This window comes from Symsagittifera roscoffensis, chromosome 7, assembly GCF_963678635.1.
Source record: "Symsagittifera roscoffensis chromosome 7, txSymRosc1.1, whole genome shotgun sequence".
Classification (NCBI taxonomy): domain Eukaryota; kingdom Metazoa; phylum Xenacoelomorpha; order Acoela; family Convolutidae; genus Symsagittifera; species Symsagittifera roscoffensis.
The window spans coordinates 27,924,878-27,996,966 of record NC_087068.1 but is presented as its reverse complement, the minus strand read 5'-3'; the positions used below and the strand labels follow the sequence as shown (position 1 = coordinate 27,996,966).

The 72,089-nt window shown below is 36.7% G+C and overlaps 3 protein-coding genes across 4 annotated transcripts; all 3 read left to right on the top strand.

Moving 5' to 3' along the window:
- The first annotated feature begins 34,324 nt into the window (after positions 1–34,324).
- On the top strand, positions 34,325–39,278 carry LOC134851666 (plasmanylethanolamine desaturase 1-like). The gene is made up of 4 exons (XM_063867848.1): positions 34,325–34,714; positions 34,798–34,889; positions 35,088–35,342; positions 37,977–39,278. The coding sequence occupies exons 1-4, from the start codon at positions 34,351–34,353 to the stop codon at positions 38,241–38,243; spliced, it is 978 nt and encodes a 325-aa protein (XP_063723918.1). The 5' UTR covers positions 34,325–34,350; the 3' UTR covers positions 38,244–39,278.
- A 5,406-nt stretch (positions 39,279–44,684) lies between these two features.
- On the top strand, positions 44,685–51,743 carry LOC134851484 (uncharacterized). Its single transcript, XM_063867600.1, has 4 exons — positions 44,685–45,019; positions 45,143–45,266; positions 45,480–45,621; positions 51,313–51,743. Exons 1-4 carry the CDS (start codon positions 44,747–44,749, stop codon positions 51,605–51,607), a joined length of 834 nt encoding a protein of 277 aa, XP_063723670.1. The 5' UTR covers positions 44,685–44,746; the 3' UTR covers positions 51,608–51,743.
- Positions 51,744–52,370: 627 nt separating this feature from the next.
- On the top strand, positions 52,371–68,379 carry LOC134851551 (thialysine N-epsilon-acetyltransferase-like). 2 transcript variants are annotated; one of them, XM_063867682.1, is made up of 2 exons: positions 52,371–52,658; positions 68,016–68,379. In XM_063867682.1, exons 1-2 carry the CDS (start codon positions 52,381–52,383, stop codon positions 68,269–68,271), a joined length of 534 nt encoding a protein of 177 aa, XP_063723752.1. In that variant the 5' UTR covers positions 52,371–52,380; the 3' UTR covers positions 68,272–68,379. The 2 variants fall into 2 exon arrangements, with proteins under 2 accessions (XP_063723752.1, XP_063723753.1); XM_063867683.1 differs by lacking the exon at positions 52,371–52,658 and adding an exon at positions 54,947–55,197.
- Positions 68,380–72,089: the final 3,710 nt, after the last annotated feature.

Below are 72,089 nucleotides of genomic sequence, written 5' to 3'. Positions count from 1 at the left end.
GAGAAGAAGTGACAACAACGTTTCACAGAACTAGGATGATACGACCACACATATCAGAGGATTCGGACTTGGAACAAATACCACAGGCGAGGTGGTATTTGCCAAACACACAAAGTGGACAATCAACGTCAACTGCTCAAACAGTCAGCCCAGGAAAAAGAGGACCATCAACTTCAACTGTTTCAACAGCTCAATCAAAATTGGTCTCATTCTGGGAACTGGTTGGCTCAGATAGGAGTACAGAACCCCCCTTTGCAGCAATGGAGTTAGAGGCTATCTCGGGGATACAAAGCCCGAAACCACCAGGACTATCCACTTCCGGAGACGAAGCCGAAGTGGGACAAATCGTCGAAGTCGATTTAACTCTGGATAGTGAAGACCGGGATTACAGTTCAGGAACAGAGACTTGTGTAATCACACCACAGAAAACAAGACACAATTCAAGAAAATCCGAGTACAAACGGGGGGAACAATTAATTTTGACAGAAAACCCACTTTCACTCGAAGATACCTGGATGGACCGGCTAAGAAAAGTAGTGGAACGAAATGACAGACATGGTTTCGAGCTCATGGGACCCTACACAAATCCTCTGTGGCACCAGATGTCGGTGGTAGACGATTGCCTTCTAGTGGACAATCGTTTGGCCGTGCCCGAAAAGTTGAGACAATCAGTGCTCCGACGACTTCATCAAGGTCATCCTGGACAGGAAGCAATGTTGGAGGTCTCAAACTACCTGTGGTGGCCGCATATGCATAAAGACATAGTCAATATGGCCGAAGCTGCACTCGCTATGGTAAGAACGCTAAATACTTAATTCCAAAAAATTCGGCTAAACCACTCCCACTGTTGTCACAGCCAGGTCAAGAACTACAATTAGATTATGCGGGCCCACTTGAAGATCATAAGGGGAAGAAGATATACTTATTAGTTGCTATTGATAGATACTCAAAATTTCCATCAGTCAAAGTAACGAAATCTACAGGGGGAAAATCAACAATAAAATTTCTCCGTACTTACATAGACACCCATGGAATTCCGGAATCAATTAAAACGGACCAATTTTCTGGGTTCAAAGGGAAAGCTATGAAAAAATTTTGCACCGAAAATAACATCACACAAAAATTGTGTCCAGTCGGGGATCACCGAGGATGCGGCTTAGTCGAACGAACGATACAAACCATTAAAAGAAGATTGGGGGTAATGCTACTCGAAGAGAAAGTACAATCGATTAAATTATGTTTGATTACAATAATTAGGGACCTAAGATGGAATAAACAGAAATCAATAAAAGTGTCCCCGTTCGAAGCGCACTTTGGCCGATTACCGAAAACGGAATTTAAGATCGTAAGGGATAAATTTTTGATGGATTCTGATCGGTTAGATAAAGAACACTTGGAGAGATCGGCACTAACAGCATCACAGCTGAAAAGGCGAATAGATCAGTCGAGGGAGAATGTTAAATTCATTCGCAAAGGACGAAATAGCAGGGATACAAGCCCTTTATTTCGACACGACACGGCGATGACAAAATATAGGGCCAGAGCTAAAGAACTCAAACAACTTCTAGAGGCAAACGCTAGGTGGAATGCCACCAGACGGGACCTCTCAGACAGCGAATTACGCCGGGTCGTAGATGAAACCTGTACGATAAATCCCGAACTGAGGAAAGAACTTCTATACTCATGGGAACGTGGATTCATCGAAGACAAACGAACCACATCAAAGGAGGATTTGTCTGGAAGTTCCTTCGGAAACACGAACAAAGGAAGAGCGGGAAGGCCCTGACAATACCCTTGAAATCCAAGATAGTATCAGAGACACCATCGACCATCAAAACGGCTGCGGGTGCAGTATATAGAAAAAGCGACATTGCACGATCTAAACTGTCAACACAGCCCAAAGCATATAGTTCAGAGAAGAAAAGGAGCCCAACCGGAGAGGAACCGAGAAGTAAACAGCAGAAAACAGGAACACTTCCAGTAGAGGAAGACAGCGATTCTGCCGAAGAACACGACGCGAAAGACCGGGGACTGAGAGACGAAAATCTAGAAGATAGTCAGCTAAAAGAAAAGTTCCAAAACTCACCGAGCGTAGTCACATCAAGAGATACAAGAACCGGCGGAGGCCTTAACTTAGGAGGTAAACGGGGAAAACCGAACAGAGCAGGACCGGTAGTCCACAACACAAAAACGACAAGGGGCAAAACCCAAGAATCAGGAACGACAAAAGCTGCCAAAACAGTTACTAAGAAACGTGATACGAGTAACGAGGCAGTATATATAGAGTCGTCGGCACCAAAGGAAGCTCCTACTACCAAGAAAATCACACAACAGACAAGTGAGAAAGAAATTCTGGACACATTTCAGAACAATAACATGACATCTCAAGAATGGGAAGAAATAACAAATCAAGTGTTGACCCGAGGAGTCCAAAAAGAAGCCGAAAAACTATTGTCACAACAAATGGACCGGGTAGATTATTCCAAACCAGGATTTGCGGATGAATCCGATAAAGAGGAAGACACCACGACAGTCAGACGGAATAATAGACAAACAAAAAACCAGGGACCGAAGAGGTATGGCAGTCCCGTATCACACTCGATAAAACTGATTGGTTGTGAGGATAATGTCACCGAGTTGAACCTGGCAGCACTAAAGGCCTACAGATTGCGACTAGCCAAGTTGAACATAAACAACAAAGAAACGTCGGAAAACAACACGTTTGACAGGCTAGAGAGACACCTCTTCAAGAGAAAGTTTGGTGCTACGTCACTGGACGAGGCGGGATGATGGAACGCCGCAAGAAACAAAGAAGAAGTATTAAAGAAATTAACAAAAGACTAAGGAAAAGGAGAACAATTTTCTGTAAAATTTAAACAACTTGTATTATTTATAAAATTTTACAAAGTATTATATAAAATTTTGTTGTCGTCAGGGGAATGTGGTACCGTGTAGTACTGTTGCCACAGTAACCTTGGAGAATAGTGCTATTAATTATTCTGATATGTATTGTTATTATTTTTCAAGGCCGTTCATGCAGGCCAAACGCAATAGTCAGTTAGGACATTGCTGTTGAGAGAGAGAGACTTGAAAAGACAGGCGATCTCAGATCTAAAATAAGACAAGTTAGCAGTCTTAATTAAAACGTTTTACTTATTCTGTTTTATAATACTTGAGTTAAGCCAACAGCTATCACAGTGTGGTTATATTTTTGCATGAGGATCGGATCTGTACAGAATGTATTCTGGCAGTAATAGATTTTGTCATCTAAACTTTCAGTTAGCGTTGCTGAGATGTCAGCAGAAGTGAGATGAAAGCAAAAGCCATTCGTTTTTAGCAATCAAATAATTGCGAATATTGAATCCCAAAAAGTAATTTTTCCAGATTCTATGACAAGGAAAAAAAAGTCAATTAAAATGGGCCCTTCCGTCATGCGACGGTACGTGCCCAAATTGGAAAGGACCGTACCAACGCTATATAAAAACATCGGCAAAGTTTTATGAATAAATCAAGTCGATATTAAGGCATCAAGAAATTTGTCAATTAAAATCTACCCTCCTCGATTATAGCACAGATAGAGTTGTCTATGTTGGATGCATTTTTAAGATTTTTGAACCCTCTAAGGCAGAGTATTGCACAAAACTTATTTTTGTTCTTATAAAGTTTATTGTGTTCGAGTATGATTCGTTCCGTGTCTCGCTTAGTTTCTCTGCTAGTTTCTGGATGGTTTTTGTAACTCCAGTACCCGCAAAAATTAGTGGAACAAAGCTGCTGTGTTCCATATCCAGGATTCTTTGTTGTTATTTTAATGTTTTGACAACCTCATGATATTTGTAGGCGTCAGATATAGTTTTGGGGCAGGACTTAGCATGGGGGTTGAAAACTTTTACATCGAAAAAGGTTCCGCTGAATCGGCCTCCCCAGAGTCCATTTGCCTTGATGTCAAGTCGAGCGTCATCTTCAGTAGTGGTTGTTTTGTTGTGAAAGCTTTCGCCTTCCACCGATTGAAGTTTTGGCTCTATTTCAACATCATGGCATACTTCGTCCAGGAGTGTCGCAAAGGTTATTGCGAATTTCAATATGTATTAGGTGAGTGTATCCAACTTTGGGACAGTGTAGAGAGTGGTTCAGTGTGAATGGTTGTCCACATGGGCATGTGTGTGGGTGCTTGGCGGTTCCCATCCATATCTCAGATGTAATCCATCTTTAAACTCTGATTTGTTGAGGGAGCAATAGTATCTTTTTAAGGGTAGCACGCTTAGCCAATTCGATGCTCCTTTCTGGGACGCTAGATTCATGGTCAGTTTTTTTTTTCTGATGAGCAATTTTCCATAATTTTGACCTTTTTTGAGAGTGTGATGTTCTGTCTCTCAGTTTTGATGTTTCTACTTATCAGAGTTTGCTCCGTTTCAGCTATTTCTGGATCACTGTTTTCTAACATATCACAAATGGCTTGTGACAACTCATAGAAAAGTCTGGAAAAGTCCGTGTTACTGAGTAGCTCTAATCCTCCCATTCTTAGTGGTAGTGAAAAAAAGGTTGCGATATTCATCGGTTATATGGTTTTTACCAGTAATACTAGGAAGTAGCTGTTGTCTTACATTTTTCCTAATTTCATTCACTTTCTCAAATGCTTCCGGAGTTGTTCTGGTTAGTAAGCTTAATTTAATTTAAACTTCCTTTGTGTAGCAGGAGTACGCATTTTGTGGTCATGTTTTAGATATTTTGGAAAGCTTTTCAGTTAGGGTAGATTTCTTTTCAATTTCGTTTTCCATGTAAATATCGCATGCTGATGCTGTTCCTATAACCAATCCAAGGACTCTAAAACCATCTACCATTGTAATGTTTTTGACTTCGAATACTTTTATTGTGCTGTCACGACGGTTTTCTTTTACTATGAGTTGACACTTGGAAGGTTTCACATTGTATCCGACAGCCTTTCCGTGCACATCCATAGCCTTTCCGTGCAGATTGTAGAGAAACTGATTTAAAAAAAACAAATAACAAAAAAGAAACGAAAGCGATTACAACCTGGTTTTTCAAGGGTGGAGCTTCCGGCGGGGATGTCCGGGTAGAGGAAGAGTATCGCTTGTTGACTAGCTTGTCTCTAAAATCCCGTACCGGGCCTTCGTCTTACAAGCGTATCTTATCACATGAAACTATTTAATAAGCTTATCACAACAATTAGGCTAATGACAAAACCTTTGGCAGATAGGCAGTCCATGCTTTATTTTGTAGGAAATTTTTGAAATTTTTGAAGTTTTAGACAATGAAAACTGGCCATTTGGTGCCCGTAATAAATTAGTAGGTGCTTGAAACCAAGTAAACCAAGGTTGATTAGTTATCATTGCTTTATGCTACTTTTCTTTTCTTCTGATAACGATTGCAGTATGAAAATGCTCTCGTTGTTAGGTTTGAAAAACTTCCATAGCGGAGCGTGTGACGGAATTTTGTGGATCTTGCATTTACTACAGCAAAATTTAACAGCTAGAAATCAATCGGCTTTTTTTGTTTTTTTTTCATTATTTCCGCCTTTGATCTTTCTGACATTCAAACACTAATTATAAATTTTCTAAAAACAAAAATACAGTCTTTTAGATAGAGATTAGTCTGAACTAGAAAATTTATTCGAATTAAAACAAAACATCCGTGCATTATATTATCAAACCCTAAATTTGGAAAATTCCATACATGCTTTATTCGAAAATCTGTATTAAAAAACCGAATTTGGCAAAAGAAAAATACAGTTACAGAAGAACAATTTAAAAGAAAAAGAAAACTATAGCTATTCAACAGAAAAAGAAAACTGTTTTGCCGATAAATTATTCGACAGAAAAAGAATTTTTTTGCAGAAATAAGTTATTTTAGCAGAACCTATTTATCTGCAGAAAAACAGGTAGTCATTGCTTGATCGAATCAGACGAGCGAACAAAATAATTTTGGGAAAGGAAAAAATTTATATTTACAGAAGAAAGTTATACAGAAGAAAAAGGAAATTAATTTGTAGAAAAAGAAAGTTATCTCAGCTTTAAAATTGAATTATTTAGCAGAAATACAGGATCTGAAGTCATTATCAAAAACTGTCCTTCCAGTTACTAGTCAGTTGCATCCATTTTAACCATGTCAAGCAAAAACTTAGCCAAGAAGAATTTAATGGACTTCAAAAATCAGCAATATACAAGATTTACTCCGACTTGTACGACCAAAAGGAAGACTATTGTAAAATAATGGCGTTTTATGAGAGAACATCGGAAGCAGACAAGGATAGCAAACTACAGTCAACATCGACGAAAGCAAAAGAAGTATCAAAAACTGTGAGAATTTTTTCGCATTTTCCTGTACCAGAGGAGTGTATAATCTTGATTTTGGGTTCAAGTATAATTGCTAGGTTAAAAACTGAAACGTTCCCCAATGATAAGGTTGTTCATGCATACAGGGGTAGCTCCACTGAGGATAAAACAAAAGTCCTTGACCAATATAGTGAAAAAAAACTTATGTGGGTGATAATCCAAGATGGGACAAACTCCATCTTAAAAAAAATTTACTCAACGCTTGATGAATTTAGCGCCAAATATGAAGAACTTATCGCTTTAACTGCAAAATTTTCACCAGATTCGATTGTTATTTGCGAAATACCACCAATACTTAACAATGATGATGCTAATGACAAAATTGATCATTATAAGCGTTTTCTGAATGAAATGTATGGTTCGACGACGGGATTTGAGGTGCTAAATCTAAACTTAAACATCAAAAGCTTGGAGAGCTATCAGAGTTTATGTTTTGACACTATACACCTGAACGATGAATTATGTATACCACTCTTGCGCAATTGCCTCGGCTCATACGTGTTCAAACACTCAAGTAAACTCCCGAGGGTAAAACCAGCCCCTGATTATACTGGAAAAGCAAATTCCAACCAAACATTGCTTTCCAATTATCAATATAAAAAGGTTTATAGGTCTACCAATAGACCCTATAGTAACGATCGCATGCACCCATATGGCCGAAAAACTGGTCATGGCCGACAAACTGGTCAAACAAATAACAACAACAACTCATGGGGCTGTGATAGTAATTATAACCATAATCTGAATCGTAACCAGCAGTCATTTAACTAATCGCAAGGTTTTCATTTTTAAGTAAAAATAGTTAAGACTATCTTTTTGATAAACGACTGTTATTTGTCATTTTAACTATAATTTTTCAACAAAACGATATGCTGTTACTTTTTGTCTTAACTAGCATATCTGTCATCACCTTCTGCGAAAGCGATCAGTTTGTAGCTTATGAGGTACTGAAAAAAAGTATCTTTTTCCATGGGTTGTCACAACATACTCGAACAAATTTTATTGCACTATACTTAATAATATAAGCTATTACTATCACATTTTTTATATAAAAATCACAAGCAAGACTTATAAAAAAACAAGAAACGTATCTTCATAAAACTCTACTAACATCAGGGGATATCCACTCAAATCCAGGACCCTTCATGGAATTCAGTCAAATAAAGAAGAAACTGGAAAACTACAACAACAACTTAAAAGTACTACATCTTAATTGTACTACATCTTAATCTTAATTGTAGACAATGACAAACATAAGTTGTTCCGATGTGATAGAACTTATGAATCAAGTAAAAAATTGAAGGGTGGAGGAGTCTTGTTACTGGTTCCTAAAAAGTTAAACCCAAAGGTAAGACATGGCTTAAACAATATGCACAAAAATTATGATAGCATCTGGATAGAATTTAAAGCCGGACTCAACGAAAATGATAGAACCACTCTGTTAAACCTAGCCTACAATCCTAATAGAAACAACAAAACAGACTTCGTAGAAGATCTAGCCAAATCAATTGACCATGCACAGTCATTTAATTCAAACCTAAATTTACTAGGAGATCACAATCTCAATTATCTCAACGAAGTCGACGAACAGTCTTTAGATACAATCCTAATACCATATAATCTGGTTGTCCTTAACAAATTAACACCTACTCACTAAAAAGCACTAATTGACTATATTATCGGCGACCTAGGCATAAAAGATCTAACAAATAATTCAATAGTATTCACACCACCAATTAAGACCGACCACCAAGCAACAGCATTCATCACAGAACTTAAGCTGAACAACAACGTAAGACCAATCAAACGTAAAATGTATGACAATTCCAATTACTCCAATTACAAAGTCAAACAAAAGTATCAGCTATAAATTGGAGAAGTTTCTATAGCAATAATAATCCTGAAATAATGCTCGACATCTTCACATCTAACATTGCTGACACCATTAAAGAAAGTGCCCCACAGAAGACTATTTTCTTTCGCTACGACAAACCAAAGGTAAATTATGAAGATGATAAATTTATAACCCAATTGTTTAAATCGAAAAAAAGAAAACGCAAAAAATGGAGTATAATAAACGATACACGAAACTCAAAAAATCTTCCAACTTCATTCTATTTTTCAGAAACTCTTTCGGCGATTTTTTACCAATATTTTACAGATGGCGAACCTGCTAAATTACAAATTCTCAGCTCATGGATGGTTTTATGATAAAAATTCAAAAATTGGGCAAAGTCCACCGACTTCTACATGCAACATTCGAAAAAAATAATAAATTTTCATTCCAAATCATCACATCAACTGAATGTAAACAAAATATATAATTCAAATTGTCGAAAGGCACCAGGTCTATCCAAAATTCCAGCTTGGGCATTGAAGGATGGCTGCAATGAAATATACACACATCTGACAATTCTAACGTAATAGTTTTTGAAAAACAAGACATATCCTTGCAAGCTCAAAAAAGCAACTGTCACTTCAATATACAAACGAGAAGATCCAGAACTACCAGAAAATTATAGGCCTATCTCTATAACTTGGGCTCTCTCAAAAGTTTTTGAAAAATTGTTATATAAACAAGTCAACGAATATCTGATACCCCAAAAATTACTAAGTAATACCCAATTTGGGTTTAGAACAACATATTCAACAATCGACCCTAATCTTTATTGCACTGAAGCATTCAGAAAAGCAATAAACCACAACAAAACTGTAGCTAAAAGAAAGATATTTTTCCGAAGAAGCTATAGAAATGATCAATTCCTTTATCACCAAATGAAGCCAAAAAACAATTGTTAACAACACCAAATGCGATTGGATTACACACGAGCTGGGTGTCCCACAGGGCACTGTGCTTGGCCCTCTAATTTTCAATCTCTACATTAACGAAATCAACAAACAAATTGACAAAACATGTAAAATAGTTCAATATGCGGATGATACATTACTATTCTGTGAAAATAACGATCCACAAAAAGCTCTTAAAGCACTCAAAGCCAATTGCAGTCTGTTGTAAAATTATTTTTCTGAACACTCACATCAGTTGAATGCAAAAAAAACAGAACTCATCGTTTTCAGCAAAAATCATTCAAAGAAAAAGGATGAGTTTCTCACATTCCAAAATGAAATCGAAATTATTCTCAGGAAAATTGCATGCGGAATAAAAACACTTCAATCAATCAAAAAGTCATTGCCAGTAAAAACAAGACTTTTGATAATGCATGCACTGGTAATTAGTCATTTGCATTACCCAGCAATTCTTTTAAGTGGAATATCCGCTAACCTAATGATATCTCTGGAAAAACAGTTAAACTGGGCAGTTAAAACTTGCTGCGATCGTGCAAAATACTACTCATCTTCAGACTTGAAGCTAAAACACAAAATATTGCCAGTAACAATGTTTCTGGACTATAAAACATTATGTCAATTTTGGAAAATACAACAATAATCATTGCCAGCCTATAATAACATTGAGTTTACCCTTGGAAGGTTCACATTGTATCCGAAAGCCTTTCCGTGCACATCCAAGTTGTCCAGTTTTGTGCGGAGTTTCTTAAGATCACCTGCACCGCTTCCATCATCTGCGTACCATTTTTGGTTGACATTTGGTTTTGCAGGAGCTCAATCAGTGGGATTATCACAATTCCGTACATAGCCACTGCGAGGGGATCACCTCGCGTTGTGCCTTCGGTACAGGTCAAAACCGTGTTATTGACATATAGATTCGAGGGATGTTTATATGAGTTGCCAGCGCATGATGTAGTGCCGAACAAGGATTTTCTACTTTTTAGAGCAAGTTCTCTATTGAGCGAGTTAAAGGCATTTTCTGCATCAAAAAGTAGTATGGCGTGCGTTTCCGGTTTCTCAAACTCGCTCCTCGAGCTGTGGATAGCATATTCGATTCCACACTTCTGGCCTAAACAGAGTTGGAAATTTTTTCCGATACTTTTAAGGTCTGATTTTATACATTGGGTGATTGTTTTGCCAATCATTCTTCTCAGAGATTCGCCTATACCAATGGGTCGTACACCTGGATTTTTGTCCAGAGATATCAAGCGACACGAGTTGTACGCCGTTAGATTTTCATTGGGGAGAACTTTAGTTGTTATTGTATAGGATAGTTTAGCAATTGTTTTGCAAAGCTCAATGGATTTCTGGTTGAAGTGAGTTAATATCCTTCTCCATTCGCACGTATCTAGACCTGAGGGACCGTGGCCCCCGTACGTTTTCAGGGTTTATTTTTGAACTGTCTTGGCGTTTATTTGTTCGAATATTCAATTATATAGTTAGTTTTTGCTGTTTTGGCTTGAGGGTGTTTTTCTTTCAGGATACTAAGGACTATTTTTCCTTCAATGACTTCGTTTAGGTGAAGTACTCCTTTTGTTTTCTTGTCTGAAAGGCAGCCAATGACGGCAGATATTTTGCCTGTACTCATTGGTTTATCAAATTGCTTAACTTCCTCGTTTATTTCGGACTTCTTTTGTTTTAGATGTCTAATTTGAAGAGCTTTCGCGTCAGTGAAAAATTCGTCTAATAGGCTTTGCTTCCATAAAATTATGCGGCGACTTAGTGTTTTACAATTTGATCCGTTTGTTTCTGATTTAGTTTTGGGGAGCAGCAGATGTGTGACAATCATTGCTGCTTTCATTGCGAAATTAGAATTTGGTGTTTCTTCTACTAAAGACAACAGCTGCTGGTTCGGTAATTCTATGAATTGAAAACCGGGCTTGATCTTGCTTAAAATTATGAAGCGCGGTTTCCAGTTAACGACATCTTTATATATGTCGTTGATTTCAATTTCAAGTTCTTGGTCGATAAGTTTCCAGGGGTCGAAGGGGGCTGAAGTGATTGCTGGTGGCGATGGATAAGATTGTGTTGCGTTGGGCAGTACGTTTGTTTGAGGTAATGATGGTGATGTATCTTTTTGAGTTGTGATGGGGGCTGTGCTTGTTGGTTTTTGAGTTGTGATGGGGCTATGCTTGTTGGTCTGTTGGTGGAGTTGGGCTCTTATGCAAAGTTCTCGGGGGCGCATTGTATGCAGGAGAATCCATCGTAATAAAATTTGCTGCTCTGTAGCCCGCTACATCAGACATTGATTTAAGCTTTGCAAATGACACATCATATGCCTTCTTTTCGGAGGTGGCGTTTGCAAATATGGCAGTGCATTCGATCGGCAATAATTTGGCAGCGAGGAGGGTAAACTTATGGTGAATATATACAAGTTAGCTGAGCGAGCAATAAACTGAAGATTTTATTACCATAAAAAGAAAATGAATACCATCTTTACAAAACATATTAGCTCTGAAAATAACGTTTAGATTGGGGGAAAAAATTCGGATTCTTGAGTGGTAAAATTTATTATTAAGGCAAAACAAAGAGTTGTTTAGAGCACAAAGTTTTCTGTTTGTGGAATGATTATTTGCAGAGAGGATGGTTTTGGGGATAACTAGCACACTTGAGTTAAATTTATGAATTATCAAATTTATTAAAATCTCAAATCATTAGCAAAGTCTGAAACCGTAGATGAGTTATCATTAAATCCGGCTACTATAGAAACACAGTTCAGTTTCTGCGAGGGGTAGCGGGAGACAATAGCGGCAAGGTCGGCTAGCTTTGCACCTCTGTTTGAGTGAACCGTGGCTCCGACATTTTTGGGGCTGCAGTACTTGGTCCTTCAGGTTCCTATTACCAGCTCCCTGCTCCACTTGGGTAGCCACTTTGGCCTGTACTTCGGCACGGACATTCACTAAGAACAGATTGTAAAATGGATTGTAGAGAAATGGATTTAAAAAAAAAACAAATAACAAAAAAGAAATGAAAGCGAATACAACCTGGTTTTTCACGGGTGGAGGTTCCGGCGGGGATGTCCGGGTAGAGGAAGAGTATCGCTGCTTGACTAGCTTGTCTCTAAAATCCCGTACCGGGTGTTCTTCTTACAAGCGTATCATATCACATGAAACTGTTTAATAAGCTTATCACAACAATTAGGCTAATGACAATACCTTTGGCAGATAGGCAGTCCATGCTTTATTTTGTAGGAAATTTTCGAAATTTTTGAAATTTTAGACAATGAAAACTGGCTATTTGGTGCTTGTAATAAATTAGTAGGTGCTTGAAACCAAGTAAACCAAGGTTGATTAGTTATCATTGCTTTATGCTACTTTTCTTTTCTTCTGATAACGATTGCAGTATGAAAATGCTCTCGTTGTTAGGTTTGAAAAACTTCCATAGCGGAGCGTGTGACGGAATTTTGTGGATCTTTCACTTACTACAGCAAAATTTAACAGCTAGAAATCAATCGGCTTTTTTTTTGTTCTTTTTTTTCATTATTTCCGCCTTTGATCTTTCTGACATTCAAACACAAATTGAAAATTTTCTAAAATCAAAAATACAGTCTTTTAGGTAGAGATTAGTCTGAACTAGAAAATTTATTCGAATTAAAACAAAACATCCGTGCATTACATTATCAAACCCTAAATTTGAAAAATTCCATACATGCTTTATTCGAAAATCTGTATGAAAAAACCGAATTTGGCAAAAGAAAAATACAGTTACAGAAAAACAGTTTAGAAAAAAAAAACTATAGCTATTCAACAGAAAAAGAAAATTGTTTTGCCGATAAATTATTCGACAGAAAAAGAAATTTTTTTTTTGCAGAAATAAGTTATTTTAGCAGGACCTATTTATCAGCAGAAAAACAGGTAGTCATTGCTTGATCGAATCAGACTAGCGAACAAAATAATTTTGGGAAAGGAAAAAACTTATATTGGCAGAAGAAAATTATACAGAAGAAAAAGGAAATTAATTTGCAGAAAAAGAAAGTTATCTCAGCACTAAAATTAAATTATTTAGCAGAAATACAGGATCTGAAGTCATTATCAAATACTGCCTTCCATTTACCAGTCAGTTGCATCCATTTTAACCATGTCAAGCAAAAACTTAGCCAAGAAGAATTTAATGGACTTCAAAAATCAGCATTATACAAGATTTACTCCGACTTGTACGACCAAAAGGAAGACTATTGTAAAATAATGGCGTTTTATGAGAGAAAATCGGAAGCAGACAAGGATAGCAAACTACAGTCAACATCGACGAAAGCAAAAGAAGTATCAAAAACTGTGAGAATTTTTTCGCATTTTCCTGTACCAGAGGAGTGTATAATCTTGATTTTGGGTTCAAGTATAATTGCTAGGTTAAAAACTGAAACGTTCCCCAATGATAAGGTTGTTCATGCATACAGGGGTAGCTCCACTGAGGATAAAATAAAAGTCCTTGACCAATATAGTGAAAAAAAACTTATTTGTGTGATAATCCAAGATGGGACAAACTCAACTCTTGATGAATTTAGCGCCAAATATGAAAAACTTATCGCTTTAATAACTGCAAAATTTTCACCAGATTCGATTGTTATTTGCGAAATACCACCAAAACTTAACAATCATGATGCTAATGACAAAATTGATCATTATAATCGTTTTCTGAAATAAATGTATGTTTCGACGACGGGATTTGAGGTGCTAAATCTAAACTCAAACATCAAAAGCTTAGAGAGCTATCAGATTTTATGTCTTGACACTTTACACCTGAACGATGAATTAGGTATACCATTCTTGCGCAATTGCCTCGGCCCATACGTGTTCAAACACTCAAGTAAACTCCCGAGGGTAAAACCAGCCCCTGATTATACTGGAAAAGCAAATTCCAACCAATCATCGCTTTCCAATTACCAACATAAAAAGGTTTATAGGTCTACCAATAGACCCTATAGTAACGATCGCATGCACCCATATGGCCGACAAACTGGTTATGGCCGACAAACTGGTCAAACAAATATCAACAACAACTCCTGGGGCTGTGATAGTAATTATAATCATAATCTGAATCGTAACCAGCAATCATATAACTACTGGCAAGGTTTTCATTAGTAAGTAAAGCTAGTTAAGACTATATTTTTGATAAACGACTGTTATTTGTGATTTTCACTATAATTGTTCAACAAAACGATATACTGTTACTTTTTGTCTTAACTAGCATATCTGTCATCAGCTTCTGCGAAAGCAATCAATTTGTAGCTTATGAGGTACTGATTAATAAAAAAAAAGTATCTTTTTCCATGGGTTGCCACAATAGACTCGAACAAATTTTATTGCACTATACTTAATAATATAAGCTATTACTATTACAATTATTATTTAAAAACACAAGCAAGACTTATGAAAAACCAGAAACGTCCCATCATAAAACTCTACTAACATCAGGGGGTATCCACCCAAATCCAGGACCCTTCATGGACTTCAGTCAAAAAAAGAAAAAACTGGAAAACTACAAAACAACAAGTTAAAAGTACTACATCCTAATTGTACTACATCTTAACCTTAATTGTTGACAATGACAAACATAAGTTGTTCCGATGTGGTAGAACTTATGAATCAAGTAAAAATTTAAGGGTGGAGGGGTTTTGTTACTGGTTCCTAAAAAGTTAAACCCAAAGGTAAGACATGACTTAAACAATATGCACAAAAAGTATGATAGCATCTGGATAGAATTTAAAGCCGGACTCAACAAAAATGATAGAACCACTCTATCAACCTAGCCTACAATCCTAATAGAAACAACAAAACAGACTTCTTAGAAGATCTAGCCAAATCAATTGCCCATGCAAAGTCATTTAATTCAAACCTAATTTTACTAGGAGATTACAATCTCAATTATCTCAACGAAGACGACAAACAGTCTTTAGATACAACCCTAATACCACATAATCTGGGCGTCACTAACAAATTAACACCTACTCACTAAAAAGCACTAATTGACTATATTATCACCGACCTAGGCATAAAAGATCTAACAAATAATTCAATAGTATTCAAACCACCAATTAAGACCGACCACCAAGTAACAGCTTTCATTACAGAACTTAAGCTGAACAACAACGTAAGACCAATCAAACATAAAATAAATGACAAATCCAATTACTCCAATAACAAAGTAAAACAAAACTATCAGCTATAAAATGGAGAAGTTTCTATAGCAATAATAATCCCGAAATAATGCTCAACATCTTCACATCTAACATTGCTGACACCATTAAAGAATGTGTCCCACTAAAGACTATTTTCAATCGCAACGACAAACCAAAGGTAAACTACGAAGATGATAAATTTATATTCCAACTGTTTAACTCGAAAAAAAGTGAACGCGAAAAATGGAGTATAATAAACGATACACGAAACTCAAAAAAATCTTCCAACCTCATTCCATTTTTCAGAAACTCTTTCGGCAATTTTTTACCAATAATTTCCAGATGGCGAACCTGCTAATTTACAAATTCTCAGCTCATGGTTGGTTTTATGAGAAAAATTCAAAAATTGGGCAAAGTTCACCGACTTCTACATGCAACATTCGAAATAATAATAAATTTTCATTCCAAATCATCACATCAGCTGAATGTAAAAAAAATACATAGTTTAAATTGTCGAAAGGCACCAGGTCTATCCAAAATTCCTGCCTGGGCATTGAAGGATGGCTGCAATAAAATATACACACATCTGACAATTCTATACAAATAGTTTTTGAAAAACAAGACATATCCTTGCTCAAAAAAGCAACTGTCACTTCAATATACAAAAGAGAAGATCCAGAACTACCAGAAAATTATAGGCCTGTCTCTATAACTTGGGCTCTCTCAAAAGTTTTTGAAAAATTGTTTTATAAACAAGTCAACGAATATCTGATACCCCAAAAATTACTAAGTAATACCCAATTTGGGTTTAGAACAACATATTCAACAATCGACCCTAATCTTTATTGCACTGAAGCATTCAGAAAAGCAATAAACCACAACAAAACTGTAGCTAAAAGAAATATATTTTTCCGAAGAAGCTATAGAAATGATCAATTCCTTTATCACCAAATGAAGCCAAAAAACAATTGTTAACAACACCAAATGCGATTGGATTACACACGAGCTGGGTGTCCCACAGGGCACTGTGCTTGGCCCTCTAATTTTCAATCTCTACATTAACGAAATCAACAAACAAGTTGACAAAACATGTAAAATAGTTCAATATGCGGATGATACATTACTATTCTGTGAAAATAACGATCCACAAAAAGCTCTTAAAGCACTCAAAGCCAATTGCAGTCTGTTGTAAAATTATTTTTCTGAACACTCACATCAGTTGAATGCAAAAAAAACAGAACTCATCGTTTTCAGCAAAAATCATTCAAAGAAAAAGGATGAGTTTCTCACATTCCAAAATGAAATCGAAATTATTCTCAGGAAAATTGCATGCGGAATAAAAACACTTCAATCAATCAAAAAGTCATTGCCAGTAAAAACAAGACTTTTGATAATGCATGCACTGGTAATTAGTCATTTGCATTACCCAGCAATTTTTTTAAGTGGAATATCCGCTAACCTAATGATATCTCTGGAAAAACAGTTAAACTGGGCAGTTAAAACTTGCTGCGATCGTGCAAAATACTACTCATCTTCAGACTTGAAGCTAAAACACAAAATATTGCCAGTAACAATGTTTCTGGACTATAAAACATTATGTCACTTTTGGAAAATACAACAATAATCATTGCCAGCCTATAATAACATTGAGTTTACCCTTGGAAGGTTCACATTGTATCCGAAAGCCTTTCCGTGCACATCCAAGTTGTCCAGTTTTGTGCGGAGTTTCTTAAGATCACCTGCACCGCTTCCATCATCTGCGTACCATTTTTGGTTGACATTTGGTTTTGCAGGAGCTCAATCAGTGGGATTATCACAATTCCGTACATAGCCACTGCGAGGGGATCACCTCGCGTTGTGCCTTTGGTACAGGTCAAAACTGTGTTATTGACATATAGATTCGAGGGATGTTTATATGAGTTGCCAGCGCATGATGTAGTGCCGAACAAGGATTTTCTACTTTTTAGAGCAAGTTCTCTATTGAGCGAGTTAAAGGCATTTTCTGCATCAAAAAGTAGTATGGCGTGCGTTTCCGGTTTCTCAAACTCGCTCCTCGAGCTGTGGATAGCATATTCGATTCCACACTTCTGGCCTAAACAGAGTTGGAAATTTTTTCCGATACTTTTAAGGTCTGATTTTATACATTGGCTGATTGTTTTGCCAATCATTCTTCTCAGAGATTCGCCTATACCAATGGGTCGTACACCTGGATTTTTGTCCAGAGATATCAAGCGACACGAGTTGTACGCCGTTAGATTTTCATTGGGGAGAACTTTAGTTGCTATTGTATAGGATAGTTTAGCAATTGTTTTGCAAAGCTCAATTGATTTCTGGTTGAAGTGAGTTAATATCCTTCTCCATTCGCACGTATCTAGACCTGAGGGACCGTGGCCCCCGTACGTTTTCAGGGTTTATTTTTGAACTGTCTTGGCGTTTATTTGTTCGAATATTCAATTATATAGTTAGTTTTTGCTGTTTTGGCTTGAGGGTGTTTTTCTTTCAGGATACTAAGGACTATTTTTCCTTCAATGACTTCGTTTAGGTGAAGTACTCCTTTTGTTTTCTTGTCTGAAAGGCAGCCAATGACGGCAGATATTTTGCCTGTACTCATTGGTTTATCAAATTGCTTAACTTCCTCGTTTATTTCGGACTTCTTTTGTTTTAGATGTCTAATTTGAAGAGCTTTCGCGTCAGTGAAAAATTCGTCTAATAGGCTTTGCTTCCATAAAATTATGCGGCGACTTAGTGTTTTACAATTTGATCCGTTTGTTTCTGATTTAGTTTTGGGGAGCAGCAGATGTGTGACAATCATTGCTGCTTTCATTGCGAAATTAGAATTTGGTGTTTCTTCTACTAAAGACAACAGCTGCTGGTTCGGTAATTCTATGAATTGAAAACCGGGCTTGATCTTGCTTAAAATTATGAAGCGCGGTTTCCAGTTAACGACATCTTTATATATGTCGTTGATTTCAATTTCAAGTTCTTGGTCGATAAGTTTCCAGGGGTCGAAGGGGGCTGAAGTGATTGCTGGTGGCGATGGATAAGATTGTGTTGCGTTGGGCAGTACGTTTGTTTCAGGTAATGATGGTGATGTATCTTTTTGAGTTGTGATGGGGCTGTGCTTGTTGGTCTGTTGGTGGAATTGGGCTCTTATGCAAAGTTCTCGGGGGCGCATTGTATGCAGGAGAATCCATCGTAATAAAATTTGCTGCTCTGTAGCCCGCTACATCAGACATTGATTTAAGCTTTGCAAATGACACATCATATGCCTTCTTTTCGGAGGTGGCGTTTGCAAATATGGCAGTGCATTCGATAGGCCATAATTTGGCAGCGAGGAGGGTAAACTTATGGTGAATATATACAAGTTAGCTGAGCGAGCAATAAACTGAAGATTTTATTACCATAAAAAGAAAATGAATACCATCTTTACAAAACATATTAGCTCTGAAAATAACGTTTAGATTGGGGGAAAAGAATTGGGATTCTTGAGTGGTAAAATTTATTATTAAGGCAAAACAAAGAGTTGTTTAGAGCACAAAGTTTTCTGTTTGTGGAATGATTATTTGCAGAGAGGATGGTTTTGGGGATAACTAGCACACTTGAGTTAAATTTATGAATTATCAAATTTATTAAAATCTCCAATCATTAGCAAAGTCTGAAACCGTAGATGAGTTATCATTAAATCCGGCTACTATAGAAACACAGTTCAGTTTCTGCGAGGGGTAGCGGGAGACAATAGCGGCAAGGTCGGCTAGTTTTGCACCTCTGTACGAGTGAACCGTGGCTCCGACATTTTTGGGGCTGCAGTACTTGGTCCTTCAGGTTCCTATTACCAGCTCCCTGCTCCACTTGGGTAGCCACTTTGGCCTGTACTTCGGCACGGACATTCACTAAGAACAGATTGTAAAATGGATTGTAGAGAAATGGATTTTAAAAAAAAAACAAATAACAAAAAAGAAATGAAAGCGAATACAACCTGGTTTTTCACGGGTGGAGGTTCCGGCGGGGATGTCCGGGTAGAGGAAGAGTATGGCTGCTTGACTAGCTTGTCTCTAAAATCCCGTACCGGGTGTTCTTCTTACAAGCGTATCATATCACATGAAACTGTTTAATAAGCTTATCACAACAATTAGGCTAATGACAATACCTTTGGCAGATAGGCAGTCCATGCTTTATTTTGTAGGAAATTTTCGAAATTTTTGAAATTTTAGACAATGAAAACTGGCTATTTGGTGCTTGTAATAAATTAGTAGGTGCTTGAAACCAAGTAAACCAAGGTTGATTAGTTATCATTGCTTTATGGTACTTTTCTTTTCTTCTGATAACGATTGCAGTATGAAAATGCTCTCGTTGTTAGGTTTGAAAAACTTCCATAGCGGAGCGTGTGACGGAATTTTGTGGATCTTTCACTTACTACAGCAAAATTTAACAGCTAGAAATCAATCGGCTTTTTTTGTTCTTTTTTTTCATTATTTCCGCCTTTGATCTTTCTGACATTCAAACACAAATTGAAAATTTTCTAAAATCAAAAATACAGTCTTTTAGGTAGAGATTAGTCTGAACTAGAAAATTTATTCGAATTAAAACAAAACATCCGTGCATTATATTATCAAACCCTAAATTTGAAAAATTCCATACATGCTTTATTCGAAAATCTGTATGAAAAAACCGAATTTGGCAAAAGAAAAATACAGTTACAGAAAAACAGTTTAGAAAAAAAAAACTATAGCTATTCAACAGAAAAAGAAAATTGTTTTGCCGATAAATTATTCGACAGAAAAAGAAATTTTTTTTTTGCAGAAATAAGTTATTTTAGCAGGACCTATTTATCAGCAGAAAAACAGGTAGTCATTGCTTGATCGAATCAGACTAGCGAACAAAATAATTTTGGGAAAGGAAAAAACTTATATTGGCAGAAGAAAATTATACAGAAGAAAAAGGAAATTAATTTGCAGAAAAAGAAAGTTATCTCAGCACTAAAATTAAATTATTTAGCAGAAATACAGGATCTGAAGTCATTATCAAATACTGTCCTTCCATTTACCAGTCAGTTGCATCCATTTTAACCATGTCAAGCAAAAACTTAGCCAAGAAGAATTTAATGGACTTCAAAAATCAGCATTATACAAGATTTACTCCGACTTGTACGACCAAAAGGAAGACTATTGTAAAACAATGGCGTTTTATGAGAGAACATCGGAAGCAGACAAGGATAGCAAACTACAGTCAACATCGACGAAAGCAAAAGAAGTATCAAAAACTGTGAGAATTTTTTCGCATTTTCCTGTACCAGAGGAGTGTATAATCTTGATTTTGGGTTCAAGTATAATTGCTAGGTTAAAAACTGAAACGTTCCCCAATGATAAGGTTGTTCATGCATACAGGGGTAGCTCCACTGAGGATAAAATAAAAGTCCTTGACCAATATAGTGAAAAAAAACTTATTTGTGTGATAATCCAAGATGGGACAAACTCAACTCTTGATGAATTTAGCACCAAATATGAAGAACTTATCGCTTTAATAACTGCAAAATTTTCACCAGATTCGATTGTTATTTGCGAAATACCACCAAAACTTAACAATCATGATGCTAATGACAAAATTGATCATTATAATCGTTTTCTGAAATAAATGTATGTTTCGACGACGGGATTTGAGGTGCTAAATCTAAACTCAAACATCAAAAGCTTAGAGAGCTATCAGATTTTATGTCTTGACACTTTACACCTGAACGATGAATTAGGTATACCATTCTTGCGCAATTGCCTCGGCCCATACGTGTTCAAACACTCAAGTAAACTCCCGAGGGTAAAACCAGCCCCTGATTATACTGGAAAAGCAAATTCCAACCAATCATCGCTTTCCAATTACCAACATAAAAAGGTTTATAGGTCTACCAATAGACCCTATAGTAACGATCGCATGCACCCATATGGCCGACAAACTGGTTATGGCCGACAAACTGGTCAAACAAATATCAACAACAACTCCTGGGGCTGTGATAGTAATTATAATCATAATCTGAATCGTAACCAGCAATCATATAACTACTGGCAAGGTTTTCATTAGTAAGTAAAGCTAGTTAAGACTATATTTTTGATAAACGACTGTTATTTGTGATTTTCACTATAATTGTTCAACAAAACGATATACTGTTACTTTTTGTCTTAACTAGCATATCTGTCATCAGCTTCTGCGAAAGCAATCAATTTGTAGCTTATGAGGTACTGATTAATAAAAAAAGTATCTTTTTCCATGGGTTGCCACAATAGACTCGAACAAATTTTATTGCACTATACTTAATAATATAAGCTATTACTATTACAATTATTATTTAAAAACACAAGCAAGACTTATGAAAAACCAGAAACGTCCCATCATAAAACTCTACTAACATCAGGGGGTATCCACCCAAATCCAGGACCCTTCATGGACTTCAGTCAAAAAAAGAAAAAACTGGAAAACTACAAAACAACAAGTTAAAAGTACTACATCCTAATTGTACTACATCTTAACCTTAATTGTTGACAATGACAAACATAAGTTGTTCCGATGTGGTAGAACTTATGAATCAAGTAAAAATTTAAGGGTGGAGGGGTTTTGTTACTGGTTCCTAAAAAGTTAAACCCAAAGGTAAGACATGACTTAAACAATATGCACAAAAAGTATGATAGCATCTGGATAGAATTTAAAGCCGGACTCAACAAAAATGATAGAACCACTCTTTTAACCTAGCCTACAATCCTAATAGAAACAACAAAACAGACTTCTTAGAAGATCTAGCCAAATCAATTGCCCATGCACAGTCATTTAATTCAAACCTAATTTTACTAGGAGATTACAATCTCAATTATCTCAACGAAGACGACAAACAGTCTTTAGATACAACCCTAATACCATATAATCTGGGCGTCACTAACAAATTAACACCTACTCACTAAAAAGCACTAATTGACTATATTATCACCGACCTAGGCATAAAAGATCTAACAAATAATTCAATAGTATTCACACCACCAATTAAGACCGACCACCAAGTAACAGCTTTCATTACAGAACTTAAGCTGAACAACAACGTAAGACCAATCAAACATAAAATAAATGACAAATCCAATTACTCCAATAACAAAGTAAAACAAAACTATCAGCTATAAAATGGAGAAGTTTCTATAGCAATAATAATCCCGAAATAATGCTCAACATCTTCACATCTAACATTGCTGACACCATTAAAGAATGTGTCCCACTAAAGACTATTTTCAATCGCAACGACAAACCAAAGGTAAACTACGAAGATGATAAATTTATATTCCAACTGTTTAACTCGAAAAAAAGTGAACGCGAAAAATGGAGTATAATAAACGATACACGAAACTCAAAAAAATCTTCCAACCTCATTCCATTTTTCAGAAACTCTTTCGGCAATTTTTTACCAATAATTTCCAGATGGCGAACCTGCTAATTTACAAATTCTCAGCTCATGGTTGGTTTTATGAGAAAAATTCAAAAATTGGGCAAAGTTCACCGACTTCTACATGCAACATTCGAAATAATAATAAATTTTCATTCCAAATCATCACATCAGCTGAATGTAAAAAAAATACATAGTTTAAATTGTCGAAAGGCACCAGGTCTATCCAAAATTCCTGCCTGGGCATTGAAGGATGGCTGCAATAAAATATACACACATCTGACAATTCTATACAAATAGTTTTTGAAAAACAAGACATATCCTTGCTCAAAAAAGCAACTGTCACTTCAATATACAAAAGAGAAGATCCAGAACTACCAGAAAATCATAGGCCTGTCTCTATAACTTGGGCTCTCTCAACAATTTTTGAAAAACTGTTATATAAACAAATCAACGAATATCTGATATCCCAAAAATTACTAAGTAATGCCCAATTTGGTTTCAGAACATCATATTCAACAATCGACGCTATTCTTTATTGCACTGAAGCATTCAGAAAAGCAATAGACAACAACAAATTGTAGCATGTTCCTTACTTGATCTCTCTGAAGCATTTGATTCTATTGATCATACTTATCTTAAGAAGAAACTAAGAGGGTTAAAATTTTCCGAAGAAGCTATAGAAATGATCAATTCCTTTATCACCAACTGAAGCCAGAAAACAATTGTTAACAATACCGAATCCGATTGTATTGTACTTGAGCAGGGTGTCCACAGGGCACACTCCTTGGCCCTCTAATGTTCAATCTTTACATTAACGATATCAACAAACAAATTGACAAAACATGTAAAATAGTTCAATATGCGGATGATACATTACTATTCTGTGAAAATAACGATCCACAAAAAGCTCCTAAAGCACTCAAATCCAATTGCAGTCTGTTGTCAAATTATTTTTAGAACACTCACTTCAGTTGAATGCAAAAAAAAAACAGAACTCATCGTTTTCAGCAAAAATCATTCGAAGAAAAAGGATCAGTTTCTCACATTCCAAAATGAAATCGAAATTATTCTCAGGAAAATGGCATGCGGAATAAAAACACTTCAATCAATCAAAAAGCCATTGCCAGTAAAAAACAGACTCTTGATAATGCATGCACTGGTAATTAGTCATTTGCATTACCCAGCAATTCTGTTAAGTGGAATATCCGCTAATCTAATGATATCTCTGGAAAAAAAACAGTTAAGCTGGGCAGTTAAATCTTGCTGCGATCGTGCAAAATAAGACTCATCTTCAGAATTGAAGCTAAAACACAATATATTGCCAGTAACAATGTTTCTGGACTATGAAACTTTATGTATTCTTTGGAAAATACAACATCAATTATTGCCAGCCTATAATAACATTGAGTATGATAACCACCAAATAGATATTAATACAAGAAACAAAAAATTATATTTCGGCGACAGATACAATGGGCAATACATCGAAAAAGTCCGTCATAATTTGGAACAAACTAACAGATGATAAAGTCAAATTTAAAGACATACTAACATACAGAAAAGCAAAGATAAAACTCAAGAATAATTATTTATTATTATTTAAAGAAGACACCTCTGTGGCAACTCATGGTAAAGTTTCATGGAAAAGCTTCAAGTTTTGTTTATTGTTATTGTAACTATGCGTATCTAATGATGTTATAAAATTTTTATGAATTGATAGAAAAAAAAAACAGAAAACATTTGACATACACTTGTGTATTGAAATTATTTACGATGTGCAATTAAAGTGTTTTTTTTACTAGTAGATCAACCATTGACTATTTAACTAAAGACTACTAGTACTATTGGCAAAATTCATATCTAAAAATTTTTTAATCAAATTTATCACATAACATCTATTATGCAATCCATTTTTCTGAAAGTTTGTTCTTTTTCCTAGTTTCAATATTTCAGGTTTTTGATTGGAATTTTATTGTTAACGCTTACATGTCAGTTTTCTAATAGTTTTTGATATTTTAGCCATAGTTTTCGATTTGGTAATTTCTTCGCGAGGGTTGATTCCTGGCTTCTCCTTCCTAAAATGCAGCGCTTGTAACGTTAAACATGATCTTCCAACTTAACTCTGAGCACAAACCATAGATTTTATGTAATAAATTGATAAAATAATTTTGATTAATAATGTTTTTGACACCTCATGGTTTTTGATTATTCTGTGATGTTAGTTAGATTTTTGAACCTGAAGATGCCAAAAACTGTGCAAAAACGTTTATTGAAGTGACATTTTAACGTGTTCGAGTTAAATCTAGAATTCGAACCATTTTGTATAATTGTCTAAATTTGATTTTATAATGATATTTCGGCTTCAAGATTGTCGGTTTGAGCTCTGTCGGTTTGGTTTCTGAATTGTGTATACCACCGTAGATGAACTACAATTTTGCAATCGTAGTTTTTATGTGGACGGTACATGCAATTTTGTCAGCAAGATTTTTTGCCGAGAACTTTCGGTATTTTTTCAGCTTTTGGGTGTCGGATTTTTTCTAATGGTTTATTAAGAGTTATGAACGTAGTGAGAGCTCTTATATAGGTCTTGCTTTTTTTCAGACTCAATTTTGATCTTTCGTGGTTCGACTTAGAATTTTTGTTACAGTTTACTTCATTTCTTGTGCTAAAAGGAAAGCAAACTACACTATCGAACAGCCAAAATGTTAAGGTAAAAAAAAGCTGATCGACTTCTAATTTCGAAAATGAAAATTTTTTTATCTGATTTTTCAGTGAAACAAAAGTTCTACGTATTGATCCAGTTTTCTCAAATTGGTTCAATTTTTATCAAAAAATTATCAAATATAAATTGTTCCATAAGTTCGAAGACCTTCTGTTTTTTTGAATTTCTAGTGCGAAGCAAGTGTATTATTACGAACCTTCTTTTTTTCCAACTTTAGTCACAAATATTGGTGCGGCACTTTTTTGTGCGGCACCTCAATAATGGTGGGGCACCTTTACAGCTTTTTGATTGCATGTGCTTTGACAATACATTAACACAGTTAATGCAATTTTAATTCATCAAATGAGCCGGAAAAAACTATTTGTTTCAAACAACAAATAATAAAAACTCGATTTCAGAAATTTTCTAACTCAATATATCTTGCAATTTATTGAAATGCATTATTTATGCATGACCTGGCTCTATGCTTTGTGATTTGTTACATGCAAAGTTATTGTGGATGTCTTCAGTTTGTAATATTCCGAATTATTATGAGAATGCGTTAAAATTGTAAATTCAAACAAAGGTTTTCGCCCATTTTGTGCATCTTCAGGTTTTGAAAATTCTATACTATCTGTACAAAATGATCAAAGATCATAAAAAGTGTCACAGACATCATTACTTTCAAAATTTTAAAAATTCAACCAATCAAAACTTTACAAATATCACTGAAATTATGTAACAACTATTATGTAACATTTTAAAACATTTTGTCACAAATTTCTGAGAGTTTTCTTCATTTTTATTTTCACTTTTTCGTTTTGTGGCTAATTGATGTCTCTTTCAACTGTTGGTCGGACTGACGAGGAGGCTTCAACGGAGAAGGTGAGTTAAACTTGTGTTATTTGAGTTGCTTTGTGTCACGTGAGGTTTATTCCTCGTGGCCTGCAAACCAATAAGCACAATTTTACTCCCACCTCCATTCTTGATTTGGACTTTGAAAAACAAACTCATTTGGAAATTAGTCCGTGATTATGCGTCCATATATGTTAAATTTATCAACTGTCACCAACGTGTTAAATTTTTGAGAGTTTGTCTAGAAAACGACATTTTACCTGATTTTTTGAGGTTCAGGGTACCGGAAAATGGGGTGTTTTCGAACCAAGCGGTACACAGTTTTCAGACAAAACTTCTAAGAACGGAGATAAACAAGGCAAGGACAGATGAGAAAAACGTTTTCGAATGATTTCGAACCATTTTGTATAATTGTCTAAATTTGATTTTATAATGATATTTCGGCTTCAAGATTGTCGGTTTGAGCTCTGTCGGTTTGGTTTCTGAATTGTGTATACCACCGTAGATGAACTACAATTTTGCAATCGTAGTTTTTATGTGGACGGTACATGCAATTTTGTCAGCAAGATGTTTTGCCGAGAACTTTCGGTATTTTTTCAGCTTTTGGGTGTCGGATTTTTTCTGTCGGTTTATTAAGAGTTATGAACGTAGTGAGAGCTCTTATATAGGTCTTGCTTTTTTTCAGACTCAAGTTTGATCTTTGGAAATTAGTCCGTGATTATGCGTCCATATATGTTAAATTTATCAACTGTCACCAACGTGTTAAATTTTTGAGAGTTTGTCTAGAAAACGACATTATACCTGATTTTTTGAGGTTCAGGGTACCGGAAAATGGGGTGTTTTCGAACCAAGTGGTACACAGTTTTCAGACAAAACTTCTAAGAACGGAGATAAACACGGCAAGGACAGATGAGAAAAACGTTGAAGTCAAACTAGAAAGGGCGAGAGGCGCAGTACAGAGGGGTGTAGATGAGAAGTTTTGGCCTTCGGTAATTAAATATTTAAGTCTTAGGGGACAAAGACAAACAGCAACAGTCAAAGAGACCCATCAGAAGAAGCTAATGAAACTATCAGAAAGGCAAGACCGACCTCTAGGGAAGCAAGGTGAGGGTTCGGTAAGAGCTCATGATGATGTTGAATTACCAAATTGGGTACAACAAGTGTTGGCATTAGGGCGAAAGCATCCCGTCAGGGATAAATTTAATGAGACACACTTTCTCGCCGACATTGACATCTTTCTATTGGATCTCAAAAATCGTAAAGTCCCCGGGGAGGCCCTTTGTGAGATCGAAGCTGTGGCAAAAGCCTATGCTAAAATGGTGAAACAAACACCATCTGACAAAGGCGTTGAGAAGGTCCGAAAGTACCTGAAAGAGAAATGAATTAGTTGCGGTACCGTATGACAAAGGCGTGAGATTTTGTGTAATGAGAAAGGACAACTACGAGAACAAGTTGTCGGATACATTAGATTCAAATCAATTCAGCAAAAGTAAAGGAACAAGTGATGCGATTGTTTTGAAGATAGAAAGAGACATCAATAAGGAGTTGTTGGCTATGAGGAAAAAAAGATGAAATAAGTGATAGTCTCTACACAAGGATGAGATCTACTGAGGGGCAGCCCGCCGGGCTTTATGGGTTGGCGAAAATGCATAAAGTGAATACCCCATTAAGACCGGTCCTCTCCTTGCCTGGTAGCTCTTATTATAACTTGAACAAGGTTCTTGCAAAATTTTTCGAGAAAATTGAGGGCGCAAACATCGAACCCAACTCACTAGATGCGAGAGAAATCTTAGAGAGCACTAATCTTGAGCCCAATGAAAACTTGATATCTCTAGATGTGAAGAGTTTGTACACAAATGTTCCACTGAAAGAAGGGATAGACATAGCTCTGAGAAAACTGTATGAGCAAGATGAACCACCATCAATTGCTAGGAAAACCATGAAGAGACTGTTGAACATGGCAGTTAGTCAAGTCCATTTCAAGTGCAATAAAACATGGTACCTTCAGAAAAATGGTTTGGCATTGGGGGCATCTCTTGCCGTTATTTTAGCAAATCTTTGACTGAAGCAGTACGAAACTGCACTATCGAGGGATATTCCCGAAATGTTTTTGCCCGAGAAGGATCTTCACGGAATATGTCCCGAGTGCAAAAAGAAAGTCACGTACAGATCAAAAGATGTAGAATGTGAATGCTGTTTGAACTGGTATCACGTAAAATTCGGTGATATATCAGATGATGAGTATCGAAATATAAGTGAAACCGTCTGGTACTGCAGAAAATGCATCGCAATAAGGGAGAAAAATAAGTCAGGGCAACAATCGAAGTTGTTTCTCCGTTACGTTGATGATATAGTGAGAACAGTGAAGGGTGATCCTGAAAAAGTGCTACGGGCTGCAAACTTACTACATCCAAATTTACAGTTCACAATAGAGACACCAAACACAAACGGAACTTTGGCAGTTTTAGATTTACAAATTAGTATTGACAAAAGCAGGAAAATTAGCTGTGTGTGGTAACAAAAACCAACAGATACAGGTACCATACTCAATTTTAGAAGCTGCGCCCCCCTTCAGTACAAGAGAAGTGTGATTGAAGGAACTGTTCACCGGGTTTTCCGCAGAACGTCAACATGGGAAGAATATGATAAAGCCATGAAAATCAACCGTGAGAAGTGGTTGGATAACCAATATCCGGAAAGTTGGTCGTCGCGGGTTGCATCCCATGCCCTTGAAAATATCATCAGCGAGGGCAAAAACAAAAAGAACATGGCTGAGAAGCCCTGTGATTATAGCAGTGATTCACCACCCATCTTGATGGTCCAATATAGGGGTAAATGCGCTGATAATATTCACGACGAGGAAATTGAAAACTTGTATGCCCTCTCTAAAATCCTCCTTTTCCAGTGAACTGAAATCAAAAGTGGTGTACAGACTTGAATGTTGTGGGTGCAAATCCATCTATGTTGGCCAGACGGTCCGACATCTCACCACAAGGATTGAGGAACACCGAAAAGAGGATACCCCAGTTGGACAGCATATAAGGCAGTGTGGTAGTGAGAGTGGTAAGTCTGAGTTTAATTGGAAAATAATCGACAAGGCGTCCAGCAGCATCAAGATGATCAAAATAGTAGCAGCAAGCTCTCTTAGCCGTTCCATTGCAAAACTTGACGAATCTGTCCAACATAAGCTTGCCGATTCTGTTCATTCTTTACCCGGCCTAAATCTTTACCCTAATACAGCAAACTATTGTTACAATTATTTAACGTCAACCCAGCTGAGGAAACGTAACCTTATACTGTGGCATGACCTACTCAACAATACAATAACATCACATCCAAAAAAGAATAACATTCCCCAAACGGTTGATCAACTCATCGCGACTCTGAAAACAATTCCCAATCTCTTCTGCGTTGTCACACGTCAACGAGTAGGAGCTCCGTACATCTTTGACGATCTTGTGAAGGCCTTGGACTGTTACGTCATTGACGTGACAGAGCACGTTATCAGCGCGTCTGAACAAATCGACGAATCGGTGCTTGCTGAGTATCGCAGACTTCATCAGCATTCTGACCTTGAGTTACGTACTTTGGCCACTGTACTGCACTATTACCCCAACATCAAACGGATCTTCAATCTTCAAAACACGTGGTACGAAGCGAAGATCAGCTGGAGAGAGACGGGAGGCGAAAAGACTAAAATACTAAACAGATAGGCGTGCTTATCGAGTCTCTGGCTCTGAGCCCCTCCCTATAAGTACTGAAGTTGTTTTTAGATTTACTCTTTACATAGGTGCGCTTATTGAGTCTCTGGCTCTGAGCCCCTCAAAGATGTCTAAACATAACACTCAAAAACGAGTCAAATCAATCTCTGATTCATGCTTCACCTGTGATGAGAAAATCCTGAAAAATGAAAGTTCATTCGACTGCTTCGTCTGTGGCTGTCGAATGCATCTGACAACAAATTGTACTGGCCTGAGTAAAGCGGCTGTCAATGGAGTACTGGCTATCGGAAAAAATGCCTTACTTCTTTGTAACAAGTGTATCGAAGAGAAGCGCCACAAAAAGCTGGCACAATCTGCCCATGTGAACACGGTCTCAAATGAACACCATGAAACCGAAATGACTGACCTCAAGAAAACTGTGTCCGAAATCAGAACGCTTCTCACAAGGAAACCGCCCGATTCCGGGCAACCAGCCCAAAATAGTCCGATTACCAAATCACAAGAACAAATGCCGAAACCTCCCGAAGAACTCGATGGAATTCGTATACGTGGTATCCCAGAGTCAACGGAAAAAGAAGCAAGAGTACGCCACGAACACGACCTTGCAGAAGTTCAAAAACTACTAACCCATATGGAAGTCAATGCTATTATAGGCGACGTCATAAGACTTGGCCGATATGAAGAGAACAAAACGAGAACTATCCTATTAAAAGTTCCAAATGCATATCAGCGTCGAATGGTACTGCTATCGGCGAGAAAGCTGAAAACTTTCAGTCAACCAATCTTTCTCAGCAAACAACTGACAAAAGAAGAAGCTGACCTTAAAAACTTAGCTCTTGTGAGACGACGAGAACTGATAAATGAAGGCACCGATCCGAAAAATCTGCGTGTTCGTGACGCAACCCTGTTCATTCGACAGAGGGCAAAGTGGACAAAAGAGAAGCTTCCCGTAGCGGACGAATGACTAGCAGCTTTCATAATATACTAATTTACAATTTGAGAAGTCCACTTGAATACCAACGCCGAACAAATTTCTCCAATGCCGTTCAAGTGAAAAAAAATTATCAAATTATCTGCCTAACAGAAACGTGGCTCACAGAGAGCATTAGCGATATAGGTCTGTTTCTAACCAACTATGCGATACATCGAAAAGACAGACTATCTGATAAAGGGTTGACAAAGCATGGCGGTGTACTGATAGCAGTAACCAAAAACATTCCAAGCTCTCAAATTGACTCAATTTTTCAAGACTGTGTGATAATTCGTATATGCTTAAATAAAGCATTCCTAATATGTTGTCTTTACAGCGCCCCATCAAACAGTGCGTACACATGGACTCTTCCGGACATCGTTGAGCTCCTAAAATTCATTAGGCGAAAACAGTTCGAATACAGTGCTGTTTGCTCATATATAGCTGGAGACATCAATCTTTCATCTACACACTGGCCCTCAATGACGTCAACATCTCTCTTCGAGCAAACAATCCTCAATGAACTATGTGAATCAAATTTTCAGCAACTCATAAAAACCCAGGACGGAAGGTCACTGGATGTTCTCTTATGCAATAAACCCCAGTATGTGACAAGCATAGTCATTGATAACCATCTGAGAAGTCTCTTCAATTCTGATCACAAGCCTTATCAAGCTAAAGTATCGTTTGACAACCGACCTGTACATATCTCTTCACCGTCTCCCAAACAAAAAATAGACTTCGGTATATTTGCATACAAGAAAGCTAACTGGAAATAAATTAATGAGTTCATTCTCCAACATCCCTTCCGACCATACTGCATGAGCAACGTGGACTTGATGGTTGAACTTTGATATAAGTGGCTACACGAAATATTAAAGGATCTTCTTCCAATAACTACAAAACATAGGTCCAAACTGGCTCCATGGGTAAGTGGCAACTCTTCAAACCTCATCAAGAAGTTAAATACACTTCAATTGAAACAAAAACGGCAGCCCACGCCATCAAACAAAATCAAAATCGAATGTCTACAAACTGAGCTCACCCTGTCGCTTCAAAATGACCAGTATCTACATGAAATGACGCTCTTCAAGGAAGGCAAATTCAGCGACATAGAGAGATACTTGAAGTCAATCACCAAGTCGAACACTATCCCTACCGAATTTTTTTTGGATCAAAAAACTGCCAATACAGATATTGAAAAAGTAATATTATTCAACGAATACTTTCAATCAGTGTTCACTCAAAACACCTACTATACGAAACTAGGCGAACAAAATAGCACCCTACAAAATCAGATTCACTTTACGACCGATGAAATAGAAAATGTTCTGCAACTACTGGGCGTAAATAAAGCCAAAGGACCGGATAAGATCGGGAACTTACTTCTGAAGAGTCTCTCCAAGTCACTGCCGAAATAACTGCACTTACTGTTTAACCTCATTGCAAATAAAGCCCGATTTCCGGAAAAATGGAAAGTCAGTGAAATTGCACCAATACTCAAAGACGGAGATAAACAAGATGTGAGTAATTACAGGCCTATCAGCCGGCTTTCAACAGTTTCAAAACTGCTAGAGAAACTGATTTTCGACAAGTTGACTCCAATTGTTTACCCAACTCTGGCATCAGCCCAACATGGTTTCAGACCCAAAAGGTCAACTATAACGAACCTTATAGAATATCTGCATGAAATCTATAGCTGCTTAGAGTCTGAAAACTGCTCTTATCTGAATATCTTCTATATAGACTTCGAGAAAGCGTTTGACAAAGTCACGCATGAGCTTCTCATACAAAAATTGGCTGCTCTGGGGATTGGTGGAAACTGTTTGAATCTGTTAAGAAGCTACCTCTATAAACGGAAGCAAACTGTGAGACTAAATGACACTGTTTCAGATGGATTAGAATTATTCAGTGGCGTACCACAAGGCTCCATCCTCGGACCGCTCTTCTTCTTGGTTTTCATAAACGATCTTCCATCATGTGTCATGTCCAAATCGTTCGGTTATGCTGATGACTACAAAATTGTAGGCGACAACCCTTTAACACTGAATATAGACGTTAGAAAACTGTGGCGGTGGTGTGACGAAAATTTCATGTCAATGAACTTAGGAAAAAGTAAAGTGCTCTGCATTAAAGGTACAGCTCCTATTGCACTGCCAAACCATGAATTTGAAACAACTGAATGTATGAAAGATCTGGGAATTCTCGTAAATGACACACTCTCGTGGACTCTGCATGCAAAGCAAAAGGACCGAAAAAGCCTTAAACGCTCTCCATCCTAAAACGGAATCTTTCAAAAGCGACGTTTTGGACCAGAAAGAACGCATATATCTGTTATATTGTGCCAATTTTAAACTACGGATCAGCCCTTTGGAAACCATCAAAAGGCGACTTAGGTACTCTTGAAAGTGTCCAGCGAAAAGCAGTATCATGGATCTTCATCACAAACAACATATCCTATAAGGATAAGCTCGTGAAACTCGATATCCTTCCAATCTCCTTATATCAAGAACTTCCTGTTATTCTCTTGTTTGCCAAAATACTAACCAGAAAAGTTGACATAGACTGGCGTAGTCAAGTAACCATCACAGACATCGGTACTCGAAGAACACAAGCAACACGAAATTTTGCCTGCCAACAAATACGTCTGAAGAAGTGTGAATCCGATTACTGGTTTTGAGCTTGCCGTCTGGCCAACCTTTTTAACGATTACTTCAAATTTGACATAATCTTTGATCCAGGATGCAAAATTAAACTGCTGAAAACTCATACGAAGTTCTTCAAAACCCGCTACAACGAATCAGATTCATGCACTTGGCGGATATTATGTGGCTGCAACAACTGTAGAAATTTGAAAAAACTAAACTTTAACAACTGAAACACGAACGTTGAACCTCCCAATCTATTTGGTGTTGAATCACATTGGCAATTTGTTAGCATATGTAGCTGCTTTATGCGTAACTTTACTAGTGTTTGTCGATTGTTAAGCTCGAGTGGCTGATAGGATAGTGCGCGAGACGCAAAATCTTTTGATTGCAGTAGGTCGCAGATTCGAATCCTCCACTTTGCCGAATTTTCTAAGTCGAGGCTAATTTCTACTTATTCTTGTTTAACTTGATAGAGCTGCTTTTTGGTCGTTTTCTCGCAAGTGTTGGCGTAGCGCAGCTTCGCCTCTGTGTTCAGATTTGCCCACGACTCGATGTATTTATTCTAAAACGTTTTGATTTACGTATATAACCCTCGTTTGCTCCTATATAGCTTGTGCACTCATCGGAACTACACTGGAGGGCCCCTGTTCGAATTTATCTACAAATTTATTTTTTAATGAGCTCACAATTTTGTACAGTGTTTTTCAGGGTTTTTGTTAGCCACCAGAATGCACTCCTTTAGCACTACCACCACCGACACAACCAAGACTCAAAATGAAACATCTGAAAAAATCAGCGCTGAACAAAATGACCAAACGCACATTGATAGTGGCTCAAATCTCATTAAAAAACCCGGAGGCTACATGGAAGCAGAGGGTGATATAAACGGAAACACGTTGCCGGCCGATGGTGTTCCTCGTTGGGGTCCTCAGCATGCAGGGGCTCAACAGTTAGCTGGCATGTATTCAGACACTAAAAGACTTCAAGAAACTATCGCAACATACACTGCCGCAATTATTGGCGCTATTACAGCTGCGCTTATTTTATCCAATGTGCGATATCAGTTTTTGCCTTATATGCTCATTGGTTTCGGTAAGCAGTCATGGAACATACACTGTTCACGTTTCTAAAGTAGCTATTCACTATCAATTACTGGAAAAGCTTTTTTATTTCAGTTTTGGCCGGTCTTGTTGCTGATTTTTTCTCGGGTCTTGTTCATTGGGCAGCTGACAGCTGGGGTTCTGTTGATCTACCAATCATTGGAAAGGTAAAATATATAATTTAATGCAAAACGTTTGTTATTTAGGCTGAATTTTGTGATACGCTAAACAAGCATGTGTTTTGGAAATTTGAAATGCTTTTTCATGCTGAATCGATTTTTAAACTAGGTGATGTGCCTCTGAGTCTCAATTATATAGATTCAATTTCGGAAAAAGATAGTCCTCAGCTTTGCGGTCAATTTCAGGGTCTGCTTCGTCCGTTCCGCGAGCATCACATTGATCCGACTTCAATAACCAGACACGACTTCATCGAGACTAGTGGGGATCTTTGCGCTGTTGCAGTGCCCCTCTTTACAATCATCTCCTACTGCCAGATCCAGTATACAGATCTGTCTATCTTTGGACTGGCTCCACCGAGTGTAGAAGAACAGACTCATCGCGAATACGGGACCTCATTTTTCCTATTTGTCCTAGCTATTCTCGTCGTATGCACGAACGAGGTAGGTTCTACCTTTTTCCTTTTATAATAACAATAACAAAGAATCCAGGGCAGGTAACCAAGGGAGTTTGATTTCCCTTTTTCAGTTCAGTCAAAGTGTAGATTTTTTAATGCTTCTACCATTTGTTCAGCAGCAGCTGAGTAGCCAAGTGCACAGGATGTTGCAATCAAAGAGCTCGTTATATTGTCTTAAACACTTCCTTTATCCTTTGATTGGTACTTTCTATCAAGTGAACTTCTTCGCCAAAATAATGGGTGAAAAAATTTGCCATCTATGTTGCGTTTCCAGAAATTGTTTTTGTTTCTTCAGTCGGAAGGTATTCCTCCATTTCAATCTGCCGCTTCTTTCAAAAATTCAATCTGCAGCTTTTTGTGAACATTTAATAACATATTTCTGCCGATCTAAAGCATAGCGGTTTGCGGCTATCTCTATTAGGGCCAGTGGCTCATTAATTTCGTGATACAATGATGAAGGAGTATATACTTTTTCGGGTTAACAACTTGTTAAGAGTAATGAAAGTAGTGAAACTCTTATATAGTTCTTGCTGATTTTTTCAGGAAAAAGTCTTAAAATATTGATGCACTTAGGTATAATGCACTTTTTGAGTTCAATTGAAATGCATCTGCTGAAAGTGACGTAAAAATATCATTCTCCAAATACAAACGTTGAAATGGCACAAAAAACGTGAACGATTTCTAGTTTCGATAAGGGAATTTATTTTTAAGATTTCCCAGCGGAATAAAAACTTTACCTATTGATCCAGTTTTCTCAAGTTGGGTTCATGTTATCAAAAAAGCGCCTGCCATAATTTGTTTTAGAAAATTCAAAGAGCTTAAAGGGCATCTATTTTTTTCTGTGAAATTCGAAAGTTGAGATTTTTTTCAAAACTTAGAATGTAATGGTCTCGTTTTAGAATAGCATCTAAGAAATCCTTTCTACGTTTCAGATATAATAAACTTTTGAGGTTAGTATAAAAAAAGTCATTTGTTTTATCAAGTTAACCGTAAATTCATTCGGGAGATGAGATTGAAGCTTCAACCCATTTGTCATTTTTGTCTTACTGAAGCAGTTTTCTAGCTTTTGTTCTTAGATTTTTTCTATCATTGCCACTGCCTGAGTTAATTTACGCTTTTTGAGGAGGACCATTTTGGTTTTGCCTAGAGATAGGTCAATTCTCGTCTCACATAAAATCCTGTGCATGCGTTTTCTTTTCAGTATTGATGAAAATCTTTTTTTTTGCGCATTTGCCACTTGAAGATAATTGTGCGATTCCTGTTCGTGTTGTCCACCAATGCGCCTGATAACTGTTATTTTGCAATCTACTTCAAGATTATCTAATGTTCATCTGACGTCATTCATTTTGTGGTGTTTTCTGGTTCTTGCATGTGTTGATTTACTTTCGTTCACTCCTCAAACCTGTATTTCTTCGGGGATTTGAGCTGGCTCAGTTTTTGACTTCTCTTTTTCTGCTTTCGACTGGAAGGTGAATTTGTGCAAAGATGCCTTCATTTCTCTGACAAAAAGTACATTGTTTTGCAAGTGGCTGTTGCTTCAAGTTCAATCTACTCCTTTTTCTGGGTTTTATTTTAAGATTTGCTGAACGTAACTCAGACTTTTTTATAGGTCGTGATGATACTCGTTTTTTTTAAGGAAAAAACTTAAAATACTCTAAAAACAACAAGGCCTTTCATCTTTATTAATGCGTTCATGAACGCCGTTAGGTATATGTGCACTTTTTGAATTCAACTCAGTTCATTTGCTAACTGGTAGTCAAACCCCACTGTCGAATAGCAGAAGTCGAAAGGTCACGAAAAAGCTGATTAATTTCTAGTTTCAGAAGTAGAGTTTAATTTTCAGATTTCCAGCGAAATATGAAATTTACTGATTGATCTAGATTTCTTTAATTGAGTTAATTTTATCAAAACTGTGTTCATCAAAATTTGTTCTGGAGTTTCAAAGAGCGTTAAGGCCATCTATTTTTTTCTGAATTTCGGACGTTTAGATTTTTCAAAAAAAGTAAGTCAAAAATATATTTTTTTTCTGTGTACTTGCGTTCATTGACTTTTTTCTAACTGTCTGTTGGCTTTGTTTCACTTTGTTCTCCAGGATTACGTTTAGCACAACCCCGGTGTTTCAGTACTGTAGAATGCCTTGAGCTCAGTCAGGGGAGTCCTGTGTAGCTCCAAGTATCTATTGCGTGCTCGAGGATCGTTTTCCTGTCGTTTGAGATTGTATGTGTGATGACGTCAACTATGTGGAGTTTGACCGTTGAAAGCTCTTTGAAAATATTTGGGTATTGATCTTTTGACAAGACAAAATTCTATGTGAATACGGCTTGAGGGCGTGAGCAAGCCCTCTACCTGAGAGATATGTAAAATTTTTTCGTTAACTTAGATCGGCCATTCGATTAGGCAATAGTTAGTGCTTTCCATTTGAAACCAGATTATTACGGCAGCGTTTTCGAAATGATAATTAGGCGTTTTCATATATAGTAATCCAAATCATGGGACACGAAACAGTTACTATACAGCAATTTTTAACTAAGAACCTGTTGTGAACAGTCACATCCCAACTAGTTAAACTGATTCGGAACCCCCACCGCCCGTAGATTAGATAACAGATCGACTGATTTAGATCCACAAATGGTCCCACACGTACTTCGGACTGCCGAAGTGGATAGAGTTTCTTCAGTGGGCCCATCTTGTTGTGCCGAAGAAGCAACACCGACTGCACCACATCTCCCCCCACGACACCCACTTTTGTATCACAACGGGGTGGTTAAACTACCCCCTTCATTGGATCGGGTTCTGGCCAAAATTGGAGTACGTCATCACAGCGATCACTGGAGTGGAACCGAGGACAGATGACTTGAAATGGGCGTCCAAGGTCACCATTCGATAGAAGGATCAGACCTCTAATTTATGACGCCAAAATTTAAAAAAATTGTCAAGATTTTGAACGCCAAATGAATTAATAGTATTTGAAGTTCTCAAACTCTCAGTATACATGCTGGAAATTTCGCCTAATTTTGGGGAAACTGATTTTCATCAATATTTGATTTCGGCGTTCAATATCTTTGCAACATTTTTTTTGATCTGTAGTTTTTGTGACAAGTAAATGCAGTCAAATTTCCAAGAAACTCATTTTTCTAGACCGTTTCGTGAAATTTTAAATTGAAACTATCATATAAGATTTTGTCACAAAAATTGGTCACTAAATAACGAGGGCTAAAACCGAAACGAGACTTATTATACATATACATTCTCCAATTGTTTTTCATCTGCAGAAACAATTAAAACTAACCCCATTTTCCATCGCTAACCAAACATGATCATTTTATTGCTAATTAGGTTATATGACTGACCTTTTTGATTGAATTTTTCTGCAATTTTTACTGTGAGTACATGTTTAAATGGATTTTAGTTAAGTTTGGTCGGTCATATTTTTCCTTCTCTTGGAAATACTCTTTCTTTCTATAAAGACTCAGCCAAAATTTAAGGTCATTTACTTTTACTGTAATACACAGGCATTTAGCGAAGTGGCAAAAATTTGTACCAAAGTCTGCTATTCTGTTCTAAATGATCAAGTATGTTTATTTACTGTCGTGGTTTGACCTATGGTCTAGTTGCCCTGAACTATCTAATAATATCAGCAATTTGAACTAAAATTACAATCTTAGATATTTTTAGTAAAATTACGCCCGTGGAAATCTTTGGGCGATTCCAATAGTAAACAGCAACGAGGTAAAAAGTCCACGCCTTTGACAAGAAGTTTCATAATCCGTTTAATGACTTATGATTCGAGCATTATACATGATGATGCCCTTATCAGATCTATAAGATACATGCACAAGTATTAATGCAGTTTGGATGCTCGTTATATGAGGTGCTTTTGAAGTCATTAGTATTCTCCAGTTCAGTCAGAAAGTTAATGAAATTCGATTTTTAATGAGCAAGGGTGTAAAATTGGATTCAAAATTTTATTGGATCGTTCACTTAAGTTTTTTCAATATCCGTTGACGTTATTTAAAGAGACATGAAGATGCTGAGTGAATAAACTCAGATGTCTGACTGAGCTATCGACTTTAAATGTTTAAAGCTGTTACATTTTCAAAGTGTTTTGATATTATGAAAATATTTTACATCAAGCTACCATAAAATTATTTTTACCAAAAATTGTAAATTTTAAATCTTTCCATTCAAAGCTTTTATCTGAACTCTATTATGAGGTCAGGGGTGGATCTAGGGTTTTCTCTAGGGGCGGATTTTCATAAATTTTTTTGAAAATTTTGTTGAACTTTTTTTAAGTTCGACTAAAATTGTTTTCCATGCGGTGCCAGCACACTATAAATACCCTATTTAGACAAATTTTACAAAAGGCGCCTTTAGAAAACTTTTAGGGTTCGTTGCCCAAAAATGGATGTCATAAATAACTACCAAAGGACCACTTAATACCAAAGGAGCTAAGGTTGGTGAGGGGGTCGAATCCCTGAGGGAGAGGCTTCCGCCTCCCGTCCCCCGTCCCTGTATGAGGTATAGAGAAAATGAAACGCTAAGATTTCTCCGGAACAGGAATTTGTACAATTTCATTGGTGAATACGAAGGTATTTTTTATAACGGCGATTACGAAGCGAATTACAACAGTACTTATCTTTTTTCGGGTAGAACAAGATCGCCCGTCATTATAATTCCAATCTGCACAACAGCACTGCCGTAAAACAGCTTCTTGATAGCATGTGCATTGGCAAGATATTAGCAGATGTATCTGGTTTATTGGTGACTAGTATTTGTCGGTTGTTAAGCTTGCGTGGCTGATTGCATAGTGCGTGAGGCTCAAAATCTCTTGATTGCAGTTGGTCGCAGATTCGAATCCTACGCGTAGCCGTGTTTTTGAGAATTCGAGGCTTATTTCAACTTTTTCTTATTTCACTTTATAGAGCTGCTTTTTAGTCGTGTTCTCGCAAGTGTTTGCGAAGCGCAGCTTCGCCTATGTGTTTAAAATGCGTATGTCTTGAAAAATAAATGCTTGAACAATTTTCCCGGAAAGTCTTTCTCCTGACTGATATAAAATTTCTATTGCCTTTTGGTTTTCAATGGAAGCACGAACTTCTTATTTCATACGTCCAATTCCATCAAGAAATTGATGTTGTTGAACCGTAATAGCTGTCAGGCTCCTACCACTTTGTCTAGAGGTAACCTGGTTACCTTTGCACCATACGGCCTGGAGTTTGAGTCTCGGCCGGACCTTGATTTTTTTCATGTATGAAATTGATTTTTTCCGGTTAAATTGACTGTTCGTTTGCCGCTTAAATGTTTTGCCGGCTTAGTAGCACATCAAGGTTTTTTCTTATCTGTTATTAGTTTTCATTGTAGTTGCAAGTTTTGCTGATTTTCTTCAGTGATTTGTAAATATATTGGCCCTGACCTTGTATATTTTCCTATTTTTTTCCGCTTTGTCCGACCTTCATGGTTTTGAATAATGTTTTATCGGCTTAGCCGACTTATTTTGTGTTGGTTGAAGGGCAAAAATTGATTGTTGTTTCTCAGATAATTCAGTGAGCGCTAGTGTTATGGTACGACTTTTCTTTTTTGGGGCACGACTTTTCTTGCCACTTTTGGGGCAACTTAAAGGCTTTTTGATAGTATGTGCTTTGACATTCGAATAGTAATAAGTTAAAACAGTTGATGCATCCTAAATTTATCCCAATGGACCTAAAAAGCTATTTGTTTCAAAAAACATAACAATAATAAAAACTCGATTTCAGAAATTTTCTTACTCAATATATCTCGCAATTTTTTGAAATGCTTTATTTATACATAATGTGTTTTAATGCTTTCCAATTTATTACATGCAAAATTAGCTCTGCAGTGAATGCCTTCATCAAAATGAATGCCTTTAGTTGGTTATATTCAAAACTATTACTTGCAAAATTGTGTCTATTTGTATTTGGTGCCAGTTTTGCTCAATCGCGTAATTGCGTAAACCCCGAGGTACAATTCATGCATTTTTGTATGTAGTTGAAGGCAGACAAACCTAACAGTTTTTTAGCAAGCAATTTGAAATTCTCGTGGTTGGCTGGGAAATAACTCAGGGGCGGATCTAGGATTTTATCGAGTGGGTGCGGGGGCGGATTTTCAAAAAAATTTTGTCGACTTTTTTTAGGACGACCAAGTTGATTTTCCGAGCTCTCCCAAATCTTTACAAAGACCCTGTTTTTGCCAAAACTTCTGCGCCACAGGCAAAATTTCGAAAAAAAAACAGGACAAAAAATGCGTTATTAGGCCTTTTTTGGAAAGTTTTGGCAAGAAAATCGCGTTTTTTTCGGCGTGCGCTCCCCCCTTAAAGTTAGTATTAATTGGCGCCTTAAGAAACTTTTAGGGTCCGTCACCAAAAATGGATATCTCAAAATAGTACAAAGGGGGGACCCTTTGGGTCGGCAGGGGTTCAAATCCCTGAGGGGGGAAGGCGTCCGCCCCCCCCCCCCCCCCCCCCCCTGAATCCGCCCCTGAAAGGACTCCTGCAGCCAGGCGAGATAAGGAAGGACCAATAAGCAGGGAGGAGGCGTCCCTCAAACTGTTTCCTAAAAGTTTGAGGACGTCGTTGAATTCGTCATTCGGTTCTGAGGGAGTATGTCAGCTTAGATGTCAAAAGTCAAGTGCGAAGAAGGCCGAACTTATTTTCGGGTCGTCCAGCTCGTTCAGTTTTTCAATTAGTTCTTGTGATTCTTCCACCCTTTGCTGTATAGATTGAGAAGCAAAACCGGCGCTACCTATCGGAGCTCCCGTAACTTCGAAGCAGCGTGGTTAGCTACGAGGGATCTCATTTGGGAGAAGCGATAGTGCATTGTTCTGGGATCGTCCGGTAAGTCGTCCATTGTCGCTTTGCAGCTCAGAACAATACCTTAAGTGGCAACGTCCAGCTAGACACTTTGAAGTCAGTTTTCTAAGAATTTCACCGGCTACAATAGGACATTTCCCGTTGTCTTTTTTTCTCTAGTGCAATCAGTCAGATTTGTCCTACAAAGCAAAGGGCCATAAAATGCGGGTGCATTGCCGGCTGTGAGAAGGTTGATTAGAGACGTAAGGGTGGTTGTCTTCGGTGCTGCATCGGTAGTAGTGGGCGAAAGGTGGCGTTGAGAAGGGATCTGGAAACCAACGGGATGGGCCTAATGAAGTGCCCCTAGGAAAGGGCGACAAAACGGCTGTTTTTTTTTTTTTCAAACTAGTAAGCTGGCAGTAAGTTCTTTTCGCAAGTTGGTTTTGTTGATGCCGGGTGGAGAGCTCTTTGAATTTACACACCGTGGCAGCTGCTTGACCCTTCGATACAAGGGTTTTCGCAGCGCGTCCGTACTGACCCAATTCGGCTAGCTCCTTGACGCGTGCAAGGTGACTCTTCGTTGAACGTTTGCCTGGGTTTTTCTTAGAGCTGGATTTGTCAGTTGCAGTGCCTTCCAGTCATAGGTTGAAATGATTGCCTTCGAGCAAATCTTTTTCAGGTTTTCGTAGTAAACTTGCTTGACAGACACGTTCCGGTGCTGCGAGAACGCTTTTTGATAGCATAAGGAACATGCGTTGATGTCGGAAGGGTTGTTGACTCAGCAAACCATTACCACTTCCATTAAGATAGCCTGCTCGTTTCGGAGGGAGATAGGCACGTAACGGATGGTAATACGGCTTTCAAACACTTCATGCAGGGATGGCATGAGGTTGCCAGTTGCTGATGGTGTGGTTGCTGGCGTATCGCAAGTGTGATTTCAGTGTGCTAACCGAAACAGACAAGTCGACCATAGAGTGTCTTAGCCTGGAAGTGGCTTCATTTTCCTCGGCAACAGGGGGCGTGGGTTGTGCTCTGGTGTAAGATTTTCAGAAGAAGCCAGAATTCCAACGTCGTGTAGATCCTATGCCACTACATGGCGAATGTAACCATCCGCATTCGATTGTATGACAACACGCTCATCATTGAAACTTCGTAATAGCTTTGTTGCAGAATCTTCAAGTGTGTGTAATAGGCGGGCGGGTTCATTTCGATGTCCCCGCTGAGGACGATAAGTAGTGAGAACGACCTGTGTTTGCTTCTTATTGGTCCAGTGTACAACGTACAAATGATAAAAAAGAAGCAAAGTGAGACCATTGGGCGAGGCTTTGTACTTCAAAATTTTGATTAAAAGGGTTCTCAACTGAGAGGAAGTTTGTGCCTCGATTTTGGATACGGAGAAAAGATACACTGACAACGAGAAGTGCCGTGGGAACTGTGAGTGACTTCCACCGGTTAATACTACCTCGATTTCTGTGGGCGGCGTGTAGCATGCTAAACAACAATTTATTAGCAGGTTGAGACCGTAGTCTTCTATTTAATTAATTCATCACAACAATTAGGCTAAACCATAATTGTTTCAAAAACTGAAAAAATGTGTCTATTCGGTCCTTTTTTCATTTCCTTTGTTTTGTCTTCCTGTATTGTGACTAGTACGAACTTTCGCTCCGCCTTTTCCATGTAATAGTTTGCTTAATGGAAAAATTACAAGATTTTAGATCTGGTGTTCTCCCAAGGTTCCGCGGACAAATTTTTTCTTTCTATTTATAGCACTTTTTATGACAAATGACCAATGACCGCTGTTGTGCCCCTGTTTAAGAATAACATGCACATTTTTTTGTAATTTTTTTTTGGTTCCCCAGATTAATTTTTCTCCGAATCGTTTGCTGTATGCGATCTTATCTTTTGACATCATGTAAGATAACTGGAAAGCAGAGCCTTGACAATCCATAGTGGCATAGTTTATTTGTACTGTGACTTCATTCTTGTTGAGCTCAATAAAAGCATATCGAGCGTCAACTACTGCAGATTATCTTTTAAGCGTTTTCGGCGCATCTCTTTTTTGAAGCATCTAAAAGTGCATAAACAACTTTCGAAGCTTAAAAGCAACTGCAATTCAATTATATTTGTATCTGTACTTTAAACGCAATAGGTTTCTTCTTCAGTGTTGTCGATCCTAAACTTACCATTCCATTCTTCAACCGTTTCTTGACTCTTGTCATCCGTTGATGTTATTTTTACAATTCAAATTTACTATAAAGCTGGTAATCCAATCGATTAAATTCATACAGTGGCGGCTACTTTTTTGAACCAAATATATTTTTTTCGCGAATCACCTGTTTGTCTATCTTTTTCTCTGTCCCTGTATCCTTAGTTATTCTTTAAAACTTTTTTCGGAAGCGCAATCTTCATCATCAAATACCGACATCGCTTGGTGCTGGCCTCTTTTCAAGAATTCGGGTTTCTATAAAATTGACGCGTTGTACATATTATAATATCTGAATATTTCATCATTGTTTATCTGTGAATTTCCATTCATTTAAACATCTATACATCATTATTTATTTGTGAATTTCTCTTCAGAGCGTTAGATGAAAGAGCCTAGCTTAAGCTCTCTAGCGTTGCAACCTGCTAGAGTATACACCACTTCAAATCTGAACATGGCTGACTATTTCGATTCCTCGGGAAAGAAGTCTAATTCTATTGTGGTAAGTGGACGAGCTGTGCGAGTGTTGGAGCCCGATGTGTGCGACATGCAGATTGTACTGGAATGTAAGCCGAAAATGACAGCCCAGGAGGCGAAAGACAGTGTGATCAGAAGAGAGGATTACGTTAAGCAAGTTCTCGCTAACTTCTTCTGTAGGGTTAGTAAAAAAGGAACTTTTTATAAATGATTTCGTGCACAAATTAAACGTAAGTTTGTTTGTGAATATAAACATTTCTGTTATTTTATTGCTTCCAAAGCTAGTCTGAATGTGGTGTTTCAGGAGTCGGACATCGAAATTACGCATATGTTGCAACCTACATCTGTTACCTCGAAAGACAAACCAGAAACACAGTATATCTTCAAGAGTGAATTTTGGGTGAAGATGAGGCGAAGCAGCTCTTCGGGTAAGGGTCTTTAGCACTAAATCTCAACTGCAATTTCTAGTCAAACACGAAAAGCCGGAAAAGCTGCTTCTAGTAAAACAAGAAAAAACGTTAAAATGATATTACACTCGATAAGCTGCTAATTTGCTCTGAGGTAGGCAATAGTTCTAACTTTTTTTGAAGTTTCTGATGTACAATGTATTGTTGAAAACCCTGTGGTTTCCCTTTTTTCAGTGGGCGGTGAAGGTGGTGGTAGTCTAGTGGGAAGGGCGAGTGATGTGCACAATGTGTTGATGGAGAAAGTGGGGCCCGACTTCGTGAGTGTCTCCTCTCCCCTCGTCTTCTCACACTCGAACGAACTAATGCAGAAAGTACGGTAAGCAATGGGAGGCCACATGTTACAATAGGTGGTGATGATATCAAGTATATTTCGTGGAACATAGATTATATTATTACCCTTGCGATTAGCAAAGGTATTGCAATCGGGTACTAGACTTTTTTTTCCCGTAAATAACTTCGTTCACAGAATGATCAGAATTAGATATGGTAAATTTAGGTTCAGTTCATAATAAGTTCAATTTTCTATGCGTCTCTGGCACACTTGGTCTGGAGGTAGCGAATACGCCTGAAACGGCAAAGGTAAAATTTTCGTCTTTTGTTTGCTTCTTTTTATTTTGTCGGCTTAGTTGCCACATCGTAGAATTGTTTTTTTTTGCTGTACGCAAGGTACATTGTAGTTGTTTGTATTGTTGTTTTGATTTACTTCTGCTGTTTGTAATTTTTTAACTTTGCACTCATGTACTCATGTATTTTTTTGTTTTTTTTACTGAAAAATTTTATTCTGCCCAAATGATATTTCATCGGCTTGGTCACCTAATTTTGATCGCACAAAATGTTAAAAATCTTGATATAAATCATAGTTTTTCATGACAACTTTTTTCGGCTCGATAGGTTTCGGCATATCTCAAATCGACCTAATGGCTTCATATTGCGTCTTTCGACGAGCGAAAAAAGTTCGTATGTGCGTGTATGTCAATTTTGAGGGCTAGGGGACTAAAGAACTTTTTATTATTAAAAGTTGTGAATTTTTTCGATAAAAATGTGTTGAATTGTCTAAATGTTCATTTTTAGGCTGTTTTTATTTTACTTTATTTTCTGCTTGATAGGTTTCGGGCTATACTATATTGGCTAAGTGGCCTCATATGATTTCATTTGTCGAGTAGTAAATTTTTTTGCTCGTGTTTTGAGGATGAGGGGGAGTTTTTAACAAAGTCTTGTCTTGAGTTTTTATTTCGGCTTAAAGGGTTTCTGCTGAGGTTTTTTGGCTTTGTTATCGCTTGGTAATTTTTCGGGTTTGTTACCGCTTGCTAATTCCACATTCAGTTGTTTTGGCATGTTTTTGTGTCAACAATAGCTTTATTCATATCGATAGATCTTGTTTTTTGTTGTTGAAATTTTCGATCAAGTGGTGCGAAGCTCAGCTTCGCCTATGTGTAAACAATAAATCGAACTGATGAGAGCGAATAAAATATTGAGTTATATCTTTACGCTTGCTAAAAGTAAAGGTTATTGCAACTGGGTATTACACTTTTTCCCGTAAACAACTTTGGTCACAGAATTCGCACGTGGAAAAATTACACGTATTTACAGAAGTGAAGCGTAGTGTTTTATTACGAAGATTTTTTTGCTAAGCTAAGTCGCAAATAAAAGTGTGCTCCATTCGTGGTGGCTCTTTTGATATATTTCAATTTAATCATATTTAAGCTTATTTAAGCATGAATAATTCAATGGCATATGTTGCTGCTTTAATTTTGGCCAGTGTTAGGTCCTGTTTGAAAAAAAGATCTATTTTTAAAATGTATGGGATTTGATATTTTTCATTTTTTTTGCGACGCTGTGGAAAATTTGCGACGCAGCTGCTCTTTTATGTGCCTGTATATTTTGATAGTCTCTTTTCATTTTACCTCACTTTTTATGGCCTTCGAAAGTTTTAGTAGGGGGATTTGTCGAATATTTGTGGATTTTTTTTTCGTTTTCCCAAGTTTTAAATGCATAAATCTGAAATATTTCAAAAAAAAGAACAAATTATTCAAGCGGCTCTTCCCTAAATTTGGCAGAAAAAAAACCTTTTGACGTTTTGGTTAATTTTAGAAACTTTTTCACGGTTCTCAAAAACTACCCTGCCAAATCGGAGATTAAGGGTTTAAGCGAGTAAGAAACATCAGTTATGCGACTCTTACCTGCGCAAGCAGCCATGCCCTGCGTTTTGAAAAAAAAATATGACCTTAGACAATGTCCATTTTTTTTTTGAAATTTAGCGCGATTTTTGAAAGTTTTTTTTTCAAAAAAAATAACCTGCTGATTCTGAGGTTGATAGTTCATTAAAACTAACGTGGTGCTTAAATTTTTTTCTGCATAATCTATTTTACCCTGTTTTGTTCTTGAAAAGCTGATATGGACTTCGTGAAAATTCCTTTCCAAATTTTTTTAAAGAATTTTTGTCACTATTCTCGAAAACTACTAGCTATATCTGATATCAAGGTTTCAATCTAAAAAATTAGGTTGCAGAAATCTTCAATCTAAAAATTAGGGTGTGGTAAGCAGAGGGTATTACCTTGTTGTATATGAGAAAAATTTATGGATTTTGGAAAAGTCAAATTTTCGGAATCTTTTCACTTCTTTTTCGAAAACTACTCAGCCAAATCTGAGATAAAGGCTTCAATTGAAGAGGCGAGTAGTAGTTTTTTAAATAAGTGGATAATCCCCTACTAAAGCAGAGAAACTCTACGGTTTAGAGCAAAATCGATTTTTTGGAAATTTTGAAAGTTTACGCTTTTCCGTATCAGTACAATTTGATTAAAAATATTAGAACAAGTAGTTCCAGGATTAGCTGGGCAAATCTTTTACTTTTAAGCTACTGTGGCGCAGATTTGAGGACGTGAAACTGCTAAATAACAGGTCGGCTATTCAAATCCGGAACATTCAATTAGTTTATTTTTTGGTCGAATTTTTGCTGCACAACATTAGCAATTTGATAGAAACTGTAGCTGCTATATTGTTGGCTAGTGTTAGTAAAATTACAAGCGTTCGTGGAGCAGATGTGAGATAGTGATATTCCTAATCTCAATAACATTTTTTTTCAAGGTGTATTTTTAGTCTTTTCCTAATTTGCTTTGCGAAGCTCAGCTTCGCCTCTCTGTTAAATTTGCTTCATAATAAGTTCAAATGCCGTTAATTATTCAGCGCATTTGGCGTGGAAAATACGGAAGTGTGAGTTGACAAAGGCTTGCATTTGGAGTCCGGCTGGGACCAGTTTTTTTCGAATGTCGTCTGTTTGTTTATTTTTGGCGCCTTAGTACACTTAGCTCGTACTTTGAAGGTTATTGAAGGAAAATAATTTTTTCCTGTAACCATTTTTTAAAATAAATCTGTGAGAGCCTAGAACAACTTCTAGGTTCATTCCTTTCTGGTCTGGAGATAAAGGTCTGGGGTTTGAGTCCCGGCCGGACAGTGATTTTCTTCAGTAGGTATGAAAATAAAGTTTTTTTTGAAGAAAAATTGAATTTTCGGACTTTCATTCGTCTGCTTTTTTCTGTCGCCTTAATTTCTAAATCAAGGGACTATGTTTTAGACACTTCTCACTTTAATAGACAGTTCTCCTATTGTCTTAACAATTTACCAGCAAGAATTTTTAAATTTAATTTTTTTCAGGACATCAATTTTGCTTGGATTTTTTGTTTTCTCTTGGGGTTTCTAATTAAGTATCATTGGCTTATTGTGTGCTCGGTAAATACTAGAAACTTATTTATTGAAATTTAACTTTTCATTTTTCTGCACTAAAGGTTTAGATTTTTTTCAGTTTTTACAGTCGATGAACATAGTTTAGACTCTTATAACTGTCGCGATGATTTTTTTTTTTAGTAAAAAAAAAACGTTTTTGCGCTCATTTTAGATTTTTCCGGCTTGTCTTTTGATTTCTGTTTAAGTTCAGTTCGTTTTCTTGTTAACAGTCTTTCTTGTTAATTTTGAAAGTGGATTTAAGTAATCAGATTTCCGAGCGGAACTAAAAATTTATTTATTGATCCAGCTTTCTCAAAATAGGTGACTTTATCAAAAAAGCACCGATCATAAACTGTTCTCGAAATTCAAAGAGCTTCAAGGGTATATATTGTTTCTTTGAAATTCGAAAGTTCAAGTTTTTAGAAGAAAAATCAGTTGACTTGCTTTCATTGACTTTTTCCAACTGTCTGTTCGGTATAATTTCCGACTAGTTATTTCCGTCTTAGTTTCTGTTTGATTGTTTGCATTTCTGTGCTTTCGTTTTGTCAATGCTATGCTTGCAATGCGACGCTCCGCTTCGCCTCTGTGTAAATACCCTTGAGCCAAGATTATTGTGATCGGGTTCTAAACTTTTTCCCGTAAATAACTTTGTTCACAGGACTTATCTCATATGGGCTTCTGGACTGGCTCATCTCTAGTGGTGACTTGCTTCACAATTAAATCAAATTTTCTAACTTCGCGGTTTTAAATCAAATTTTCGCGGTCTACTTAGCGTGGAGGTAACGAATACGCCTGGGTCGCAAAGGTCCTGGGTTCGAATCTGACCAGGAACTATTTTTTTTCATACAGGAATTATTCTGTTTCTACTAAAATTGGCGGCCGATTATTTGTGTGCTTATCTTTCGTTCGCATAGTTGCGGCATCTTGGAATCGTTTTCTTTTTTGCTGCGTGGATTTTTCTATAATGCTGCTTTTACTGTTTGATTTATTCCTGCAATTTGTAATTTTACTTACCTTGACATCGTTTTCCCTTTTTTTGCTTAGAAACTTTCTTCGGCCCAAATTATTTCGGCATACTGTTTAACGACCTATTTTTTGCTCATCTCTGAAATTTTTAAGTTAGTTTTTACCACTCGGTTTGTTGATTTTATTAATGTTTTTTTTTTTCAGCTTGATAGGTTTCGGTTTGTTTTATATCGACTTAGTAGCCTCTTTTTGCGTCGTTTGTTGCGCGAAAATTTTTTGTGTCCTTTCATGTGTTATGAGTGAGAGGGGAAGTAAAGTTTTTTTTAATTAGGTTTGAATTTAAAACAATTTTGGTTAAAAGAGTTTTTCCTCAGGTATTTTCGGATTTGTCGCCGCCTGATTAATTTAGTTCGATGCGGATTTTGCATTCTGTTGTTTGGGCAAGTTTTTTCACAACTATCTTCTATTTGATAAATATAGTTGTATCGCAAGTAGTGCGAAGCTCAGCTTCCTCTCTGAGTATATTACTGTGCACAGTGACCTTGGTCGTAGAGACTCTTCCGATGTTGGAAGATAATTCGAAGATGTTTTCCCCTTTTTTCGCTCAGGGTTTCTTCGACTTAAATGGTTTCGGCTTGTGTTATGTCGTTTTAGTTGACTCGTGATACGTCGTTTCAAGGACAAAATTATATTTTTATGCATTTTTGATTCGGTTGGGGCGTCAAATTTAGAAGTTTCCAAATTTTTATAGCTCAAAATGTTTTTTTCCGGCCCAGCAATCTTCCATCCAAGTAATGACTGCTCAGTTACAGCTTGATACATTTTGTTTCAATATTAATTTATCCACAAAAACGTATTTATTTAGTTATCGACAGGTTTTTCTCAAATTACACTTCACGCGAGATAAACTTTTAAAAAAAATTAGGGTTATGTTTTTTTTTTATTTACCAATCAAATTTTCGGCTCTGTGGCTTTTGTTGTATGGCACGATAATTCGAGCTACAGGTTATCTACGATTGAGCTGCAGTTCACTATACGAAAAATAAGTGAACCGATACTAGAGTTGTTTCATTTTTTTGAGATCGCACATTCATTTTTTAAGGATTTCAATTTGTAGTGTTGAATATTCGGAGTGTTCATTTCTTCAAAGTACTTTTCGAAATAAGGTTTGTTGATTGCTGCCTGGGTTACAATGTCAAATTGTATTGTGAGCCATCTGCTATTTTTCAACTCTCAAAAAGATGTTGACGGAGTAAGAGGATATGATCATGTACATTATAATTAATGACTTAGTACATAAATTAAATCTTGGTTGTTTTAGCAGCGAAGTAAGCTCAGCGGCTGTGCTCGATGCCAAAAAGAAAGCTCTGCATGTCGTGAAGAATCTCAGTCAAGAGAACAGATCAACTATTAAACTGGCTAATCACGGACTACCGAGCTCAATATCAGAAAACGACTTCTCAGAAAAAGTCGACAAAGTTGTGGATTCGGCGAATAAGTCCTGGTCGGAGTTGCACCGACGAGCGAGTTGCCGAATTGAAGCCGAGTTTCTGTGCACTTTCGATCTGAAGTTGTCGACCAGCAAAGCGAAACTAAATTCAGCCGGGCTGAAATAAGTCATCAACCCAAAAAAATATGATAAGAATGTCATCTGTTGATTTGTGAAATAATGTAAAAATGTAAATTGCCTATTTTTATTAGACGTAGCTTCTATCTGCCGAAAATTTAACTAATTTACATGTTAGTCTAACTTTTCAGTTTTCCTAGACAAGGAAGAAAGTGCACAAAAATATAGTTGTGTAATTGACCCAAGATGAAGGGTTTTCAAGATTTAAGATTTGGATCGTTAGTGAAAAACGGCTAGTCTTCGCGTTTGAGCCAAAAGATGGCCTCTCACATTCGAGGTCTTCTATGATCTGTGATCGTTGCATAAGTGTGAAGCAATCTTCAAACCATAGAAACAACCCAAAAACGCCTGTAGGTACTAATCAAGGGTTCAAAAGTGGCTTTCCGCGAAGAGTTGAACTGCTTGTATGTAGATCTTTTTTCTAGTGGATAAATGATCATAATGAACCAATTCTTTGTTTTAAAATATGTATATATATTTTCCGTGAAAATCAGGTAAAAACACACCTAAAATCTGAGTTATGAGAGCGTTTCCTCTCTCCGGATATTATCATCAATTATACAATATTATCATTGATTTTACGAGGTTATAAATGAAGACAAAATGTGTTTGCATTTCGGTTATTGTCACATGCCATTTTTCATCACATAGTACTACATATTACTGGTGAGCCTAAGTCTGAGCTTCTACCCTTTCAGTCTACTTGAATAGAGCTGAAGAAGTTTGTTTATTGCGGAAAAGGATTTTTATTTGCAGTAAGAAATGTCCAAAATAGACGAAGCAGATTTTGGAAATTCTGAGTTAAGAATCCGTCCAATGAATCAAAGTGACTGCACATCACTATCTGATCTCACAGCTCAATTGGCAGAATTTGAGAAGATGGGTCACTTGAACCACATGACTCCCCAGCGAGTATTCAATGACAAATATGTTCGGTGCCCGTCCCTGTTTGAAGCACTGATAGCAGAAGTGAAATCGAGCGAAGATTTTGACTGGGTCGTTGTTGGTTCAGCTATTTATATAGTCGGGTTTTCGCTCAGGTCAGTTGAACTGTGACCTGTTTTTAATTGTTTGAAATTTAACGACTGGATTTCATCGAACTGGTTTGAGTTTTCCTGACTGGGTTTCATCGAACTGGCTGCCAATGCTGATCTTTGAAAGAAGGTTATATACTTTTCTCAGAAATCACGTCAACTTTCCCCGCCAGAAAAAAAACAATAAATATTATAATAATTTATTCGAATATTAATCCTAAGTCGCAAATAAAAGTACCATTTTTGGTGACATTTTTGCCAATGTGAAAAGGCTATTTGGGGGGGGGGGGGGGGGGCACTTTTGAAGAAGTAGACAGCATTAACAGTTGAAAAAACCTTGACATTTTGTTAATAATAAGTTAGCGTAGTTGATGCTTTTTCATCCAATGAACCGAACAAAAGTATGTGTGTCGGTTACAGAAATTTTCCAACTCAATATAACTCGCGATATTTTGGAAATACATAAGTTATTCGCAGTTTGGTTAAATACATTCTAATTTACTAATTCAAAGTTATTGTGGTCGCCTTTAGTTTCTTACATTCCATATTATTACATGCTAATTTATTGTGCATTTTAAACCTACTGTATCTTTCTGCCACTTTCTTTCACGTGTTTGCGAAGCGCAGCTTCGCCTCTGTACAGAAATTGAAACCGTGTGGGTAATGATCGGTTCTTAGCGCAAGCAGAGGTCTGTTTAAGAGTCGATGAACGTAGTTCAAACTTTCATCCAGGTCGTGATGATTTTTTTTGGGTTTTTTTAAAATAAATAACCACAGAAAGTGCATTCATAGAATTTAATGCACTTATGATTGCCTTTGGGTATATGTGCACATTTTAAGTTCAATTCAGTTCCTTTTCCTAAAAGGTATGTAAAATTCGCTCTCCAAATACAAAAGAGGGGAAAAACGTGATCATTTTCTAGTTTCGAATGTGGAGTTTTGTTTTTTAGATTTCACAGCGGAATGAAAACTTTACCTAACACTACACGTTTCTTAAAATGAAATAATTTTATCAAAAATGTGCGAATTATATATTGTTCTTGAAATTTAGAGCTTTAATGTCATATATTTTTTCTTTGAAGTTCGAAAAACGAAGTTTTTTTTCGAAAAACATCTGAAATTTCCCTGTTTCGTACGTTCATTGACTTTTTTGCAACACTCTGTTTTATAGTACGAGTTCATTTTTTCTGTGCTTGATTTTTGCTCAATTTCCTTTGCGAGCGAATTAATGCCATGTGTTTTATTTGCTGTGTAGGGAGCCGAATCGTAAATTTAGGGACTTAAAGCCGTGAATTTTCTCGAAGTATTTTAAAGTTTCAACAGTTCGAAAAATTTTATGAATATTACTTATGTTCTGGTTTTTTATGACAGTTTTTCTGCCCTTTGCTTAAGTTTGGAAGTAACAAGTGTCTGAACATGTTGAAAAATGTTAGCTCGTATCGTAGATGGTTCTTCCTTATTTTATTTCGATTGTTATTTATCCATTTCACAAACTGGCGAGTGTGATCCTTGAATAGTGCGTGTTCAAAAACGCCTATTATATTGGGCTTAATTTGTTTGATTTGCATTTTTTACCATTGCGAAGTGTCTGAAATTGTATTAGAACATCTAGTTTATTTACTTTTGGAAGGAAGACAGGTGCTTTATTACCCGGAGATCCGTACTTTCAAATTTTTTTCATTTGACTTATTTTGGTTTTTTCTTAGCAATTTTTCTTAGGTGTGTACGAAGTGCATTTTGTGTTTCACCTTTCCCCCTACACTGCATACATTTTTTGTGACTTGTGCTTAGTTTTACGATTTAATGCGTCTTTTCGCGATGCAAGGTGTGAAGAACAAGCTTGTGCCAAAATGAACAACATTTAGTCCAAAGTTGATTAACATAAATTTATTTAACCTTTTCTAACATTTTTCCTAGCCCTAATGGTTGCTTCTAAACCTGTGATCCCCTAAGCCGTCTCATCCCAAATTTTTTCACTATCTCCTGGTCAATCAGTTTTTATAGAAGGCTAGACTGATATAATCAAAAATTCATCAGTTTGACAATTGATTTGTCGTCAATTTTTCTTTGGCCTAAGTTGTATCTGGCCTGAAAAATTCATTTTTGGGGTATTTGATGAATTTCGTTCCAGCCTTGAGTTTCGCCCTCAAATATGCAGACTTATTAGTGTCGTGTTATTGCAGTATCTGAAGTGATGTGATCATCCCTTTGACTTTGTTTTGAGATTGATTTTTTTGTGCTCTTAAGTTGTTTGACTTATTTGGAATCTTCTGATAAATTGTGATTTCAGTTGTAGAAAAATGGGCGAGTTTAGAATAAGGGACGCAAAAGTTGAAGATTGTAACCTATTGAGAGATTTGATACTCGAATTGGGCGCATTTGAAAACATGCTTCACCTGCACCACGTGACAGAACAGATGTTGGTCAAAGATGGGTTCCAAACTTCGCCTCCGGTTTATTATGCATTCTTGTATGAGGTTAAGTTGGAAAGTGGGGATTGGTTCACTGCTGGATATACTATTTTCTCTATCGGATTTTGTCTCAGGTATCGAAAATGTAATTTCAAGTTTGGCGTTCAAGTTTTCGTATTTTGAGCGCTCTTTACACCAGCAATGCTTGTTTTATAGTATGAACTATCTTTTTTTTCAACCTAAATCGCAAATATTGTTGCGATAAAATGTGTTCATTTTGAAAGTATTCATTTTGACCAATAACCAACTATTAAATACAGCTAATTCTAAGGATTTTAACACAGACTATTTTTGTTCCGACTTTCGTAACGAAAGTAACGGAATATTTGGGCTCAGGGTGGTTTTTTTCTTCAGACAAATTTCGACTTTTTAACTAGCCATTTTTGACGAGATTTTTTTTATCATTCAAAAATATTGTTGTCCTGAGCTTAAATTTGGAAAAAATATTTCACCTGTGGGGGTTTAAAAATTGCCATTTGGGATAATTAACGCGCGATATATTTTGCGCTGTTAACGCGTAAGCGGAGATATAATCCGTCAAAGAAATCGTTGCAAATTGATTGAAGGAAGCTTATTTGCCATAATTGATTTTTTACTAGGGGCGAAGTTGATCACTATGTACTTAATGTGGTGTGTGGGGGGATGATTTTCACAAAAAATCTCAAATTAAAAAAAAATCATTTTATTTTTTCTACATCTAATTTTTTCATGTTATTACTGCTCTATAAATTGAGGCAAGTTAGTTGATAAGTTCTTTTTTTTTCAAATTGACTGGTACTGCTAATGCGTTGTAATTGGTTTGCGTCACTTGCTAATTATGTAGACTCATAATTGGCGAGCGTAACTTATGAAATTTTGTAGACACAAAGTTTTACTCATTCAATTTTTCCCCGTAGCGTTATCGGTCATATTTTAGCTTGTGTATGCGAAGTGCAACTTCGCCTCTGTATAAATTGTATGAATCTCTCTGTTAGCTCAATTTGCATAATTTTTCAACGGTCATCTTCAATTGTCCATGGTCGTATAAATGTCGATGTTTTCATTTTTCTTGTCCAAAGAGTGTACTAGAAAACTTATCGCCCAATTGCTTCAACCTCTTTGTCTTTTATTGCACAGTTTTGATAGGTCTAGTGTCAACTGCGAGTCTGCGGGGGATAACTGTCTTAGGTCTTCCCCCACCACATACGTTAGCGGTTTTCAACTTCCATGACCACTGACCACCGTCCTGCTGTCAAAATCAATCAACACCTTTGTAGTAGATAAGCAACAGATATATTTTGCATAGTTTGAACAAATCGGGACACGCAGTGTCGAGATGTGCACAAATTTCGAGATACAATTCAAGCTGTTGCTTAGCTGGTATGAAGACACGGATTTTTCATGAACTAACTCTGACTATAGCCTAGATTTATTCAAAATTATTAGTTTTATTGACAAAAAAAATGATTTAAAACATTAATATAAGTAACTAACAACATGCAATTGCACATGAAAATTGTGGAAACCAATTTTATTTGCGCGTTTGTGTGAAATAAATGTTTTATGCAGCATTGATTTTCAGAAGTAATATATGCGTGGGGAGGCCATTCTATGGTAGGTCACTTACGGGGGGGGGGGGGGAGGGATTGTTCTGTTAATCTTTTTTATTCAGGAAAAAGTTCTAAATTCTTTAATAACTACAGAAAGCATTCGAACATATTGCTGCATTTATGAATGAACCTAAGTATGTATGGCCTTTTGAGCTCAGTTCAAGTTTATCTTCAAAAACTTGAGTAATTTGAGCTTCTAGTTTCGGAAGAGGATTTTAATTTTCAGATTTTCCAGTCGAATAGAAAATTTAACCGTTGATCCAGTTTTCTTCAATTGGGTAATTTTTATTTTAAAATTGTCCCTCATAAACTGTTCTTAAAATTCAAAGATGATATATTGAAAGAAATTTCAACTTGATTTATTTTTCTCTTCACAAATTGTCCAGAAATAATGTTTCAATCAATTTTAATCTGTTTTCTTGTTCTCTTACATTTTTCCAACCTTCTGTTGTCTATGGTTTTAACTTTCTATTTCGTTTTGTTTCATTTTTTTTTTATGAAAGATATTGTGCTATTGTTTCAAGTATTTTACATTGTTTCAAATATTGCACTATTTTTTCAAGTATTGAACTAGTGTTTCAATTATTGCACTAGTGTTTTCAATATTGCGCTAACTTTTTGAACTTGCGAAGCTAGTGCATTAGTACGAACCTTCTTTTTTTCCTACCTAAGTCGCAAATATTGGTGCCACTTTTAGGGCACCTTTACAGCTTTTTGATAGCATGTGCTATGGCATTCGAATAAAAATAAATAAACACAGTTGATGCGTTTTTAATTCATCAACTGAACCGAAAAAAGCTATTTGTTTCAAACAACATCACAATACTAAAAACTCAATACTAAATTTTCCAACTCAATATATCTCGCAATTTTTGAACTGCATAATTTATACATAATGTAGCTTTATGCTTTGCGATTTGTTTCATGCAAAGTTAGTGTGGATGCCCTCAGTATTTTATATTTCAAATAATTATTATTTGCAAAATTGAGTATTTGTATTTGGTGTCACTTTTGCTGAATGGCTTGGCAATTTCTTAGCATATGTAGCTGATATATTCGTGACTAGTCTTTATCGATTGTTAAGCTGGCGTGGCTGAGGGGATATCGCGTGAAACTCAAAATCTCTTGATTGCAGTAGGTCGCAGATTCGAATCCTACTCGTAGTCCAGTTTTTGTTAATTCGAGACTTATTTCTACTTTTATTTTCATTTGATGGAGCTGCTTTTTGGTCGTGCTCTCGCTAGTGTATGCGAAGCACAGCTTCGCCTCTGTCAAATATCGCACTAGTTTTTCAAATATAGCATGGAAACAAACTGCATACTTGTGTTTTGCTCACAAAATACTGATTACAGCAGTTTAAATTGTTTTTAGTTTAACTGAACGGTTTCCGGAGAATGTCTAATTTTTACCCTCGCGATAAACAAGGGTTTTGCAATCGGTTACTAGACTTTTTCCCTGTAAAGAACTTTGTTCACAAAGGAAGCATCTCTTCTGCACTCATCTCTAGGATTAATGTAGTGTACAGTGGTTGCATATTAGGTATGGTCTTCGAATGCTTTTAAAGAGTTTTTTTAATAAAATTTATTTCTTTCGAAAATTTTTGGTAGAATTTCGGGGGTTGAAGAGGTCGGCTTGTTTCCGAGTGATTTTTTTTGAATAATTTTTTTTGGTATTATATTAGAGTGATTGAATTCGTTAGTTGAATTTGTGGAAAACTTCAAATCATCTTCCTAGTCTCTCTAAATAAAATGAAAAAAAAATTGTCTTTTTTCGTAATTTTTAAAATTTCAGTTTAAGTAACAAAAATGTTGCAAACCTTGGTTGTTTTGGTTGTACGATTGGTTGTGCTTCTAGCATTCTTTTTGGTGCAGATAAAATAGCTCATTAGTTTTTGCTCGTTTTTTGTGCAGTTTTTTATTTTTTTCTTTAACTGTTTTTCTCATTAGATTATAGCCCGTTTTTTTTAAATAGTCATTTCATTTGAAAAATTAACACCGAGCAAGCCTGAAGTCCTATCAAATCATTATTAAATCAACTCAAATTTGTCGGTAATTTTTGTTCAAAATTGCTAAATGATTATGTTGTTTTACTGTGTCAACTTCAGCTGAACGTCTGCTAACTTTCCTGATACCCTTGTTGTATTCCTTAGTTTATGCTAGTTTAAATGCGTTAAGACAGTAACGAAACGACTTTTTATTCGTTTTCAACGTTTTTTATTGTCATTTTCTTATTTACTCAATCTTTTTGAAGTGGTTCAAAGACACGCCTTTATTTTTTATCAACAGTAGATCAATTCAATTGCGTTGTTTTGTTTGTTCTATGCCAGCGTCGTTTTTTTTTGTTTTTACCTCTTTGTTGGATTCAATTGTTTTAGAGCACTATTTTGTCTAAGCAAAAAAAATAAAATATTTTGAATTGTTTTTGAAATGTATCAATTTCAATAAATTGATGTTTGTAGAAACGTTTTGATTTTTTGAGGTGAAGTGTGTTTTTTGTTTAATCTTATTTGGTTTGGTTCTTGCTAAATGAATTAAAATTGTTCTTTGTCTTAGGTAATTGTATATCTTTGTCTTATCTGAAAAAAGTCTGAATTCGTTTTATTCTTCTGTGTGCTGTTTACAAATACTTTCATCGTGTGTCTCCTGCATAGCAGGCATGTTTAGAACGTCAGTTGGAGTCAAACTGATTTTTTTGCTTGTTTAGTTTTAAAAAAGGTTTGCAACTTTTTCTTCTGATTTTTTTGAAAAGTTTTTTCTTGACATTCCATCGCTCTGCTTCGCCTCTGCGTATAATATTTCAAATTTATCGGAAAGCTTACAAAAATCCTGCTAAATTTTATCAGCTTTCCTTCATCTTCTTGCGTGATTTCGTCGGTCTGAAGTAAGCGTGTATGGGGGATAAAAAATAGAAAAGAGAAGAAATGGATTGTTTTTGCAATCTGGCTTTTGTCCAAGTAGCTCGTATCAAATCTTGAATTGACTTTTTTTTTACATTTTGTCAAGATTCATTTGCTTCATTCTGTAGGTCGTGGGTTGCGGTGAACTCTATGTCTTATATAGGAATGTTTTGTATAGACAGACATGGGGTCGCCATGAGTTATCTTTTTTTTCCGGAACAAAGTCTTGCCGAGTTTGATGTTTGTCTTTTGATGTCTTGTTAATTTCCATTCAAGTGCATTTGAAAATGGAAAGCGGATTGCGCCCTCGATTAACCAAAGTCAAATGGCACGAAAAAGGTCAATGAGTTTCAAATGTGGAATTTAATTTTCAGATTTCCAGCGGAATAAAGACTTTACTTGTTGATCCAGTTTTCTCAAATTGAATTAATGTTATCAAAAAAGCGCCAGTCATAAATCATTCTAGAAGTTCAAAGAGCCGTAAATCTCCTGAACTACTCAAATCTGCAAAAGTTTTGCCATTCTGGAAAGAGGTATCAAAAACAGTTGCAAATAATTATAGGGCAGTTGCCTTGCTAAATTGATGTGGAAAAGTTTTCGAATAAAGTTCTGCACTCTCGTCTCCAACTATTTGGGAAAATTCAATATTTAATTTGAAAAACAATTCGGCTCCAGACAACACTTTAATACCGTGGATTCTCTTGTAATACTGACTGAAAAACTTTTTAGGAAAAAATGAAATCAATTATAGCATGTTTTTAGACCTCTAAAAAGCGTTTGATTTTTTAGATCTTAAAATTTTACTAGCTAAACTTGATTCATATAGCATCCGATGAAATAGTAATGATTGGCTTAGAAGCTATCTCAATAACGGAAAACAATTCGTTTTTTCAATTTATTCTATTTTTATTGGTCAGATACATCTCATGCATTATCACAAGGGTCTGGTATTGGACCATTATTTTTGCTAGTTTGCAAAATGATATGCCAAATTGAACTGTGTTGAACACTCTCAAGTCTGTTTTTTTTGCAGATGATACTTATGTTGGTAAAAATGATTTATTCTAAGTATTTGAGCAGGATATCAGCCGCATCTGCATTTGGTTAAGTTATAGTAAAATAATTTGAAATAGCGGTAAGTCGAGTTTTGTCATTTTTCAAACTCAAACGGTGCTTCTAGTATGCAAATTCTCTTCAGCCTAAACTTTTTTGCAAGTATTTAGGTGTGTTCGTTGACTGTAAGCTTTTTTTGCAAGGAAATTGAAAAAGGCAAATTGGGATGGCTTTGTGGATTTATCTCTCACATGCAAAAGTTTTTCCCAGCCAGGGTTTCAATCGAATACTATTTTTACAATATCAAACCAGTAATTCAGTATAGATTTTTTTTAGGGTCGTACTAGTTTTTTTAAATTTAAGTCCCATTTTTCGTCTACAAAAAAAGGCTCGAATGCTATATTCGAAAAGATAATTTGAAAGCAGCTCAGAATACTTCAGATATAACAGAGTTTTAATAAGTTATGAGTTGTTTTTTTACGATCTTCTGAAGTTTTGTTTGCGATCTATAAAAAGCTTTAATTCAACCGAGTGTTTGGATAGTTTCAGAATAAAAGAAGCTACCTCATATACGCGAACATTGAAATCGGTTTGTTTTGAAATACCGAGCTGTAAAACGAAAATAAGGAACCATTCCGTCTCAAACATAGGGAGTAAATTGCTGAAGAGACTTTCCGAAAATTTTGTTCTTTGAGATAATTTTAAAAGTTTATTCGAAGGACTACTATGTTTAGTCCATACGATCAAAGATTTGTACATACTGAAAAATAATGAGCTCGTACTTTGCAAAAACTTTTGTAGTTTTATGTATGGCGTTGCTATGTCGTGTGGAACGTAGTGCTCTCTGCGTTCATTCAGAAAATAGGCTGATTAGCCATAAAATAGGCCAGTTAGTCTTATAACTATTCTAGCCTGATTATGGTAATGTAGTGGGCGTATTTCGGAACTCACAAATAGCAGCGATGTCTTTTTAAATAAAGATGTGTCTGTGTTCTCTTGAGGGAGAGATGGTTTGGATCTGTAGTTTTCCAGAAGAACAGGCGTTGTGTCCGGACAGCAGAGTCGTTTGACTGTTCAAGTATGGGTATGGGATTGCAGATTTGGGTTGCTCAATTTTGCATCATTAGAACATAGTCAAATTTCTGAAAAAGTGCAAATGGGTCAAAAAATGAGTTATGCTGCCCGATTTGATACTAGATTTACAGCCGGTTTCTTTGCCCAAAAGGGCTGGGCAATTTTTTTTTTGATAATTTAAAAAATATTTTAAATTTATCTTTTTTTTCTCTTAATAATTTCCAAATCTATCTATACTATATTTAAATGCTAGTGACAGCTATCTCCCATGTTTAAGCAAAATAGTTTAGCTTGTTTAACGAAAGAATTTTTTCATGTTTAAGCTATATCATATATTGCAATGCTTTAAAAAAGTTTTCATTTAGTTTTCGGCCAGGTCGTTAATTTTTCAGTAATTTTTTTCGAGGCCAAATTAAGTCTGTCTGTCTGTATACCTGCTTTTTTAAATTAATTAGATTATGTCTGTCTACTCGACTCCTAATTTTTTAAACTTTCTTCTGTCAAATCTGTTATCTATTATATATTTAAATGCGGGCTTCACTAGCTCGCCATGTTTAAGCTTTTTCAACGTATTTTTTTGCATCTTTAATAAAAGAATTTTTTCACGTTTGAGCTATATCGTATATTGCAATGGTAAAGGTTTTTTTTCGAATTTTCCGTTTAAATCCAGTTTTTATTTTAGCAAGTTTGTAATTAGCAACCCAATAGTTGGATGTTGTCAGTTTTCCCAGGTTTTGCGATTCTGGCCTCCATATATGAATAACCAAATCCTTGTAGTTTTCGAGATATGACATTATTTATGATTTTTTCAAAAAATTTTCAAAAAAAAAATTAGATGTTAAAAAATTCCAAAACTTTGAAAATCTCAATCCTGTTATTGGAATTTGTGAGGGTACTCTCATGGTGTTGCAAATCTTGCCTCTGAATATGTCTGCTCAAAATCTTGTAGTTTTCGAGATATGACGGTTTATAGGATTTTGTCTAAATTTTTCAGAGAACTTGGGTATAAATTTTTTTTATAAAACTTGAAATTACCATCTCTGTAGTGAGGCTCTTTCAGGTTACTCTCAGGAGTTGTGAATTTTGCCGCCAAATATGACTGCTCAAAACCTTGCAGCTTTCCAGATATTGTCAAAGTGTTTGTAAATTGTCTGACCTAAGTGTTTGTAAAAGTGTTTGACCTAAGTCGCAAATATTGTTTTCATCTGCATCAGTAACCAGCCATTAAGTACAGCCAGTGCTAAGAATATTAAAACAGTCTGTTATCTTAGAAATAGCACTTTAGCTTCAAAATAGCACTTTAGCTTCAAATAGCAGAGTTGGGAAGGAGACCCGCAACAAAAAAAGAGGGTTCGGCAGGGTCGGATGTTTTTCATGAACTTTTTTGTAGACTAGTTAAAATGGATCCGCTCCCTAAATTGAGGCATGTTATTTGGTAATTTTGTTCTTTTTCAAATTGACTAGTACTGCTAATGCGTCATAATTGGCTAGCGTCACTTAGCAATTATGTAGACTCATAATTGGCACGCGTAACTTAAGAAATTTTGTAGACACAAAGTTTTACTCATTCAGTTTTTCCCAGTAGCGTTATCGGTCATATTTTAGCTTGTGTATGCGAAGTGCAACTTCGCCTCTGTGTGAAAACATGCAAAACTCTGAAATATGGGACATTAAAAATCTCAATATAATTGAATAATTTGGACGTTTTTTCCGTTAACTTTTCTATAATTATAGGCACCAGTTTTTAAATTTATGTAAAGATTGCTCGTTCTATACGTAAAATATGAGAATCTGAAATGTTTTTGTTGTTGGGATGTGCGTGTTTTTACAGATGGTTTCAGAATGTTCGTAATACACTAAAATAATCAGAAAGTTTTTGATGCCTTTTTTTCGTTTCGTTGGAAATAACTATCTTTTTAGAGTCCTGTGAAGCGATTCACTTCCAGACTGAAAAATTGAGAGATAAAGATATTCATATAAAAATTGAAGTTTATCTTCAGTCTGCCCCTTTTTCTAATTCACTGTACCACCTTTCGCATTGTTTTTTACCGAACACTCAGTAAACTTGTGCCTAGGTTTTTTATTGGAAAATTTTTACAGCCTCAATGAAAGTTTGTGGTTTTTTTACAACCTTGTTGTTTTAATTTATTCCTGTCTTGTTTCGGGGTTCGTTTTTTTGCAGTGGCGGATATAAGTGATATGAATATTTCCCCTTTTGAGAATAAATTGTAACAGGAAGTAAATGCGAGGCTAAAAGAGATAGGACTAACAAAAAGATTCTCATTCGTTTTAATATTATATGAAGCTGTTGTCACTTAGTTTTTACTCAAGTAAAAAGATTTGTTACTTTAAAAGAACACATTTTTCCACCTTAATTGGTATAAGTTATTGCTAAACAAGTTATTGCTCAATTCAATATCTGTGTTTTGCGCTAGTTCTGTATGGCAATTTACAAATTTTTTAATTACATGTTTAATGCACTTAATTGTTTTCGGCTGCTGGTGTTAAGAAGACCGGAAGGTGGTAGTTTTCGAAATAGTTTTTGTTTCATGGAAAGTCCCCGGTGTTTCTATGATCCATGAAATTCTTCTGGATATTTTCTGGTCAAGATTTTTGATTTTCGTTCAATTTAGCTCCTTGCTTAAAGATTTGGATTACGAATCAATACGAGCAGATTACGAATCAATGAATCATTTTGGAATTTCATTTAACTTGCATTTTTATGTCAGAAAGTGTTTTAATTCCGATTACTGTTTTCTCCATTATCATCATCATCGTCATATCCGATTTTTGATTATGGTGTTTTACCTGTCCCATCAGATGGGGTTGGCAGCACCAGGCATTGTCGAACTGCAGCTCTCCGTTAAATACGGTCTTGCGGGTCATTGTGGGTAAGGCAACGTTCCTTTATCATTTTTCACACAATCTTATCAAGTCTTTCTTGGTCTCCCACGTCTTTTGATGAAGGAGATCTTCATCTCACTGGCCATTTTGATGCATGAAGTGGAGGGAGCCGGGCTTAACACCGCAGATCCAAGGGATCATTGCATGGTCATTTCGTTGGAGTCGTTGCAGATCTGATTCGTTGGGACCCAAGTTTCACTTCCGGTCAGCATCGTTGATCGTACACAAGAAGAGTACACGTTTCCGCGTATACTAAAAGAGATGTGCCGCGAAATTATAATAGGGAGTAGTTTCCTGAATCTACACCAAGTTGAGCAACATCTGGCAGCAATTGCACTATCACAGCCCCCACCCGCACTGAGAATATCACCCAGGTAGCAGAAAGTTGGCTCAACAATGAGCGCACGCAATGCCATCTACATCAGTCATGATGAAGGGCGACCGTCGATAAATCGCGACAATCCAGTGCATCTGGGGCAACAAATTCTGGGTTGGCTACCAGCCGGTGTGATATTCGGCAGCATTTCTTTCTTGCGAACCCACAGTTTGCACTAAAAGCAAGCAATGGAGTTGCTTCCAACACCTTTACGACAGACAGCGCAATGGTACTTCCCAGAGTCCTTGAGGAGATCGAGGCGGATGCCTGAGATCAGAAACTTTGTCTTATTCTTGTTGACTCCCAGACCTTTACTCTCCATGCCAGTTTTCCGGATCTTGAGTCTAGCGATGCATTCATCAAGCGTGTCTGCCATTATAACTAAGTCATCCACATAAAAGGAGCTCCGCCTTTAAGTTGATTGACTTGGAGTGAGAGGGCCTCTAGGACGAGGATGAAGAGAAGTGGACTAAGAACAGAGCCCTGATGTACACCAATAATCATTTTGAATTTTGTTTCGCTGTGATGACCGTTTACTCGAAGTCGACTCCGGAAATTACAGTACATACACTGGACGTTCCGCACTGCCATTCTTCGACACCGATACTTCGAAGGGACCACCGCTGTACCTGCCTGGTTACACGGTCAAAACCTATCTCGAGATCCACGAAAGCAAACTAGAGAGGCCTGTTAGCAGCAATGTGTTTTTCTTGTAGCTGTCGAACGGTGAAAGTGTCGTTAGTGGTACCTCTGCTAGGTACATACAAAAACTGCATCTGGTCTATATGCACCATCCTACGAATGATGGGATCGAGCACTCGTTCTACCAGCTTCATGACTTGATCTGTGAGTTTCAGTCCTCGATAGTTGCCACGATTTAGGGCTTCTCCTTTGCCTTTGTGGAGGTTTAGAATCTAGCTCTCCTCCCAGTCGGCGGGGATAACACGATGATTGAAAACAGCTTCTGTTAGTTGCCTCATCAGTTCGACCCCAAGATCTCCAGTTGCTCTCATTTAGAGACACTGTGGCGAATTCTTCCTTCTCAGCAGCAGACTTAACAAGGTAAACAGTATGTTTTGACTTGCGCTTTGTTTTCAGATAACACTCGCAAGCCTTCAGCGCTTCAGTCTTACCTACCTTCATCAAGGCATTTTAAATCATGAAACGTGCGCGCTTCTCTTGCACAACGTAGTCAACTTGTTCATTCCACCACTAAGTTTCAGGTCTCCACTTGTGGTTCTTTCGTAGACCTCATACTTCAGTGGCAACCTTCAGAGTCGGAAACTTCAGGCGAGACCAGACATACTCAACATGACTGGTTGTGTCATTAATAGACTGAGCAATTGACATCTCAGGTTTCTGAGGAGCATCTTGGAATTAGTTGGCTATGGCTTCGTCTCCAAGCTTCCATTCGCGTATGCGAAGTTTGAACTTGCACTTGTTCGCACCTGGTAAGTGTACGGCGAGATCGCACACGACAAGGTGACGATGTTGGACTCATTCCTGGTTTGGAATAACTTTAACATCAGAAACGGCACTGCTAGAGAACTTAAGATAGAGTATGTTTTCCAGCTGCGTAGCGTGGCCACTCGAGCTGTATGAGATGAGGTGGTGGTCTCTCTTCTTCAACCAGGTGGTGCCGACTCGACGGCCGTTGGCAACAGCAAAATCCAGGATACGTTAGCCTTCTGTTTTACGCCAGCCGTAACCGTGTCCACCGTGTGCCTCTTTGTAACCATCGGCAGCAGGGCCGACGTGCCAATTCCAGACGCCAACCGGGATTAGCATCTCAGAACCTGGAATCTTGGCAACAGCATGTTGCAGTTGATCAAAGAAAAGCTCCTTGACAGCGGCGGGCAGACTAGCTTGCGAAGCAAAACTGAGACAAACGTTAGAACTCTATTTGCAATCATCAATTTGAGTATTATGATTCTGTCCGAGATGCGGTGCACTTCAATAACTTTGTCCGCTCAGCATTCGGCAAGGCGCACATCGGCTCCGCCAAGACCTGGTTCCTTCGAACAGTAGTAGAAGCGGTACTTGTCGCGCTCGACTATCAGACTACGGGCCTGGTTAGCTGCCACACCGACTTTCCACCTGTGCTCTTGGACACCGCAAATGTCAAGTTTTCTCCTCGATAAAGTCTCCAGCACTTCAGCACTCCTAGTTTTCAGGGTACCCACGTTCCAAGTGGCAACTCTGATTTTACTCGAGACCGAGGGCTTGTACGATTTGCCGCAATGGCCGGACCCTTCTTCCCACACCCGGGGGGAAGCCAAGATCGAGACATTATCTGCATTCCGCTTAGTATAGCTACAGGCACCACCTATATGGGGTTCTGTTAAAGACTTTGCCATGAGGTTGAAGCGGATTTTTGAACGGAGCGGTTGCTCTGCCTGACCTCCAACCTGAGCGTTAGGTGCTGGGGAAACCTGGACTTTCTGTTGTGGCGCCGACCCCTAGCCGGTTCCAAAGTGCATGTGGCCGCCCGGCAGCAGATGATTGAAATCGGAGTTTTCCTGCTCCTAGATGGGATACCCTCCCGGGTGTTAGAGGCCCCATCTGCCCAGGTAATAGGCTGATGCTCTGAAACATTTTCATGTATGGGTATGTGAAGTCTATAGATATGTGACGTCCAAGACATCGCATCAGTACATCGCTGTTTTGGAAGGATCTCCTTTTCGTTATAGTTGTATATGTTATTTCCTTGTACAAATGCTGCGCTAGCTGCGATATATTTTTTATTCTCATTCAATTTTGGATGTTAAGTGTGAAATTTAGTCGATTATTAATTTACAGGGGTTTTTCATGAAAAATATCTTTTATAATCAGAATCTAAGACTTTTTCCGCTAGGTTGTGATGATTTTATTGGTTTATTTTATCATGCAAAAAAAAACAATTGGATATAAGTCAAGGAACACTCAGTTACCAAATTACGTTGTTTCAAATATACTGCTTGCTTTCCTGGATTTTTTTTAAATTCCAAACAATTTGATTAGGTGGGGAAAATACACTTACCTGGAGGACCTGTTCGTCAGGAGCGATTATCGAAACAAGGGCATCGGAACCAAGCTGTTCACGTCTGTAATTCAGAAGTCACGTGACGAACATGGTAGTAGATCTATGCACTGGGCGGTGGTTAACTGGAACGAAAAAGCAAAGAAGTTTTACCGACAGTTTGGAGGCGACGAGTGCAAAGGAAGCATTCGGTTCAGATTTGACGAAAATCATAAGTTTTTACAAACATCGAACTAGAGAAATTGTTTTTGATTTTATAGACTCCGGGTACTGCTTATGATGCATAAATGGAGATGATTTATAGGCATTGTTGATATTAGAAAAGAATTTAATGGAATAATTTTGTTTGATTTAATATTTATAAGCTGAAGTGATCATGATGAGATCATGAATTATTCATTTATTTTAGCATTGTTTAAGTTTTGTTCATATATTTAAGCATATATTCTAAAACGTAGGAACTATGTGCATTTTTTTCATGAAAAACTGTTTGCTCTATTCGGTGCGAATCAAATCTGAAGCCGTTACACCCCCTGGTAAGAAAAGTAACTTATTTATAAATTCGATGATTACACAGGCAAGCTTGCGAGCTTTGTGTTATTATTAATAATTTTCCTAATGGTTCAGAATATATGCTGCTAAGATGAACAAAGATGGCAACGTAGAATTGAAGAATCCTATCTAAACAATCCGCTCTTGACTAAATATATATGCCTGAGGCAAACTGGCTCTATTTATGATTTTTTTGGACACCGAATCATGATTTAGAGGGTTTTGGTATGATATACAGTTGACCCTCTACGAGTTTTTCTCGACTTTCTTGAAATCGGTTGGAAAAAATTGACCTACGCCTGTGATAGTTCTAGTGGTCAGAAAAATATACCTGTTTTCTCATTACTTTTTCTACTGGGAAGTTCTCTTCACATTATGTCCTCGCTGCACTCGCACTCTGTCAGCGCATGGTTAACATTTTCTAATTCTCTACCATTAAAAACCCTTCAGAAAAAATGAATCTTTGGTGCAACTTGTACAATACATAAATGAAATAAAGGTTTCGACGCAAAATTTATAGTTTTCCAAGTACAGTAAATTATACAAGTTAGTTCAATAGCTGTTTTGCAATGAGCGCATTATAGATATACATCTAACGAAGGATATTTCACTTCTGTACATCGTGCGTTTTTTTTATAAAAAGTCTCAAACTTTGCACACACTCAAATTTATATTTGCCTTCTTTCCGCTCCCCCCCCCCCCCCCCCTGCACCTGCAATATTTAACAATTAAAAAAATTATTAACATTGTCCGATTGTTCTGACATGCGAACTAATTAGGCCCTGACAAACATATTTGGGCTGCTGGCGTAACCTTGGATACCACAAGTTAAAGTACAAAACTTATGCTCATTCTAGCTACTTATCCAACAATCAAAGTGCAAATGGCGCATAAATAATGTGAATGAATTTAACTGTCAAGATGATTTTATTCCCGTGGATTAACAACGGTTTGATCCAATTTTCTCTGAATTAGCTAGTTCTATCAGAGGAAATTCGATCGTGAAAGATCCTGAAATTCCAAAATTTTTCGTAAAGTATATCGAATTAGTTTACGTCTTCGATTCGAATTTGTTCAAGTTTAATTTTTTTAAATCTAGAGAATCTTTTTTTTATGTTCAGTCAGTTATCGTTTTTTGTAACGTAAAAAATTGAAATCATTTGAAAAAGGAAAAAATGTGTATACAAAAGTTATGATGGCTTTTGTTGTGTTATTTCCTTAAGATACACTGTTGCTTGTTGCTGAAAGATGGGAGTGTGGGTGATCGTTTGAGAAAAACAGTATAACAATGAAGTGCGATTGGCGTGTCAAGAATTAAATATGACAAACTCAACGCTATCAAAAGACCAGTTTATACAGTTAGTAATGATAGACAGATTGTATGGGCTTGCTTTAGTCGAGCCAAATGGAATGATTTCTACTGGCTGGCGTTGTCTTGTTGCCAAAAAAGTTCTTTTATCAACTGAATATATTAAATGATGCCTAACTCATGGTCTTGTCATCGATAAATGTTACCTATTCATTCGGTACAAATGCGCAAAGACTTTATAGAATTTGTCAGCTACAATTAAAGAATCGCTGATTCTGATGTGTACGAGATGGTTTTTGCGCTGATATCAATTTTAATTGTTAATAGTGCGTACGGAAAACAATTGATCAACAAAGCAAAGTTTGTCTTCACTCTTTATGTAAATAAAGCAGTTGCAACGAATAAATTTAACTCTTCCAGAGACTTACGATGTAATTGATAAGGTTAATTTCACATAACGTGTTAATTTCACATAACGAGCCTATAATTGTTGGAATTGTTTTTCTGAATAATGCAAAACAACGAAAATCCTGAAATCCCAAATTGTTCGTAAAGTATATCGAATTTGTTTACGCCTTCGATTCGAATTTGTTTAAGTTTGTGATTATCAAGTGTTTTTTAAAAAATCATGGCATTTTTCTTGTCCTTTAGCATAATAACTTGCTTGTTTCAAGTTGACTGATTGTAAAGTGTTTGCAGTTGTGCGCAGGGAATATCGCCTGACTTTGTGCCAATTTTTGATTAAAAACGTTTTCTTTCTCGTTCTGTGCTTTGATCAAATTGGTTATCTCAAGGAGCACCAGTCGTCAAGAAGCTACAAATAGAATGTTATCACCAATTACTAGGAAAGTCTTATAAAAAACAGCAAAATTTCGTTAAGCTATTCTTTGATGATTTGCCCATGAAACATTTCCAAATCGAGTACTACAATAGTCTCCGTGCAGTTGGAGATCTTGTTAATCTGATTAAAAATCTAAGCTTCTTGTTCAAAAACTTTCGCTGTTCTGTTTGTGATACTTATTTAAAAAACTCTCGATGGACGTTTCGAAAAATGCGATTATCAAACAAAACATGTGTACCCAGGAGGTAAGTACAGTCCCATGACTTCAATTTTTGATGAACTCGAACTGATTGGTATAAGTGTACCACAAGCGCTTCGATTGTATCAATCTTTCGCTACGTTTGACTTCGAATCTGTTCCAGAAACTGTCATCCGTGAAAACGGTGAACAACTGGATCTTTCTGATGATTTGTTTGTTTTTTTTTCTAAAAAATTACGTTTCACAAATCAATATATTCCAGTATCTGTTGCTATTCATCATAATAATCTTCTTTCTTAGAGTGCCTATGCAAATTTTTTGTAAATAAGCACCCGCAATTGCTGATTGATTCTTTCGTTCGTTTTTTGATTTATCAGAACAAAATGCAGCTTTTTAATCAGAAAAGTTTGATGATGTTGTGGAGCAATTTGACTGTTTGATAGGTTATCAGAGTTCTCATTTAGATGAAAAGGCCCCAACTCTTAAAAGATCAAACCAATTAACTAGTAAAGTGACCGCTTACTTTGACCAATTACCAGTAGCAGTATTTCATAGTGGTATTAACCACCTATTTTTAATTCGGAAAATTTCTCAAATCTTCAACCAGGTTTTACCCTTTATCAACAATAAATGTTATCAAAAAGAATAGCGATTTCTACTATTGGGTTTGCCGATACTTTGTTTTTTGACAGCGGAAACATCTTTGGATCAGTTTCTTAAAGCCTATGGAGTAACAGCAAGCAAATTTAATTTCCCAGATGAATACTTGACATCTTCTGATAAATTTTCCGAAATATCTTTACCTACGTGTGCAGCTTTTTATGTCAATTTGCGTAATGCAAACACTCTCGATTCTGAGTGATAAAATGCTGTTAAAAAAGGCGTGAACCTTGAAAACCAACATAGACCGAAGACGTGAAAAGGAATCTATGAGTATATAGGAGAAGTATGGTCCAAAAATATTTCGAAACAATTGAAGATTTTCGGAAGTATAAAACTGTCTCGACGTTGAACCTCTACACGAAGCTTTTGAAAAGGTTTTTCGAATCTATAAACTCGAAAAAATTGATCTCCTTAAAGAAATTTTGACTTTGAGTGGTGCGGCTAACAAAATCCTTCCTCGCTCCAACAGAGGTGAAGTTATTTTGCGATTT

Bases quoted from the DNA above. Each gene is read 5' to 3' on its own strand.
- LOC134851551 (XM_063867682.1), top strand. From the start codon at position 52,381: ATGTCCAAAATAGACGAAGCAGATTTTGGAAATTCTGAGTTAAGAATC. The intron at 52,659-68,015 runs GTCAGTTGAACT...CAATTTGATTAG, and splicing joins ATAGTCGGGTTTTCGCTCAG to GTGGGGAAAATACACTTACC.
- LOC134851484 (XM_063867600.1), top strand. From the start codon at position 44,747: ATGAAAGAGCCTAGCTTAAGCTCTCTAGCGTTGCAACCTGCTAGAGTA. The intron at 45,267-45,479 runs GTAAGGGTCTTT...CCCTTTTTTCAG, and splicing joins GAGGCGAAGCAGCTCTTCGG to TGGGCGGTGAAGGTGGTGGT. The intron at 45,622-51,312 runs GTAAGCAATGGG...TGGTTGTTTTAG, and splicing joins GAACTAATGCAGAAAGTACG to CAGCGAAGTAAGCTCAGCGG.
- LOC134851666 (XM_063867848.1), top strand. From the start codon at position 34,351: ATGCACTCCTTTAGCACTACCACCACCGACACAACCAAGACTCAAAAT. The intron at 34,890-35,087 runs GTAAAATATATA...GGTCAATTTCAG, and splicing joins ATCTACCAATCATTGGAAAG to GGTCTGCTTCGTCCGTTCCG. The intron at 35,343-37,976 runs GTAGGTTCTACC...CGACTGATTTAG, and splicing joins TCGTCGTATGCACGAACGAG to ATCCACAAATGGTCCCACAC.